General features: G+C 35.1%; 1 pseudogene across 1 annotated transcript; it reads left to right on the top strand.

Moving 5' to 3' along the window:
- Positions 1–36,606: 36,606 nt before the first annotated feature.
- Positions 36,607–38,952, top strand: LOC149560375 (xanthotoxin 5-hydroxylase CYP82C2-like; annotated as a pseudogene). Its single transcript, XR_016363679.1, has 2 exons — positions 36,607–37,707; positions 38,056–38,952. The product of XR_016363679.1 is annotated as a xanthotoxin 5-hydroxylase CYP82C2-like (transcript).
- Positions 38,953–72,089: the final 33,137 nt, after the last annotated feature.

Genomic DNA, 72,089 nt, shown 5'->3' with positions numbered 1-72,089 from the left:
CAAGACAATAGAGATACTTGACTCACCACCTAAAGTGTAGAGGATGAAATCTTTCTCAAAATTTGGGTTCATGAGAGTAGGGGCTGAGGCTATGGCTGCCTTGATCTCTTCAAAACTCTCCTTCCCTTCCTTGGTCTATGAAAAGACCATACCTTTCTTAAGCATAGCTGTAAGAGGTTTCACCATGGTAGCAAGATTAGGAATAAACCTTCTTACAAAATTTATCCTACCAAGGAAACTTTGCAGCCCCTTCTTGTGTTTAGGAATAGGAAGGGCAAGTATTGCCTTTGTTCTTTCCAGATCAATGGTCAGCCCATCCTTAGATACAATGTGTCCCAATAATTTTCCTTGGCTTGTAGAAAAGACACACTTGGCTGGGTTAAGAGAAACCCCAAACTCTCTACATCTTAGAAATACCTGCCTTAGATGATTAAAAAGATCTTCTATATTTTTTGAATATATAGTTATATCATCAAGGTATACTAAGAAAAACTTGTCAATTAAATTTTTGAAGGCCATCTCCATTGCCTTCTGAAATGTGGCACTTGCATTGGTTAGCCCAAATGGCATCTTGCAATAAGCATAGGTGCTCCATTTAGTGGTAAATGTTGTCTTATGTTTGTCAGATTCTTTACCCAGCACTTGATTATAACCAAAGAATCCATCAAGAAAAGAGAATCTCCATGAACCACTGACCTTGGATAGAATTTGCTCCATGGAAGGGAGAGAATGGTGATCTTTAAGGGAAGCCTGATTAAGATCCCTAAAGTCCACACACAGTCTAATTTCTCCATTCTTCTTCCTAACAAGGACTAGGTTGGCTACCCATGATGAGTGCTTGATGGGAAAAATTATATTAGCCTCAATCAACTTGGATAGCTCCTTTCTCATTAGAGGCTCAATCTTAGGATTTACTGGCCTCTATTTTTGCCTTACTTGTTTGGCCTTATCAACTAAATCTATGATATGCTGAAACAAACTAGGGTCAAACCCTTTTAAGTCATCATATGTCCAAGCAAATACATCATTAAATTCTTGACATAGATGGATGAAGTTTTCTTGCTCAGTTTCAGAACATACCTTCCCCATATTCAAAGATTTTCCATCAGCAATTGTAACTGGGGCGTGATCATCCTTTTCTGTAGCTAGATTCATTCCTTTGCCTCTTGTTTGATCATCAAGATTAAAGACACTCTCCAAGGTAATGAGACCCTTGGGCAACTTGTTAGAACTAAGATGAATGATCTGATCACCATACTGGTCTTGCAGTCTTGACTGGTTTCTATCTGAGAATTTTGCCTCATTCTGCAAGAAACTCACAATTTGCTCATCAAAATCAAACACCTGCCAATGAGTGTTGTTGTCAAGGATGGTAGGCCTCACTAGCACCTTTATTTGTTACTTCTTCTTCTCCTCAAGATTCCCTGGTACATCATAAGATGCACCTATTGCTGCAAGTCTATCAGCATGTTTATTTCCTTTCCTAGGAATGCTCTGAATATTAAATGCGTTGAAGCCCTCAAGAAAATCCCAGACTCTGTGTTTGTAAGACTTGAGCAGGCCATTTTTGGTGATGTTCTAGTTTCTCACCTGATTGACTATCTCCATATACTTTCAAGGATTGAATTCCTCTCTTTTGGGCAAGTAAGAGACCTTGAATCAAAGATTCATACTCGGCCACATTATTGGTGCAACTGAATTGGAGCCTAAAGGAGAAGTAGTATCTTATTTGTGCAGGAGAGATCAACATAACACCAGCCCCTGATCCATTTCTATTCCTTGAGACATCAAAGTACATACTCCATGTTTCATTTATATCATCATTAGTCCCAACAAGATCAGGAACTTGGGCATCTTTCTCTATTATGCAATATGTACTAAGGCCTGTCTCGAGAGTTTCTGACATAGGTTCAAACTGATATGTACTAGCCCATTCATCCAAGAAGAAATCAAGAATCTCTACTATGGAAGTGGCAGGCTCATTTACTATGTCATTTTCATCCATCTCTAGAATAGGGCAATTCATGTTGATGGGATTGGGGGTGTAAGATTCAGTGTGATGAAGGGCTTGAGGTTCTACTCTAATTGAGGCATTGGATCCATATCTGGTCTTAAATGACATATATGACCAATTAGCAGATATGAATCCACCAATTTGATCAGTGAAGTTTTCTTGAAAGACAGATAGCAAACTAGGTCTTGACTTCAACAACAGATATGTATTGAATCACAGTGCAACCAGGGCATGCATGTAGGGCCATCTCCACATTCCTAAGGATACCTACAATTTTGATAGTACTACCATCTAATTGTAACACATCCCTAACAATGGGCTCATATTTCATTCCTAAAGCATCAGCAACACACCTAGGCATTACTGAGCTACTAGCCCCTGAATCTATCATGCAATTGTGGACTAATTTCCCCCCTATAATTAGAGAAATATATAATGGAGGAGGTCTAACCTTTTTATTTGTCTCCACATCCCTTGCTGGTTGTACTAGACTTGTGGCACTATCCATGGTAGATGGCTGATCCTTGGGTTCAATCTTCTCTAATTCTTGCTGCAGCATCCTCTTCTGCATTGGTATGGTAGCAACAACATCCCACATAGAAATGTTCACATTTGTCTTCTTCATTTTCTCTACCACACTAAATGGTGCATTAGGAACTTTGGTAGAAACTTTGGGAGCTGCACTTATAAGGGGTTGAGATGGGGCAACATAAGGATCACTTGCATCTTTCCTTCTAGAATCTTGCCTTTGCTGCTGCAAAGTACTTGTTCGTTCATTTGCTCCTTGCTCATGAGATGTTGCATTTGGAGTTGAGGCCTGATTAGGAGGAGGAGGGACAACATCTTCCATAGCTCTTTTTTGGCTTCTAGTGTTATGAGTGATGGAATCCTAGTTTACATTACAATGCTCCCCAATCTGATGATTCATGAAAGAGAAATCATCATGCCCTTGAATGTATGAGGCCTCCTTGTATGATTTCTTTGCTGCAAGTTCTTGGACAGTTAGGGCCAAATAAGATTCTACCTTCTGGCACATGCAATAGGCATAAGAATAGTTGTAGGAAGGATAGAAATCTTGATCTTGGGCCAAGTTATTTTGAGGGACTATAGCTCTGTTCTGATTTGAGCTTGAAGCAGAAACATGACTATTTTGCCTACCCTGATCAAAAGAGCTATTCCACTAATTAGGATGCCTACCACCATTTGGAGCTTGATATTGCAATTGGGGAGGCTTTCCACCTTGAGCTTGCTTCCTTTCTAAGGCTACCACCTTGTTACTCATTTTTTGTATCATAGAAAAACTATCTTCTAATCTCTTTCCTTGGTCTTTCAACTCCCTCCCCTGCTCTTGCAATTTTTTATCCAAGGTCTTCTCTCTCTTATCCATATTCAACACTAGACCTTGGAGCATCTCTTTGAGTTCGTCTATCCCATTTGAGGATGTGGAACCTTGAGGGACTGGAGGAAGGGCTTGTGATGTAGAAGTTGTAGGAAGAGGGGCCATCGCTGGTTGGTGGTTGGGAACATCGGGAAAGAAAGGCATAGGGGGCCTTGGAGCCAACTTTCCTCCTTGTATTAGGATGTTCTTAGCTTTTATGGCTATCTCATAGGTGTCAGGCAAGGTATCTCCTCCCATAGTTTGGATTGTAGTGGCAATATCACTATTAAAAGCTCTAAGGTAATGCAAGAAGGCATTACCAGGGGTAGGTTTCACTGTAGTAGGTATTCTATCCCATGTCTTTTGAAATCTATAGTTAAAATCAATCATACACTCATGGGGGGCTCTTTTAATAGTAGTCAACTACTCTAAAAGTGACAGATAGTCACTTCTATCCTCGAAATGTTTGCATAATGCTGCTCCTAGTCCATCCCAATCAGTTATAGAACCATGAGCTAAGCCTCTATACCACTGTAATTCTATTCCTTTTAAAGATGAGGCTAGAAGTCTGATAGCAACATCATCCTCTGTAATACCATGAATATTATAGACATTTGCTACTTCTTGGATATGCTCTAAAGGCGAGATGGAAGTTTCACCAATAAAATTAGGTATACTTTTGAGTGCAGATACTAGTATATCATGTATTTGGTCTAACAATAGGGGCTTCCACCATTAAAGGTGGCAAAAGCATGGACTCTTGGCTATGCCATGTAAACAAGTGTTCTATTGATGAGTGTTGATGGCAATCTAGGCTGAGTTCGAATAGTAGGAGGAGTAGAGACATATCTTACTAGTATATTAACTTTTATTACACCCCTAACTGGTGATAATGAATTTCTAGTCCTCCTTCTTCTAGGATTTGAAAGAGAAAGCTCTTGATATTGAAATTTACCTCTAGAAGATGCCCTTATTTCAGCTTTGGGCATGAATTTCTGCAACTTTGGCCTGGAACCAGATTTGTTAATGTTCAGAGTTGCCAAGTACTTTGAAGAATCAACCTCTTGAAGGCTTAAACACCAAAGCCAGTACTATCTCTTCAGTATTAATCTTGAAACTCTTTCTTCTTTGACACCAGTAGACTTTAAATCTTTAATAGGTGTATCCCACCGAGCGTGCCAAAAACTGTTGTCACTTAGGTTTGCACCCTTGTCCAAGGCCTATGCGCGAGGACAACCTAGTGAAACAATGGAAACAACCTCCAAGTTGTGGCACTTGAACTGTGAGGTTGAGTCTCTAGAGAAGGCCGACTTCCTCTTACTATCAGGGCGCACCTAACTACTCTTGGAAAGGAAAAGGGAGAAGGAGAGAACGAAAGCAAATCTACCTAGTTCTAATCTAAGGAGGTGATGCACCAAAATAGAGTGTTCGAACCAATCTCTGCCCATACATGCGCTACTGAACCAGAATGAAACTAAGGATATACACATCTAGACTTGCTTTAATCAAATAACCACATATAGATTAGAAAACCAAGATGAATGACACAAGGAAGAAGTTCACTTATATATCATTCACAGGCCAGCAAAGATATAGTCATGCAGATTACAGATTTCCACAAAACATTGGCATAGGCAAAGAATTCTCGCACTTTAATACCAATGGCTGAAGGAGATAAGTGGAGAATTAGACAGTTCAGAGGCATAAGGGAATTTACACTAGAATTGCAGAGCAATAGCAAAGGAAAATCAGAGAGAAGGTCCTTTCTTACAAAACTACAAAATCTGCCTTTATAGTTCAAGCATAACTGAGATCTTTTCCTACTGAAATGACTTTGCAGCTACCTGCCATTAAGTCCTGCGGAGGACAATCATGGGGATCTGAAGAAAATTTGATCTTGCTACCAAATAATTTTTTGAGAAGACAGAAATGGCACCATAACTGTGCTCTGACCAGGTAGATGGATCGATTGAGACGGTGGAGTGTCTCGCTATATTTAGCATTCATTTCTGGTGGTTTGGATCGATCATGAAAATCAGATCGCACAACAAAATAGATCACCTTCATTTTTTAGGTTCATGAATTAGCGGGGTTAGAAAGTCAACCTAGTTTCACAAGCCAACTCGGCCACGTGGGCCAATCACTTCTTTTCGCTCTGCCACCTGGGAAGTCCTCTATGGTTGACCTCCTTTATCGAACTAAGTGTGCCACCCTTCAAATTGTTATCATTAACTATAATGATCACACTAACTGCCAACCATTAACCACCAACCTTGGATGAGCCAGTGAGACACGTGTCAACAAGGTGCTATGTCACCATGGTATCCACCGTGTAGCTTTCAATGGCGAGATAGCGCCAACCATTGATCGGCCTTGAATTTGATGATCGTGAAGACTCGTCGTACCACTATACTATTCTTACCTCGGGCCCATCATACCTGGTGCCATCTCAGCAACTGTGCCACACTCAAATGACACCTGGCAATGCCTGACAGACATACCTTGGCAAGACCTGGCCCCGCTGATCCACGTGGTGAAAGGGCGCTATGTCACTATGGAAAAGATCACGCAACTTCACCATAGCAACATGGCGTCTTCTATCAATCTGACTTAATCTGACGATCGTGAAGACTCATCGTACTACTATACTTTGCTTCTCCACTATCAGCACACCTGGCATCACACTTGAGGTTTACAAGATAACACGGCCCCACCTGACACGTGTCACTGAGGCACTATGTCACCATGGTAAAGATCGCACAACTTCACCATAGTGAGATGGTGCCTGTCGTTGATCTAAACCGATTTGATGGCGAGCAAGATAGATCATCCCCCTCAGTGCATCAATGAATAGGAACTGGCCACGTACCAACTAACAGATGAATCCTCGCTGACATCTAACAGAGCACATTTGAGACTCACCAGACATGTGGTAGGAGGGCACTATGTCGCCATCATATTCATCGTACAACTTTGGAAGGTGAGATAGCGCCAACCATTGATCCGCTCTGATCCTATGGCCACAAAAGACTTTCCCTGATCCTACTGATCACAATAGAAACCCTGGCCCCATAATACACGTGGCGTCCCCACACTGGTTCGCATAGCATCATCCTAGCGACTTGTACTGCCTCGACTCATTGAGTAGCTCTTCCTCGTAGATGTGGCATGTTCTAATTTGTTAGCGTTGATCAAGGACCCTTCCAACTAGGCAAACAGAGTACTGAATTGGACCCAACTCATTTGCCTGAAGTTCTTTCTGCGGGAACTTTTTGTTAGGCGCTATGTCGCTATTGGAAAACTCATTAGTTTTTTGATGGCGACATAGCGCCTCACTGGCATTTCTCATCTTCAGCCCATGAAACTGACCGCCTACCATGAAGCTTTTCCGACCTGCCGAAGAACCTTGGATGACCTACAAATTGGACCCACGGGACACACGTCAACATGGCGCGATGTCGCTATGCTATCCACCATGCAACTTCTAAAAAGTGACATAGCGCTAATCGTCGATCTCCTCAAATCTGACGATTGAGAATTTGCAGGCCGCAAAAACAAGTTATAAGGTTTGATCACTTAGATGTTAAAATAATATTAATTCTGGGACTAGCCATTGGACGGGCTGGACATTTGAATTTTGAAACTTGGCGGGGTGAAAAGAAATGATAACAGATACCATATAAAACCATTTTTATTCTTTCAATGTACCAAATGAAACCACACTTGTATCCTTTCATACAATCCACAATTCATATTACCAAAAAAATAGCCTTGTCCTTTTTTATTTTTTTACCATTAACTAAGCTTTTCAACTACATAACAACTATATTCAAATTAATAGTAGGGAATTTGACTTCTCTAAGATTCACTATATTTACATCTCATTTTAAATTATCAATAATAAAACTATCCACATATATTATTACTTACTAACATCAAATTATAAAGATTTAATCAATTCTCATTTCCAAGACCAGTAATCACAATAATCTCAAAATTACATATCTATGAAAATTCTAACAATTCAAATCATAAGGCAATACATATATGTTGATACATATAAATAAATAAATAAATAAATATATATATATATATATATATATATATATATATATATATATATACTCACTTACATATACCAAAACATATATAACACCTTACTATTTAAAACTGTGACCCACACAGTGCCATAATTCCAATTTAACAACATGCCTCTTCCATCCCAGATATCAACATATCTAAGGTTTGTAAGTATCAAATAAAACTTTATGCTATTATATATGATCTCAAAACATGATACACTATCGACAAAACATTGAATCTTATAACTATAAGAATAAAAGGCACTCCTCGAATTTGACACAACGAAAACCTATAAGAACAAAGAAACATCTCTTCCTATTTATTATAAGAATGGTTGTGTACTGGAAGACTCAAAACCGCAAAAACATGCTAAAAGTCAACACTGAAACTTATGCACACGGTTACACATGAATTGTTTGACATAATGACTATGCCTTGGTTCACAATCATAGTTCAGTAAAACTACTGTTGAATTCATAATGGCTATTAAACATCTTGCCGAAAGCCCTCAACCATAACCAAGAATGAATCCAACCCCATCTCAAGTCTGTGCCCTCGGTTCACAGTCATGGGTTCGTAGATCACTGTGAACTCAGGACTGTGGCCGAGTCGCATTCGACTAAAAAATAATAATGAACACAGAAGCATAATACACACAGAACCTTTGAAACCCACACAAGCAAACAATATAACAAATATATGTGCCTAAATAATTAGACCCAAAACATAATAATAATGATGATAAACAACAGTCGTGTTACATCTCCTACAATTGTTTTGTTCACTAATTTCTATCAAAAACCAAAACACAGTTTATATATTGTAAAATGTTTAACGACAACTGTATGAATAAAAGACTATCTTCATTTCTTAATGGATCTATAAAAAGAAATAAAAACAATTACAAAGCATCCCAAAACCCACATAGAATACGACTACTTTGAAAGGCTGAAAACCCACATAATCATTTAGTGTGAAACCAAATACCCCTTCTAATTTTGTCCTGCACAACATTTAGTATTACTTACATACTCTTCTAAACCCATTTGTAAACACAAATATAGAGTTTAGCTATGAACACTTCCAATACCTACATAACAATTTTTGATATTCAAATTTCACAAATCTAAATGAAACATTACAATAACTGGAGGATAGAGTTAAAGAAAAAGCCCCCTGCTTGAGTAAGTGCGGAAAGATACTCAAAAGAAGCTGCCAGAAGAACCCTTTTTCAAACTTGAATCCCCAAGCTTCCAAATCCTCTAAGCCATTTACCAGCGATACCACGAAACTTTCTCAATGGAAAAAACTGGGAAATACATCCATGGAACAACAGAAGAATGAGGAATACAAAATTGTGAGGATTTATAGAACTGGAGTGAGTCAAAGTCTCCTTCATGGTTAACAGTATCCAAATATTAGCGCCGAGAAACCTGTTCAACATAGTTTCCATAACCCTAACTAAAAACCCAACAATGGCTGTCCAAACTCAAATGACATGAAAATCAATGCTCATAACAGTGAGCATAACCCTAAACCCACTTTCTTAGCCTTCTCCAACACATGGCAATAGAAGTAACATATACAACCTGCAAGCATTAAATTTTCATTTGCATTGCTGCCTCACACCAAAACTCAAAACCCCCTTGCCAAGTCCTTGATAATACATCGATAACTTAGGCTATACTCAGGTTTTAGGTTTTTTTTAAAGACTAAGTTAAATTCCATATGACAGCTTAGTCTAGAATTAGGTACTAATGCTAATATTAATATTCATATCAATAATAATATTGATATTAATATTAATATTAATATTAATATTAATCCTAATTAACATTAATATCATTACTAATTAATAAGTATACATATATGTATACATATAATTACAACTTGTATTAATATAAATACAAGTATATAAATATACCAAAATTACACACACACACACACACACACACACACATACTTAAAAAAAATTGGCAAATATAGATTTAAAGTACTGATAATATTTTAAAGCCACCTTAAACATCAAACTGAAAGTATGAATCAGACAAAAAAAAACCGAAACCATACTAACATTGATTTATAAAATTTTGATTCCTAAATCCAGATTGATTCAGATGACAAGATTCTAAATATAACACAAAACTGAGAGCATAAAAACATCTGTTCTGAGAATCAGATTTTGAGTAATCTTTGATTTCTCAAAAAGTTAAACATAATAATACCAGAATTAAAGTAACTTAACAAATACCAAACCATCTAGAAAAGTTAACTAATCTCAAATTCCAAGGTGAGAGATATTAAACTGTCAGGGCCATGACAGAAGATCCTAACAATACAATGTTTGTGGAGCTTTAGTTTACCTATGCACTTATTGTGGAGCTCTGGTTCAACTATGTCTATATAGCTCTTATACTTTCACATTTAATTTTGACAAGATATTTGTTTTATAAATTTGTATACATTGGATCATTTATCTTGGATATGCAAAATTAGACATGTTTCAAGTTATTTTTATTTAAATTAAATATGGATATCTCATTTAAGACAACCTCTTAGGACATCCCCATAGGACTACCTATTACCTAACCTTTCCTTAAGACTGCCTATTAGGCCATCCCCTTAGTACCACCTTTTAGGACCTCCCCCTAAGACAACCCCTTTAGTACTTGTATGTATTTATATACATTGTTATTTTTTCTTATGGTTGTTAATTCTCTTATGTATTTATTTATATAATATTTATGTTCTTATATGATACATTCTTTATGTTTGTATATAATCTTTATGTTCTTATATGTATTAACTTGTATCAATTAAATTTCATAACATGCATTCTTTAGGTCATACTCTTTATATGTTCTTATCTACATGTATATGTTATATTCTTACCTATGCATTAATATACATTCTTATATATGTATAATTTAGAATCTCCCCTTAAGACATGTAATTAAATATAGTTAGTTACACTTAGATTAAGGCATTTTTAAAAAGTAATAACATATACATAAACATGAATATTGAAAACATACATGTCTACATTTTACATGAACATATTTACATACATCTATGAAATAAAATATACATTAATCTACATTCTTATGTATAATTTAAGATCTCCCCTTAAGACATGTGATTAAAAATAGTTAATTATACTTAGATTAAGGCATTAAGATGAATAACATATACATGAATAACACATCCATAAACATAAAATATTAAGACATTAAAAGATCAATAACATGTACATAAACATTAATAAGAATATGAATATTGAAAATATGTATTACATTCTTTATGTTCATATATATTCTTTGTGTTCTTATATGTATTAAATTTAGTCATTAAATATTGTAGTTCACATCATGTATTCTTTACCAGTATTCTTTATGTTCTTAAATATGTATTAAATTTATTGACTAAATATTCTAACACATATACAAAATAACACATGATCTATGAAATAAAAATATGAATATTAAAAACATGCATACATTCAACATGAACATAATATGTACATCTCTGTAAAATAACACATCTATGACGTAATGTATGTACCCATGTAAAATGTATCCAAAATACCATATAAAATGTCTCCAAAATACCACATCAATGTCTCTAAAATACCATGTATCAAATGTATCTAAAATAACATGTACATCCATATCAAAGTATCTAAAATAACACATGTATCTAAAATAAAATACATATCCATATAAAAGTATCTGAAATAGCACATGTATTTGAAATAACATACATCTCCATATCAAACTATTTTAAATGAAATGTGTGTGTGTGTGTGTGTGTGTGTGTGTGTGTGTGTGTGTGTGTGTGTGTGTGTGTGTGTGTGTGTGTGTGTGTCCTAACATCAATGAAATAGACATGTAAACTAAGATCAACCACATCCCCCTCCTGATCCATGGCCCCAAAACACTCTACGATCTAGATCTGAACCCTATGTCAAATGAAAGAAATTTGTAAAATTATAAAATTATACATGTATACATGCATGTATTATATCATATGTACAATATATATCTATCAAATATATAATTAAAAATGCATAACATAAGTGTGACTCATTTCATGTAGGATTTGTTGGGGTCTAAATATCTCCAAAATGCAACAAAGTATTACTAAGACCCTATAGAACACACATGTACATGTACATAAGTTAAATTGAATCACTCAAGAATACATGTGTAGACCTAAGTGCATACATATAAAAGATCTTGAGTACGCTAAACAAGTATACATGTGTAAATTATTGTAAAAAATAAATATAAACATATAAATTTACAATATTTACCATAACATCATGTAATTTCTGTCAATCTGACTAATATCTGAATCATATAATGTGGGTGCTCTAAGGCTAGGTTGTGTAGGAGTAGGTGCTACAGGATCTTGAGTAGGTGTGGGGACAGGTGTTCTAGAATGTATAGGGATATCCTCCTATCTCTATGAGGGTTTTGATCCCATTGTGCATGATAGAGTATGGCCGATGTGTCCACCAATGTCACAAAGAGGAATCCCTGTGACTAACAAAAATTTTAGATATGAACCAAGAAGATCAGATGCTAAATAAGATGTCATATGACAAAGTGTATCCACATCTGATATAGTAAAAACCTCTGGTGGAGATGATATATCTACTATCTCATATAGATCATCAACTCCTATGCTAGAGGATGCACCTATCAAAATGGGACCATGAGATCATAACATATATCTACCAAATTGATATGAATATATCTCTTGTAAGTACGTGGAAACTATGGCAATGCTAGAATATATCTGACTCCTGACTGTATCATTGAGAACAGTCATACCTATAGCAGTCATCTATGGAGCTCTTGGCATGAACAAAAAGTTTGGACCCACCATTGCTTGTTTATTAATGGGCACAAGGGTGTCTATAGGTCTAAATATCTCTAACAATCTACTGAGGCCCTATCCAACATGGCTTGGAAAATTTGTATGATTGACATCATGATGTTAATGAATAAAGAGGAAACTCATTATTTTGTGGCCACCTATGATGCGCAACTAACCACCAAGGATATATAAATGGAGCAACAAGCTAATCTATACACTTTGTCATTGAATAACCTCTAACCCTAGGCCTATCTATCTAAAAGGGAAACATATTCTTCACCATATTGGTGGAGACCTCACCGTCAATCTATGTATACTTCACAATGCCAATGACAATGTGAGAAAGGGAAGAGTAAAAAGTCTCAATACTAATATCATAAAATGGGTTGTATGTAGAGATCATCTCGATCATATGGCATAACTCATCTCTCATAGAAATAATATTCTTTTTATTAGGGAGAGTAGTAGAAGCCAACAGTGTAGAATCAAGATACTCTATAGCGTGAGATAACCTAGCAATAGTATCTCTAAAAAAATGTTGTCTCTCCTTAGAGGATGATATCGGTCTACGTTTTGTGCCTGACTCAACATTGTGATGCCCTCCCTAAACACAAGCCTCTCCTAAGGACATAGGTGCTCCACCAATACTAGATGCCATAATGATATATGCAAAGATCTCTATTTATAAATGCAAAGTTAAGATATACATGTAAGTACATACAAAACTAAAAGTTAAATTTAATTTAAAACATGTATGCATATAAATATGTACAAAGTTGAATGTAACTAAAAATATGCACATATTATTTAGTACATCTAGCTCATGTATGTGAATATCTAGCTCAAATATGCACATCTAGCTCATGTATGTGAACAAAAAAATGCATGTATGTTATTTAGTACATAGGCTTACTATGTTAATATTTTCTAAAATGTAATTAATTTTTAGCTATCTTGAGGTCTTAACAAGTTTTCAAAGCTTAATGTACATGTTATTATAGTTTCCATGTTTTCTAAGTTTGAAGTTGGTTAAGTTTTAAGTTTACAAGTTTAAACAACTATAACTTATTATAGTTTAGTTCTACCTAATGTTTCAAGTTACATATTAGTTATCTATATAGGTTTGTACTATGCTAATGTTTTATCAAATGTAATTACTTTTGTTCTCTAAGTCTCAACTTGAATTTTCTATGTTTGATCATATAAAATCTACATTTATGATTAAATACATATTTAATTTAAAAATAGTATATAGTTATTTATCTAACATATCAAGATCTAACTATATAAAGAAAATTAACTAGTCTAAATAATCAACTACTAAAACACGTAAAATAAAATTAATTTAATTACTAAAACACTTTAAAATAATTAATTTAACTAATGGTAATATGTAAAAACTAAAAAACATTTTTTTTTTTTAAAAGCAAAAAAATAAAAAAAACTTACCTATTATGGCTGAAATTGTCTAACCACTGTGCAAACCATAATAGCAAAATGACTGTTGGAAAGTGATTTTTTAGAATTTATAAATCCACTAGGGTTACGATCTAAACCCTTTTGGTTAAAAGGGTTTCAACTATAAGCAACCTTGCCATGTTGGCACGGGAAAGTGCCATGCCTATACAGCCAAAAGTATTTCAGCCATAACCCTTATGAACAAAATCTTTTCGGCCGTAACCTTGCCAGATATCACAAAGGGTGACATAGATCTATGCTTTTACCTGACAACATAGAGGATCTACACATGTCCACAGTTTTATATGCTTAAAAGGAGCTCTAAAACTAGAAATTATTGATTCGAAAAATCAAGATCAATTATATTTTGTTTCATCATATCTCCATGATTTGGTTCATGCATGTAACCCTTGACAAGATACACACCTCTAGAATATGTAGGTATGATTATAGAGAGGTATAAAATTAAACATTCTTTATTGTGGTAACTTTACTTAAGAGCATATATGATATTAAATATTTAAATTTATGTTTCAAAAATATCAAAATTTTAGTTTACCCATGTTTTAAATACACCAAATAATTGGTTGAAAGTGATTTTAACACAACTATGATGAGATTTTAAATACTATACAAAGACACACAATGTGTAAAGAAGGTGCACTTTTGTGAAAAAAGAGAGGGAAATCATTTTATAGGTAAACACTTCAAGTAACAAATTTTATTCATTTGAAATGTTAATATTATTCTCCTTTAACGTATCAATGTATTTACCAATAAAAACATGTTAATGAAATATAGGTATAATGCACCACAAGCATTGAATTTACAAGGATCCAAACTAAAGAAAGATTTAGAAACTGATGAGAAAATATTTGAGCCATTTAGAAATGATGATAGAGTTAACTCATATAACCATTACATACTTGAACTCTGGAAAGAAAATATTGTTTGGCAACCTATTATGTCTAAGCATGCAGTGATTAAATATATTGCCAAGTATGCAGCTAAAGCTAAAATAAGTTTAGAGGCATACCATCAGAAGTTATTTTGACTAGCGAATGTAGAAAATCCTAATGATTTAGCATCAAAGGCTTATAGATGAGTTCTCACTGAAACATTAATAGAAAGGGATATTGGGGCACAAGAAATAAGTCATATGCTACTAGAGCTTCCATTGGTGGAGAGTAGTAGAGTATTTGTCAACTTAAATGTTTCAAAGCAATTATCCAAACGTGTAGACCTAAATGTTGATGAAGAAAGTGAGGAACATACCATATCTTTCATTGATGCTTACAAAAATAGGCCACACTTTATGGAAGCTTTGTGCCTTATTGATGTTGCAAAATCATGGATATATAACAATAAAAAGAGAAGTGAAGATAAATGGAGTATAACAAAAAATTCAGCTATTGTATGAGTATTTCATAGATTTTACTCAATTCCTAGGTGACACTTAGAAAAATGGATTTATTTTTGCTTCTTAGAATTATTTCTTTGTAAACCTTTTCATGACATTCATATAGATATTGGTAACAATGAAGAATCTATAGTTGAAACCTGGGATAACTTAAAATATAATGCATGGTACCTTGAAAGAATAGAAGATTCAAAAAATATTGAAAATGAGTCTGATTTACAATGTGAAGATAATGATAATGCCTAAGGTACTATTACAGAGAATGAATGGGAGATTTTATCTAGGCTTCACCATGCTCAAATTATGCAAGTTGTGGAGATAGATATGTTAGGGAAAAGAGATAATGATTGAAAAATAAATTGGTCTCAAGAATTTTAAAGTGAACAATACACAAATGATGAGATACCACAATTTGTGGACTACGAAAAACTTAGTGACAAACAAAATAAAGTAGTTAACATTATAATGTGACATTATCATACATGTCAAGATGCATCACTCTTACGTATGATAATTCAAGGGATAATAGGAACATGAAAGTCCTATTTTATTAGTTTAGTTAGCCAAGCATTAAAAAATGCATCTTTTCCACAATGGTCTCCTCTCCTTCTACTTGCACCAACAGGTGTTGCGACATTCAACATTGGAGCATCAACAATTCATTCCAAGTTGAGAATACCTATAAAATAATTTACAAAGCTACAAGGAGCAAAACAAACATTTCCAAGAGGAATTATCTCTATAAAAAACATATTGATAGATAAAATGAGCTTCCATGGAGAGAGGTTAATCCAAAACATAGATGGTCGTCTTTGACAAGCATTTCCAAAAAATAGTCATAAAACTTTTGGAGTTATGTTTACTATTTGAACTTATTAGAGTAAGAGATCTACATTGTAATTTACTTTTTTCCTTACTTTTAGAATACAAATTTGTAAGTATTTATTTGATATACATATTTTAATATTTTTCCATGGATATCTATGATATTGGTTGGAGATTTGGCACTATTACCTCCAGCCAGTGAGAGACCAATATATGAAAGTATAGGGGGGCATGCAAAGCTACTATGGAAATAATTCTAAACTATAGTTACTTTAAATCATATTATTAGATAGGATGGGCAAAGTAATGGGTAAGAAAGATTTCATATTCTTCTATCAAATATAAGGGATGCAAACCTCGCACTAGAGGACTAGATGTTGCTTATGTCAAGATGCAATGCACACATGAGTAGTACAGAAAATGGGGGGTTTAGAAATAGTGTTTACTTATTTTCAAAAAATTATAATGTGTACAATCATAATAATAAAATTCTACTATCATTATCAAACCCTTTTACATGAAGCATTGCTATTAAAACAACACATGCTTCTTGTTGAGATAATGGGTGTTGCACACATTGCATAATATTGTTATATTTTATTTTATTATGTAATGTTGTGCCTAGATGGACATGCAACATGTAAATATTTCCATGGGATATTCTTGATGAGTTGTATTGTAACATTGTGATAATATTTCATGTAATTATTTAATATTGGAAAAAATAATTAAATGCCCAATATTAAATGTGGGGTTAGTGGGTTAGGTGGCACATGGTTTTAGCACATGGTTTATGTAATACCACTTAGTGGTTTTGTGGGACTTACTACTATATAAGCAGCCACAAGGGTAGTTGTTGTAGAGTGAAAAGGGATAAAAGGCAAGAGTCGAGAAGGACAAGGCTTGACAAGTTAGCCAAGGGAGCATTTGTGATGGTTGGAAGCATGGCACGGGATGTGTGGATTCATGCTTGTTCACATAGTTTCCTCAGTTGTGGCTATGTCCATGAAGGCATCCATGGTTCTATTGCAATGGTATTTTTGCCAAATAATACATGGTGATCAATATTTTTGGAGGCTGGGTTTTTCCCTCAATGAGGGTTTCCCAAGGTATATCTTGTGTCACAATTTTGTGGGTATGTTGTCTATTCTCTTGCATATGGATTGTAATTCCGTATTTATTTCATATCTATTATGGGTTATGTAGAAATAGTTATATTCTTTGTTGTAAGTTTCCTTACAAGTGGTATCAGAGCTATGGTTTTATCATTGTAACCCTAGATTAAATCCATGGGAATGCATGAGAGGATAAAATAAAGGGCAAGATAAATGAGTGATTTATTGCAGATCTGAGGATTTTGGATTTGTTGTTATGATGGGATGTTAAAATATTTGGGCATGTGAAATTTTTTGGAGAAAAGGATTTTTCAGGTATTTCATTTTAAATGAGTGTTTTAGGGGGGAGTTTGTAGAAATGACCTCTTGGGTAAAAACCTTTTTTAGTTTCAACCCATGACGGTCATCAAATTTAATACCATCAAAATTTTCATAAATTTTGATATATAATATGCCCTAGTTTGGCCACGTTCAGAAGAAATGAAAGACCTTTTTTAGTTTCATCCCATGACGGCCATTAAATTTAATACGATAAGAATTTTTGTCACAATAAAAAATGAAAATTTGTAGTGAAAATGGTAAAAATATTGTCTTAGTAAAATGGCCATAACTTTCTCTCGAAATATCAGATTTCAAAGTTCTTCTAGGCATTGGAAAGCTAATTCAGAGTACTACAACTTGGTGTAGGTTAGATTCTATGATTTTGACATTTTTTTAGGTTTTAAGAGCCCTAAATTTAGATGTTTATTTTGAGCACAAATTAGGGCATAACTTGGGCATATGGAGTTGGATTTTGGACTTCAAGTAGTCAACGGAAAGCTCTTGAAAAGCTCTACACATTGGTTCAAATTTGGTGTAGGTTTGGCATGGTTTATTTGGTAATGTATTGATCTGAACAATTTATAGATATATTTTGACTATGGTAACATTGTGAGTTTATGGCATTGGAGATTTAAGATTTGATGTCATTGTATACTCAATTCATATTTCAGATTGGTCTCATGATGATATGGTTATTAGTGTTTGGTTTGGATATGTATGATGATTTGTTCGATATACAACTTATGAAGTGTTGTAAGCGGTGTATACTTACAAGTTGCATTTATAGCTTGGTTATGGGTTGTCTTTGCCCATTGATCTTTCATTATTGATGCATATTCAAATTGGTGGCTTGGATTTGCGTTGTCTATGCCCTAAGTCACATGAATTACTATTTTCTTCATGTAGAAGGGATGAGATGTTGTTACCAAGTGTAGTCATGGTGGAGGTATGTGGTTGACTATTTTATGCTGACAGGTTGGACACATTGAGTATTAGTTGCTCGATTCATGGATGTGATCATGGTGCCATGGATTTTGGCATGGCATGATTGGATATATAGGTACATCCTTGATGTTCATTAGCTTGGATTTTTTTATTCAGTTATAGTGGTATATCTTCTTGGTTGAGGATCATGGTTATTTGATTTCTTTTAAGGATCTCATGATGTGCACTTTGAGTTCTTTGATGGTTTGATGCCTTGGTTGATTCTCATGGTTAGAGGATGATTTTTCATCATGCGTCATGGATAGCTTGGATACATGGTTTAGTGGGAGCTTGTGACAATGATGGGGTGACAGTGTAGGATTAGTTCCTAGTTTGGTTTGGATCTTCATGTAGAAGATGGACTTTATGATGCCATGGGTTACTCAATACCATGGTTGAGTGGGATTTGTAAGCATTGATATATTTATTGAGTGTTTGCAGATGTTGGAGGTTTGTCTTAGATCCTATTGTTGCAGAAGCATCTTTGACATTTGGATGCTGCACTTGTTATCTTCATTGTGTGTGGAGATGGTTCTTCATGGTATGTGGAGATGGTTGCATTTTGAAGACTCACAGGGTTCTTGGTAAAGGTATGGTTTATGATTTTATTTGACATGTTATCCTTGGTATGAGGATGGTTTCATTATTATGTCATGGTATACTCTTGATATGCATTTAGAGTTGTGACATGTTATAGTATGTTTAGATAGAGCATGTTATCTCTTTGGTTGAGATGGTAAGATCATGTTGTCATGTTTATGTTCTTGAGGCCATGGTTGGAACTTTGACATTGATCTTGGTTTAGTTTCTTGGTATTGAGTACACTAATCATAAGCTGGATACTTCATGATATTGTTATGTTGCATTTGGAGTTGGCATGGATTGAATGGTTATAGGTGCTCATGGATACTTAGAGATGGTGATGATGTTGATTTCTCTTGGATTAGAGAAGTATTTGTTGGGATGGTTGATGGTTTCAACAGGAAGTCTGAGGGGCAATCACCTGATATGGACTTGAGAGGAGATTGTTCTTAGATGAGTCTTCGTTGGAGACTTGGGTATCTTAATGAGCATTGTCATTCCCCACTATTGGTCTACTCGGCAGTTTGCTACTTGAGAGGTATAGCCCATTTTTTTTTTTCTGAAGCGCATTATATTTATGCTTGTCTTTCATGGATATGGATCTTGAGCTATGGTACATGAGTTAGTTCTGGAGAGTTCATTTGAGAGATGGTTAAGCATTGGTTATCTCCATGTGCATATGTTGTTATGATAGTTGAGTTTGGGAGATGGTTTTATATTGGGCATATTCCTTTGATTAGGAATGGTTATTCTTTGGTTTAGGAATGGTTTATGAGTTTGATCTTCTTATGAGAAGCTTACATCCATGATTAGTTATATGGTATGGTTTGGGTGTTTTTGATGCTTCTTGTTGGAGTTTTATGGAGGAGATCATACTTGCACAGTTTACATCTAGAGGTGTGTGTAGAAGGACGTGATACATGTTATGATTTGCATGGTTTCTCTGCTCTTGGTTATCTTTTTGGATGTTTAGTTTTGCCTACATTGGATTTCAAATTGGTTGGAGATTGTGATCACTGGTTTGTGCTCATGTATGTCACATGAGAGATGACATGGTTATTCCTGTATCTCTTTCCTCTGTTGTTTGTGGAGAACTTGGGAAATTGTTGGAGACTTTTGTTATGAGAATTGTTCTTGCAGGTTATTGGTTTATGTATTGTGGATGTCCTTGAGACTACATGGATTCACTTCTTTGAGATGTTGTGAGTGGATTGGCTATAGATTTAACATTATCTTCTATAGTGAGAGCTTCTTGGTATATATGTGGTAGGTATTTCTCTTGAGGCTTGTGATTGTAGGTTACAGATTGGATATGTTGATGATATGAGATTCACTTGGTATACCTTTAGAGGTATGGATAGTTGAATGGGTTTGACACTTGTTGTGGGTGCTATTTTAGCTATGGATATTTTGACAACTACGGATACATGTGACTACCTTTGGATTAGTTTTTTGTACTCGGAATTTTAGTTGGTACAAGATTTTATGAATTTTTAATGTGAAAAGTTGGGTGGCTTTCTCTTTGGATGGCTTCTATGTATGTCTAGTGGCAGTGGCATAGTAGGAGGTGAGATCATTCATGTTTGAGATGCTAGATACTTTGATTTTTTTGTGGGTAATAGGATGGAGCACTTGGTGTACTTTGATCCATGATGGTGGATGTGCTCGGAGGGATTATTCCCTTGTTCATGTATGTAGCTATGGATTGACCCTATGCAATGTATACAACAACTAGGAGATTGTTGAGATAACGGGTGTTGCACACATTGCATAATATTGTTATATTTTATTTTATTATGCAATGTTGTGCCTAGATGGATGTGCAACATGTAAATATTCCCATGAAATATTCTTGATGAGTTGTATTGTAACATTGTGATAATATTTCATGTAATTATTTAATATTGAAGAAAATAATTAAATGCCCAATATTAAATGTGGGGTCAGTGGGTTAGGTGGCACATGGCTTTAGCACATGGTTGATGTAATACCACTTAGTGGTTTTGTGGGACTTGCTACTATATAAGCAGCCACAAGGGTAGTTGTTGCAGAGTGAGAAGGGACAAAAGGAAAGAGTCGAGTGGGACAAGGCTTGATAGGTTAGCCAAGGGAGAATTTGTGAAGGTTGGAAGCATGGCATGGGATGTGTGGATTCATGCTTGTTCACATAGTTTGCTCGGTTGTGGATATGGCCATGAAGGTTTCCATGGTTGTATTGCAATGGTATTTTTGCTAAATAATACATGGTGATGGATGCTTTTGGAGGTTGGGTTTTTCCCTCAGTGAGGGTTTCCCAGGGTATATCTTGTGTCACAATTTTGTGGGTATATTGTCTATTCTCTTGCATGTAGATTTTAATTCCATATTTATTTCATATCTATTATGGATTATGTGGAAATGGTTATATTCTTTGTTGTAAGTTTCCTTACACTTCTTTGGATGGAGATGGAAGTGATGAGTTGGATATTGAACTATTACTTAGCAAAGATGCAAGGGTAATACTAACTTCAAACTTATGGATTGAAGCTAGTATTGTCAATGGAGCATTAGGATATGTTCAAAGTATTGTATATCATCTTGCAAATGCACCACCACTACTACCATCATATGTATTTGTCAAATTTGATACTTACTTTGAAATTCCTTTCAATGATCATCATCCTCAGAGAGCCCCAATTCTTGCAATTGATAGGGGCAATACAAAACAAATTCCATTGAGCTTGGTCTAGGCTTTAACTATACACAAATCACAAGGGCTAACACTACAAAAAGCTACTATTGATATAGATCCCACTGAAAGAACTGGTCTCACATTTGTTTCAATATCATGCATCAAAACTTTGCAAGGAATAAGGATTATGCCACCCTTCACATATGATAGATATGAAAAAATGAAGGCATGAAAGCAAGTTGCTAGAAGAAAAGAAAAACAAAGAAGATTGGGAACCTTAGAAGTTATTTCATAGATTGTGCAATTTGTCAAGACATTTTTGTTATTTGTTTGATACATAATAGACATTATCAATAAATTTTGGTGGTTTGTACTTCTCAAAATAATGAACAATATTATTAAATTTTGTCTCTTGATCCAAATGCTCAGTGATAAAATCTAATGTTCATTTATTTACATTATATAATTTTGGTAATTAAAATACATTATTTTGTACTTGAGTTAATTATTTGAATGGTAAAAAATTACATTTTCATGTTTTTATGTGTTTATACACTTTAGGTTTATTAAAGCTAAAGTTTTTCATATGAGAAAATGTTTATTACTTTAAAAAAAACATTTAATATGATATCATATCTATATATATTTTTTAATAAAATAAATGGATAGATTCAGGAATAACTATTCTAGAAAATAACAAGTTAAAATTCATCTATGTAACATCACATCCTTATAATTTTATATTTGGTTTTCTATCTCAAGTTATTTTTGTTAGAATTCACCTTGGTAAAAAAATTAATCTCTTAATCTAACTACTATTAATATTTCTTGCTCAAAATGTAGTACTAAACATTATTTATTTTAACTCTTACTTTATTACAAATTATGGATAATTTTAGACTCGGAATTTTGAAATACTAATATTTTGTATTTTAAATTTTTTGCAGTAATGAATTAAAATAATGTATGCTTCGGAAAACAAACCCAAAATCATTGTTGGAAGTCGAAATGGATCAGTAAATTATAATTCTTTTTTTAAATTCTTTACATGATGTTTATAGTACACTTTCATAATTCTATATTTGAAAGATTTGTCGGCTATACTTTCATAAGTCTATATGCATGACTTTCTAATATGTTTGGTATCAAAATATGGCTTTATATGGAAGTCACAAATATGTGGTAACACAAATAAATCAAATATTAAATTTAGTTGTAATAAATCTTAATTATATGTGTAATCCTAAGCATCGTGTATAAATCCGAAAACTAATTTGTAATAAATCTTAATTATATGTGTAATCCTAAGCATCATGTATAAATCTGAAAACTAATTGTTGTTGTTTTTTTCGTATATAACTTTATATAATATGTATCATTGACAAAATTCTAAAATGGGTAACATTAAATGTTATCTTGAAATGGAGGTGGAAAATATAAATGAAATATTATTTACAATGTATATAGCAAAAAAAAACAAAAATCTAAATGCCTCTCAAAGCCGAATCCTAATTATATCCATAATCCTAAATATAATATAAATCTTAAGATTGTCCATTTTCCAAAATCTAACATTAATACTAATCCTAATCTTAGTATTTGACCTATAATAACTATAATTGTATCATAAACATATTAGTAATATTGTCCATCCTAACTATTCAATCACCCTAATCATAATTCTAACCTTAATCCCTACCATAACCTTAAATTTTGATTTAAAGGTTAAACACAATCATAAACATAAAATTATATCATGACCCTAACCTTAAATCCAACCCTAATGATAAACCTTAACATAAATCTAACCCTAACAATAAATCTTAACATTAAACTGAAATTGTAAATGGTATCATCATCAAAACTATATTTTTATCTTGAGTACATTTTTATAATCATAATATAAGTCTAGGCCCTACCCTTAACCCTATCCCTAACTTTAATACTAACACTAAGCATATTTCCACCATTAAACACATTAACACTAAATCTTGTCTCTAAATATTATAATAATCAATATATAGTAAGGGTAATCCTAATACTTTGCTATCTTTTGTGTTGTGGTTTTCTTTTTAGCACTTGTATATATTTAGTTCAGTTTCTTTAGACTGACAAATTAATGTTTTTTCTGGTATTTATAATATTGGTCCAATTTTGTTAAATAAGATTTGGGATATGTATATTTCTATTGGACGAATTTTGCTATCAATTTTTTAGAACTTTAGTTGTGGCAATAACTATGACATCTATGTTAAGTACATTTATATGTTAAAATCACCTTTATTTGTCTTGTTTAAAATAGGCTTAATGAATCCTCATTTGTTGTATTAATTTAGTAATAGAGCATGATGGTTTTTTCGTTATCCTTTAAGGATCCTAACATGCTTGCCTCGGATTTAGATAAAACCTTTTATTAAACTCTATTCTTGATTAACCAGTTTGATTACAAGATAGTTAGACAGGGATGGATGCATTGGGCCCTTTGGATATTTAAGATGGATCTCTTGCCAAGAGAAGAGGTGGTCTAAAGCATTGTATTTTAATCTTGATGTTATCAGTTATTTTTGCTGGAATGTATTTTTAGATTTTTTGACTGGGGCATGCCCCTTTTATTTTGTAATAATATTGGACTATTGTCTCAGGCTAGACTGGAGGTTTTATTTCCACATTCTTTCTTACCAGTGCCCATTTGAATGGTGGAATGCTACTATAATTAATTTTTTCTAATAATAGTATATTATCATGACCTTGGCCATTTACTGATTTTAAAAAAAAAAGAGTAATCCTAATACTAAATCTAACCATGATATAAATTTTAAAGTTATATTTAAACATAATTAAATTAATTATTCAATGTGTTATGCACATTAAGACTACTACTAACTAATATATACTCTATATGTAAAATACATCAAGATGCATCGAGGTGTTAAACTTTTTCATTATTCACTTTTAATATGCATTAAAAAAATTCAACACCTCAATGCATCTCAGCATATTTTACATATACAGTATATATTAGCTAGTTTATGCTCATAAGTATGAACTTGGTACCCCATGGGATTTTATTTTTTTTGTTTATGTCAATTAATAGCAGCAACTTGTTTAGGTGTTGCTGGTCTATTTTAAAGTCTTTCTTGCATATTAGTTTAAAGACTAATAGTACCATTAATTATGCTATTAACATATCTTATTTTTGAAGTTTGAGGTTGGCATAGGGTAGATGACTGAGAGGTAACCTCTGGCTGATTCTTTAGCCTTTTTGTTCTTTGAGGTCAGCCCCCCATCTTTTTGACTGCTATATAATACTTCAAAACAAAGAACAAGATAGAGATTTACATGATAGACCTCAATAATATACCAAGAAAGCATTCAGATTTATGTTATGGACCTTAATAATATACCAAGAAAGCATTCATTGAAGAAAATAATGATATTCTTATAAGTCCAAAAATAATAGACTCTCAAATGTGCATAAGTTTTTCTATTACAAAATTGATGCAATCTTTTTTCTCAAGAGAATTTATGGCTTTTCCTTTAAGAATATGTTTGTCTCACATTTTTCATTCACATGGCTTTCATAATCGAACAGTTAATGAAAAAATATTCCACTTTTTCCGTAAAGATGAATTTCTCCCTCGGTAGATTACATTAAACCTGATAATATTGTTGTGCTCATGAATGGCATATTTTTAACCAGAAAAGGCAGTACACTCAAATCTCAAACCTGTGATCATACAAAACTCTTGGTGTGTCTAGTCTTGAACCAAACATTCAAACCACGTCTTGTGATAGTACATAACTCTGCTTTTTCTATTCTTGCAGTCTTGTAATTCTATCTGAATCTCTTAGCTGATTCCAACTATTGAGAGGAAGGTAGATCATCAATTATGGCATCAGCAGAGGCTTTGATTGTTGTTCTCGCTCTAGCAGTGGCTTCTCTTTGACTAATTCTAAACTCTCTCAGATGTATTAAGGAAAAGCCACCGTAGCCTCAATCGTGTCCGATAATTGGGCATCTTCCACTAATAAGAAAAACATTAAGTCACAATCTAGCCCAGGGGTTTTCTTACCCGTTCTTTTCCCTCTGGTGCCTACACTTTGAATGGGGTCATTACAAATGTAACCAAAGAACCCCTTCATAGATTTCTATCCTCTCTTTCAGAAAAATATGGCCCCATCATGCATATTCAAATTGGCGTCAACCCAGTTTTGGTCATCAGTTCTTCAGATCTTGCAAAAGAATGTTTTACAAAGAATGAGAGAGCATTTTCTTCCCGGCCACTTATGTCTGTAGGAAAGCAATTGGGTATAATTTCAAAAACTTCGGTCTCACTCCATACTGCTCCTACTAGCGAAACTTTAGAAAAATTTGCAGAATCCACCTCTTTTCTTCCCACAAAATCGAATCCTTCAAACATGTTCACGCAGAGAAGATTTTCACTCTAATCAGATCGCTCATGGAGCGTTGGCAGCGTGATCAAATGAATCCAGTGGATATGAAGTTGAGGCTATCTGATCGCAAATTGTTTCTAGCAAAAGAATTTTTCTCTTGATTCCACTTACTAGAACTTGGAAAAGGTTCTAACATACCTAAAACCAACTAAAACTATCTAATTCTAAATTTTGTTTATCCAAAACATTTAAAAAAATTCAAATTGTTCTAATGAGCAACTTTTTCTTATAAATTGTATAAAGTGTCATAGGCATAGAAAATAGTATCTTGCATCGACAACCATGTACTTTTCATCCAAGTATTGTTTATTTTAGCTTAAGTAGGTGAAAGCAAACATGAAAACCAAAATCTAAACCAAGTACCTTGGTGCTCTGCACCACATTTTCAGTATATATTTTCCAAGAGCAACAAAGTCTCTTATATATTGTGTAAAAGACATAAAGACATGCCCCTTCATGGAACATATCTTTCCTTTATTACTTAATTAATATAACAATTAATTGTTTAACTATACATACATGACTGTTTTAAAATACTGAGATGACTTGCAGCATTCTATGATCAATGTGGATGTCCCTCCTCTAGGTTGACATTGTCATTCTTTTCATTGTTGTTAGGGTTCATCTTCTAAGACATTTGGACATGTCTTATCCTCAAGGGCCCTGGGTTTGTTGTGTATGTCTTTGTTGGACAATTCTTAGATAGTATAATACTATTGTTGGACAATCAAATTATTTTCCTCCCTCTCTAAATTTTCTTCCTCAATTACTCTTTTGATGACAATCTTAATTGTATGTCTTCTATAGTAAATATTTCTTCCTCCCCTCTTTAGGTACTTTCCTCTGCTTCTATCTTTTGAAAAAATTGGTAATATTGTCTATATAGATATTTTATAGTTATTTTACTATAAGCGTGTGTGTGCGTGCGCACACACACACCTCTCTCTCTCTCTCTCTCTCTCTCTCTCTCTCTCACACACACACACACACACACACACACACACATCTTCATTTTAGTCTCATGTATGTATCCAACTAAAGTTACCAAATATTATCATTCTTGTCTATTAGTTTTATTCCAACTCTATCTATTCGACTCTCTATGGAGGTAAAAATAATTTTAAAAGAAAAAATATTATGGAGGATCCATATACAACTCCAACATTTTTTCTTATCCCGCTATGTGTACTTCATGAACTAGTTTGTGGAATGAGGTAGAGCATGTAAGAGTAAGCCAAGTATAACTTTCTATTTCTATTTGTATAGCATAGAACATTGCAAAAAATATTCGATGTGGGACATTGGGATCTGAGGCCTAGTTCTTGTTTTTTCCAACATAATAATTTTATCATTGTAGCTTATTCTTTCTATAATAAAATATTATAGATATCTTTACTGGCCATTTATTTTAGTATTTCTCTCTCTCTCTTTTAATTAAATTAATAATGTTCATTTCATTAGTTTACCTTCTTATCTCCTAGGACTACTAGTTTAGTGAGGTAACATAATGTGCATTATCTCGAGTTGCAATCTTGATATCCAAGGGGTAATGAATCCCATAGTCTACACATTAAAAATTTACATAGAAATTAATTTATCAGAAGATGGTCTATGTTTTATTAGATATGTGCTAATATTAAAAAAGATCTCTGATATGGAACCAAACCTTTATATCCAAACATGCATTGGAAACATCGTAAGAAATTCTTTGAAGTGATTATAAATATATCTAAAAAAATTGCGGGTGTGAATAAAGGTAAAATGAAACAAAATGGCTACTTTACAAGATTTTTAATTGACTAGAAAATACTAATTTGAAAATTTGACATTTCAAAGAATATGATTGAATTATTTATTCAAATATTTTGAATTCAAATAATCACATGTTGATGATTTCACTTGTTGGGAAAGATCTACAAGTGAATGCCACCACTTGTTAAAGTTACTTTCCAATAGCCATTGATTAGAGTGTATATGTTGTTCATTTTTTTATATGAAGGGTTCCTTTGCACTTAGAAAGGAAAAGATAATATTAATTTTAACTTTTATTTACTTTTCTAAAAACTTATTCTTTTAATGTGGAGCTTCTATACTCCATTTTAACCACTTAGTTGAAAGCATGATCAAGTCAAAGCTATTTAGTTGCTAAGAATTTTAATTTTGGTATATGTGTTAGTTACTCTCTTATGAAAGTTTGATTAAGATTTGTTACTTGGGTTTAAGTATTCCAAATAAAACACTTTCTCATAAGATGATGTTGATAGTGGGCATTAGAGGTTCTATTACAATTTATGCAAGTCATCTACTAGTTTTTTACTGCATATTGTTGTATCATAAATATTTTGATACAAATATTCCTAGAAAATAACTCATTGGATTAAGAAGTATAATTTGCAAAATAATGTAGAAAAATGTAGCATGTTTGCAAGGAGTTCTTCATGTAAGAGTACCATTGTGTTGACTAACTAATCTAGGGCATAATCTAAACAAGTGGTAGAAAGTTTCACCTGGACTAAACTAGAGGTAGTTTAAACAAACCAAAGATAATTTGTAGATCAAACATTGTGGTAACCTCTTTTTTACTTGTACTAATGATAATGCAATTTTTTTGAAAAAAAATACCAAGGAGATTTTTAAACATACCTCTTAATGGGACAATATATTATTAATGCCTTCATCTTGAACAAAATCTATTTATAATAGGTCACCTCCTTACAATGATTATATCAATCTATCAATAAAAAGATAAGAAATAATAACAAAGAGGAACATAATCCATCATTCCTATTTATGAAACAAACTCACCTAAGCAACATCAACATTAGGCAAGAAAGTACATATATTTTAATAGAATTATGATTGAAAAAATTGAACTTCAACAAGTATATCAAATCCTCACAGAATGACTCTATGAGGAATTCTATGATATGTTATGTAGAATTTTTTTGCGAAAATTGCTCCCATACTAAGGTAGAATTTCCAAGATCTAAGAAAACTTGATGGGGACACGACCCATGCGGAAAAGGGAAATTGTATTAACTATGAAAATAAGCTAGTACATTCAGTACAAAGAAAATAGACTTCAAAACATGCCCTAAGGGCTTACAATAACATAAATCTAGAGATAATTTCTCCTTTCAGTGCCTTCTCTCAAACTCCACTCTGAACTGGCTTTTACAATGCCAGAAATGTCCTTAAATAGACCCCGAAGGGTTAAGGACTAGGAATACATTCTAGAAAGTGCTATTAGGCATCCACCGACCAAGTAGAAGGCTCTAGAAGCCATGTTAGAAGTTGGTGCAAATCTAGAAGAATCCAAAAATGGTAACCAAACTTTCGGGAGGCATAACTTTTGAACCGTAGCTCCAATTGACGAATCGTTTGCATTTCCAAAAAGCTCTCGAAGCGCTCTATAGCCCTATGGACCAGCTTCACTTGTCCCCCATTTTTTGACCCTTTTCAAGGTCATTTAATGCTCCTAACCTGACTTTGAAGCATTCTTAAGAGGTCTCCAAAACACAAAAAACTGTGATAACTTTCAAACCGTGGGGCCTTTTGACCTGATTCTTTTTCTGGAATGCTCTAAATTACAATTACATTCATCTAGCTAATTTACACCTCCTAGTTCACCAAAATGATGGCTCAATTACCTACCCCTATTTTTTTGACATTTACACGTATCCCAAGGTGTTCAAATACTTTATCCTAGAACACTGATAGTGGAACTGTGAGAGTTGGAACCTTTATTTGACCCAAATGGGTATCCAGAAATGAAAACACATGAAACAGAAACTAAGTTTTAAGTACATTTTTTTTGGGTGACATAGGATTGCTCTTATACCTCTGGATGTTCCTGCATCAGACACCCAGAGTAGATTGAAAAGTGACCTTGTCACTTTATGAATGGTAGAGGAAATCCGAAATGGGAAACCTCAGTTGCTGAAATCCATGTTGAGTCCTCGATCGGCCGTCCTTTCCACTTGACTAAATACTCTTCATACTACCTGTTTCTGGTACTTCTACCCACACGATGATCTAGGATGTCCTCTATCTCCTCCTTCTTAGAAGCAGGAATTGGACATGGCTCTAACACCAACTCCTCATCTGCACCATCATCATGATACTCTATTAAGTCTGCAATGTTGAAAATAGGAGAAATGTGAACACCATCTAGCAACTCCACCTCATATGCATTTCTTGAGTCATGTTTCTTCAGAATTTTGCAGGGGCCAAATTTCTTCATTTTTAGCTTGTTGTAAGTACCGGCTGGAAATCTTTCTTCTTGTAAGTGCACCATGACTAGATCCTCTACTTGGAATTCCTTATGTCTTCTCCTTTGATCAGTCCTAGCTTTATACTCTTGATTCATCTTGGTAATGTATGCTTGAACCTCCTCATGTAGACGCTTGATATGTTCAGCAAATTCTTCAGCTTCAGCACTTGTCCTTTCCCCTTGCTCTATCTTTCTCAATTCTGGCGCAGTCCTTGGGCTACTTCCATATACAATGTGGAATGGTGATCTACCAGTACTCCTATTTATAGAGTTATTGTAAGAAAACTCTACTTGTGGTAGAATCAAATCCCATCCCTTGGGCTTATCCCCAACTAAACATCTCAGCAAATTGTCCAGACTTCTGTTTACCACTTCTGTTTGGCCGTCAGTCTGTGGGTGATGTGTGGAACTGAATTTCAAGTCTGTTCTCAACTTTTTCCACAATGTCCTCCAAAAATACCCCACAAATTTAGTATCTCTATCAAAAACTATACTCCTTGGAAGACCATGTAGTCTTACCACCTCTCTAAAAAACAAGTCTGCAATATGGACAACATCATGAGTCTTGTGGCATGGAATGAAATGTGCCATTTTGGAGAACCTATCAACCACCAAAAATACTGAGTCATTACTCCTTTGTGTCCTTGGCAATCCAAGAAAAAAAATCCATAGTTATGTCCTCCCATGGCCTTGATGGAATAGGAAATGGCTGATATAGTCCAATATTGTGACTAAATCCCTTGGCAACTTGACAAACCTGGCAACTCTGTACAAACTTCTTCACATCTTGTGAAATTTGAGGCCAAAAATAATGTTCTCTAAGAATGGCAATGGTCTTATCTTGACCAAAATGTCCTGCCATCCCTCCACTATGTTTCTCTTTAATCAGATTTCCCTCATGGAACTCCTTGGAATGCACAATTGGCTACCCTTGAACAACATGCCATCTTGAATCAAATAGTCTAACCACTTGGTTCTATCTACAACAACAAGCTCTTTACAAGCTTTCCATGCTTCAGCAAAATCAGGATCCTCAGGGTACAAATTCTTGAGTTCATCAAACCCAACTACTTCAACCTACATTACTGTAAGCAACAACTGTCTCTTGCTTAGTGCATCTGCAACCCTGTTAGATTTTTCACTTCTATGTTTCAACACAAATGTATAGCTCTGCAAGAACTCTACCCACTTCATATGCGTCTGATTCAATTTACCTTGGCTATTTAGGTATTGTAATGCATGGTGATCAGTATACAAAACAAATTCCTTTGGCAACAAATAATGCCTCCATTTCTTTAAGGCCTAAACTATTGCATAGAACCCTTGATCATAAATAGAATACTTCTTCTTTGCATCATTCAATTTTTCACTAAAATATGCAATAGGCTTACCTTCTTGGCTTAATACAGCCCCAATAGTGCTACCACTAGCATCACAATCCACCTGGAATACCTTTCTAAAATCTGGAAGTGCCAACACAGGTTGTTCTGTCACCTTCTTCTTCAGCAATTCAAAACTTCTCATAGCTGCTGTAGTCCATTTGAACTCTTTTCTATCCCCTCTTATTGTGTCAGTTAGGGGTGCACATATGCCACTAAAATTCTTAATAAAATTCTTCTAAAAACTAACCAGACCATGAAATGATCTCACCTCAGTAGCAGACCTTGGAGTAGTCCATTCCAAGATGGCTTTTACCTTCTCTGGATCCATTTTGAGACCTTCAAGTGATATAAAAAACCCCAAATAGACTAACTCCCTTTTTGCAAAGATACACTTCTTCAAATTAATTAATAGTTTCTCTTCCCTTAACCTTTCAAGGACACTACGAATATGCAATAAATGTTTTTCCAAAGTCTTGCTGAAAATTAAAATATCATCCAAATAGACAATAACAAATTTTCCCAAGAACTTCTTAAGTACCTCATTCATAATCCACATGAAGGTGCTTGGGGCGTTCGTTAATCCAAAGGGCATGACTAACCACTCATAAAGACCCTCCTTGGTCTTGAAGGTTGTTTTCCAATCATCGAGCCTTCTCGTATCCGTATCTGATGATAGCCACAATTGAGATCTATCTCTGTGAAGTACTGAGCTCCACTCAAGCAGTCCATAAGATCATCCATTCTTGGCAAAGGAAATCGATATTTGATGGTTATCCTATTTATAGCTTGAGAGTCTGTACACATTCTCCACTCTCCATCCTTCTTTGGTGCCAATACTGTAGGTACTGCACATGGACACAGGCTCTCCCGAATCGAGCCCTTCCTCAATAGCTCCTAAACTTGTCTGTTTAGCTCCTCTATTTTAGTAGGAGTCATCCTATGAGCAGCCTTGTTAGGCAAACTAGCTCCTGGAATTAGATCTATTTGATGACTGATTTGCCTTACTGGTGGCAATCCTTCTAGAACATTATCAGAGATAATATCTCCAAACTCACCTAGTAAATCTAAAACATCAAGTGGTATTTCACTACTACCTTCTTTTTCTTTCCTAGGAATCAAATCATAGCACACACGCTGATGTTTCATTCCATCTAAAAACTTTCTTCCATCAACAAGACAAATCCTAGCACTGCTACATACCTTTTCACCTTCCCTTTTCATGGGCTTCACTTTGTGGCAAACTCCATCCTTTGTTAGAGAGTATGTGTTTGCATGACCATCATGTACTACATGTCTATCAAACTGCCATGGTCTACCCAACAATAGATGGAAAACATCCATTGGAATAACATCACAGAGAACTTCATCATGGTAACTCCCAATTTTGAATTTCATGAGACATTGTTCACTTACCAGGACCTTATGATCATCTTTCACCCGAGCAATCCGATAGGGCTGGGGATGTTTTTCCCTCTTGAGCTTCAGCTTAGAGACCATCTCCTCTAACACCAAGTTGTCTGTGCTACAACCATCAATGATCACATCACAACATTTTTCCTCACATTTGCACCTGGTACGAAACAAACTCCTCCTTTTTCTTGGTTCAATCTCACCACTTAGTAGGACCCTTTCATTTACCAAGGTCTCTCCTCTTTCTGCATCCTCTGAATGTGATGACTATGCATCCTCATCCACAAGAGCAACCCTAGCTTGACCCCCAGCTCTCCTATCTATCCTTCCTTGTCGTTGAGGGCATTCAAATGCACAATGACCTTCTTCATTGCAATGGAAACAGGTACCACAGAAGCCTCCTCTTCCTTGTCCACATCCTCTACATCTTCCTCTCTAATTTCAAAGTCTTGATTACGGTAGCGGTTGAAACCCTCATTCCTCTGGTTCCTACTAGTACCCACATCTTCATTTTTCTTTTGGGTTTCATTTTGACCTCCAGATAACCTATCGCTTCCCCTTCCTCCTTGACCACACCCTCTTTGTCTCCCTTCAAACCTCTTATTCAGCTTCTCTTCAACTTGTAGGGAAAACTGGTATGCCTCTTCAACGTTGGTCATTCTTACCAGACTTAATTCCTCCTGGATGCTAGGTCGCAACCCACTGATATAACGAGCAACCTTCTCCTTATTTGCTTCTGCATGTCCTACTCTAATCAAAAGTTGATAAAACTCCTTTGTATATTCTTGGACTAATCTTCCTGCTTGCTTTAGCCCATGCATTTCTTAAACAAATCAAGCTCGTAGTCCACAGGAATGAACTGCTTCTTCAATTTGTCCACCATGCGATCCCACCTTGTGATCTTCTCCTTTCCTCTTCTATTTCTTTCCAATTGAACCTCTTGCCACCAAATTTTGGCATGGCATTTCAGTTTGGCCTTTGCAAACTTAACCCTATCTGGGTCCCTGATATCCTCATACTCAAAGTATTCTTCTAGTTCATTGATCCAGTCGATCAACTCATCTAGTTTCAGATTTCCCAAAAATACACCCACATCAATTGTAGGTCTTTTTCCAAATTTAGTAATGGCCCTAAAAAGCCTTTCCTCTGCCTGATTCAGAACTTCCCCGTCAAATTCCCCTTCTGGTCCAATTTCTTCTTCTTCATTGTCATCCTCACTGTCGTCACCTGCGGCAACATTTGTTCCTCTACGGAGCTCCTCCTGCAATGCTTGTACCTGCCTTTGGAGGGCTCTAATCTCCTCAGGATTAACAGTTCTGGCCCTTCCATCACGCTTTCTTCGTGGAGGCATCTTCTTAACTCAAACCCACAACCACACAATCTTGGTGCAAACTTCCTCACAGTCGGCGCTCTGTCTACACACTCAGGAAACTAGCTCTGATACCACTTGATGGGGACACCACCCATGCACAGAATGGACACAACAGGAAAAAGGAAATTGTATTAACTGTGAAAATAAGCTAGTACATTTAGTACAGAGAAAATAGACTTCAAAACATGCCCTAAGGTCTTACAATAACATAAATCTGGAGATAATTTCTCCTTTCAGTGCCTTCTCTCAAACTCCACTCTAAACTGCCTTTTACAATGCCAAAAATGTCCTTAAATAGACCCCAGAGGGTTAAGGACTAGGAATACATTCTAGAAAGTGCTATTAGGCATCCACCGACCAAGTAGAAGGCTCCAGAAGCCTCGTTAGAAGTTGGTGCGAATCTAGAAGAATCCAAAAATGGTAACCGAACTTCTGGGAGGCATAACTTTTGAACCGTAGCTCTAATTGATGAACCGTTTACTTTTTGGAAAGCTCTCAAAGCACTCTATAGCCCTATGGAGCAGCTTCGCTCGTCCCCAAATTTTTAACCCTTTTCGAGGTCATTTAATGCCCCTAACCTGACTTTGAAGCATTCTTAAGAGGTCTCCAAAACCCAAAAAATTGCGATAACTTTCAAACCGTGGGGCCTTTTGACTTGATTCTTTTTTTGGAATGCTCTAAATTACAATTACATTCATCTGGCTAATTTACACCTCCTAGTTCACCAAAATGATGGCTCAATTACCTACTCCTATTTTTTTGACATTTACACATATCCCAAGGTGTTCAAATACTCTATCCTAGAACACTGATAGTGGAACTGTGAAAGTTGGAACCTTTATTTGACCCAAATGGGTATCCAAAAATGAAAACACAAGAAACAGAAACTAAGTCTAAGTACATTTTTTTTGGGTGACACAGGATTTCCCTTATACCTCTGGATGCTCCTACATCAAAACTAAATGTGTAGAATCATCAAATTTTATTCCTTGTTAGCCTACCAATGCTAGCCCTCTTTCATTTTGCACATTCATTTTGCTCGATAACTCTTCTAACTAAATCGTCTTAGTCCTTGTTAGTCATCTTTCCAACCTTCTTTAGGTTTTCGTATCAATGCTTTGTAATCCTTCTTGTCTTTACAAATAACATATCTTGAATTCTTGTAGTTCAAATTTATTCTTCTCATTGAACTTTCCACATTGAACCTTGCATTTGAAACCTTCACCATCTAATGATACAAAATAAACAACAAACCTTAACACAATCAATGTACAAATGTGAACTACGATTTAGAAAATTATTGAATAAGTTTGTTACTAAAAAAATTAATAGAAAATAAAATAGAATAACAAAATAAAAAAGAACAAGATAGAGATTTATATGATGGACCTTAATAATATACCAAGGAAGCATTCATTAAAGAAGAAAATGATATTCTTATTAATCAAAAATTAATTAGATTGACATAATAGGCCTTAATAATATATGAAGGAAGCATTCATTGAACAAAATAATGATATTCTTATTAATAAAAAACAATTAGATTGTCAAGTGCTTATAGCAATGATTTGTTTAAGCATTAGTAGTATATTTTTCAGTTTTTTCTTGCTATAGGTTTCAGGACTGATGGTACTATTATATTAACTATGGACATTATATGTTTTTTAAAGTTGGTATCAGTTAGACGATGGGGAAGTAACCCCTGGCTGACTTTTCAGCCTTTTAATATTTAAAAAACAATTAGATTGTCACCATTGGACAACTTGCTATTACAAAATTGATACTATCTTTTTTCTCAAGAGGATTTGTGAGTTTTACTTTAAAAATTTGTATGTCGTATGTTTTTCATCCACATGGCTTGCATAATCGAACAGTTAATTTTTTTTTAAAATCTACTTTTTCCATAAAGGTGAGTCGCTCTCTCGGTAAATTACATCAAACCTGATAATATTTCCGTGGTCATGGATGGCATACTTTTAACCAGAAAAGGGAGTACGAATAAATCTCAAACCCGTGATCATACAAAACTCTTGGTGTCTCTGTTCTTGCACCAAACATTCAAACGTCCTCTAATCATACATAATTCTGGTTTCACTATCCTTGCAGTCTTGTAATTCTACCCAAATCTCTTAGCTGGGCTCAACTATTGAGAGGAAGCTAGATCGCCAATTATGTCGTCAGCGGAGGTTTTCTTTGTTGTTGTCGCTCTAGCAGCGGCTTCTCTTTGGCTAATTCTAAACTCTCTCAGACGCCATGTTGAGGACCTAAAGCCACCGCAGCCTCCATCGTTGCCAATAATTGGGCATCTTCCTCTAATAAGCAGAAGCAAAGAGCCCCTTCACAGATTTCTATCCTCTCTTTCAGAGACATATGGCCCCATCATGCATCTCCAACTTGGCGTCCGCCCAGTTTTGGTCATCAACACTTCAGAACTCGCAAAAGAATGCTTCACAACAAATGACAAGGCCTTTGCTTCCCGGCCACTTATGTCTGTAGGAAAGCAATTGGGGTATAATTTCAAACACTTCGGTCTCGCTCCCTACTGCTCCTACTGGCGAAACACTAGAAAAATTTGCAGCGTCCACCTCTTTTCTTCACACAGAGTCGAATCCTTCAGACATGTCCGCGCAGAGGAGATTTTCACTTTAATCAGATCGCTCTTGGAGAGTTGGGAGCGAGATCAGATGAATCCAGTGGATATGAAGTCGAAGCTGTCTGATCTAACATATAATATCATGATGCGAATTGTTGCTAGCAAAAGAATATCGCGAGATCTCGGTTCTGAAGACTTCCAAGAGGCGCAGCATTTCAAGGAGTTTTTGTAAGAAAATGTAATGTTATTTGGAGCATTTGATATCGCATATTACCTGCCCTTTCTCAAGTGGGTCGATCCAAAAGGTTTAGTGGGTTACATGAACAATCTAAGGAAGAAGAGAGAGCCGTTCATGAAGAAATTGCTGCAGGATGACCGGGAGAAGAAAGGTGTGCATGCTGGAGACTTGGTTGATGTTCTTATCTCTGTCACAGACAACCATCAAATTGAGTCCGACAATAACGACGATGTGGTGAAAGCGAACGCCTTGGTATGTTCTTTTATCACATTCTCACAAAATGCCATTTCCCTGTATGCTCTAAGTATGTACATCCCTCAAATATTGTTCAAATATGTAGCTCTATAAATTTGGGGATTAAAAATCATGTCACTGGCAGCGAATTCACTCCTCCCAGATTTCCCCTGCGTCTCCAACAATCAATGTCTCTTTGAAAGCATTGTTGCAACTTGGTTATACATATTCAATTATTTAAATAAGAGATTCTGAATGCACTTTTTGAGCACTTATTGTTGAAGTGAGAATAACTTTTAAACCCTACATCGACCAGGCTTTAATTTTTAAGCTCTTAACAATAAGATTTGTTTTTAAGTTTCGCAGGGCTTGATAACCGCAGGTACTGAAACATCCTCTGTGACCATTGAGTGGGCACTGTCAGCTCTGATGAATCACCCGGACATTTTGCGCAAAGCCCAGCAAGAGATTGACACACATGTTGGACGGGAGCGATTAGTGGAGGAATCGGATGTGCACAATCTGAAATATTTCCAGGCAATTGTAAAAGAAACTTTCAGGCTTTATCCACCGGCACCTCTCTTGCTTCCGCACGAATCTATCGAGGATTGCACTGTTGGAGGATATCACATTCCCGCAGGAACTCAATTGTTGGTGAATGTTTGGGCGATTCAACGGGATCATTCTGTGTGGGAGCGTCCCACGGAATTCGTTCCTGAACGCTTTCTCAACAGCGGGAAAGAGATTGATGTGAAAGGGCAGGACTTCGAATTAATCCCGTTTGGCTCGGGCAGGAGAATATGCCCGGGTTTGTCTCTGGGAATGATTGTGGTGAGCTATACATTGGGCCGTCTGCTTCAGAGCTTCGAATGGTTTTCTCCAGATGGGGCTGAAATTGACATGACAGAGGGAATCAGTATCTCGATGCCCAAATCAATTCCTTTGAAGGTCGTTATTAAACCTCGCCTTCCACTCCATCTCTACTAATAACGTCTGCTTAGTGCTTAGTCCTCGTGACAAAGTGTAAATCCTCGGCTCCCCCTTCATCTATATTGTATGTCTGCAATATACTCCTTATTTGTTCATATATCTGTGCTGTTTCTATATCTTTGCTTGAGAAATGGGTATGAGATGTTCACTTCTTGTGTTAAAACTAGTTCGATACTCTCCAGTCGCATATACCATAATGTATAATTTGTATTTCAGGGTCGGCCCCATCTTTTTGGCTGCTATCAATTATTTCAATAACGTATAATTCGTGTCTCCTTGTATCTCTTCTTTTTCTTTATTAATAAAAGCTTTAAACTGGTTCATGTAATTTTATTTTAAAAATCAAAAGTAAAAAATCTTTTCAACATCTATCACAATTGGTTGTGAAGTCTTGTCAGCCATATTAACCTTATCCATATTGATGTTAATGTTGTTAGAGATTTTATAATGTTTGGTAAAATTGAAATTATTGTTCTAAAATTATAAAAGAAAAAATATATAAGTAAATATAGATGTATAATTTGTATTTCAGGGTCGGCCCCATCTTTTTGGCTGCTATCAATTATTTCAATAACGTATAATTCGTGTCTCCTTGTATCTCTTCTTTTTCTTTATTAATAAAAGCTTTAAACTGGTTCATGTAATTTTATTTTAAAAATCAAAATTAAAAAATCTTTTCAACATCTATCACAATTGGTTGTGAAGTCTTGTCAGCCATATTAACCTTATCCATATTGATGTTAATGTTGTTAGAGATTTTATAATGTTTGGTAAAATTGAAATTATTGTTCTAAAATTATAAAAGAAAAAATATATAAGTAAATATAGAAGCAATAATGTAGATATTTATAAAATGTATGAAAAAAAAAAGTAATAGTTTCTAATAAGACATTATTAAATTATGTGTACATAATTTTTTTAACTATATTTATATCTAAAAAAGATAATTTGATATCAAGTTCCATTACTACTTGTTAGTTAGGCAAATATTTAGAAATTAAAATTAAAAATCCCCAAACCATGTTAAAATTTCATTTTTCACTAAACCTGACTTAAGTGATATTTAACTAATTCAATAATGAATTTAAAAAAATATTTTCTCTTCATATTATATGATTCATTTTACCTATCTAACATGATTGAATTCTACAAATTATTATTGACTCCATTTTTATAAAAGAAAAAATATCGAGGACTATTTTTAATTGGATGATGTCTTTTTTTATTCATTTCGTAAAATATATTTTATTTTAAAATTGAGTAAATTAAATATTAAACTTTTTTTTTTTCAAGTATTTTTATTACAACTAAAGCATATGTTCATGTAGTTGATAGCTTAAGTATACATAATCAAACATTGAGCCATAAGGTAGGTAAGAGCCTACATCACAATGGTAAATTGTGAGCCTCTTAATTGGGAGGTCTTGGGTTTGAATCTACACAAGCTTAATTAATAATCAAAATATTTAACTAGATAATAATTAACAATCTCTTACCAATCAAAAAATAAAATGTTTACCCATAAGGTATTAAATATCTAATCTACTAAATAATTTTTTTTAAAGGCTATTCAACTATACATCTATGATTTATTATTTAATTTCAAGATCACATCTCTGATATAAAATAAATGCCATGTAGTGGCTCGTATTTGTAGGAAGTTGTAATAGTAATTTAAGATTAAAAAGTTAATAGTTAGAAAATGGTGAGTTGAGGTAAGTTATAATAGTTTAAGAATAAAAATTTAATAGCTAGGTAATAGTGAGCTGCAATATGATAATTTAATATAATTTAATCTATATTTACTTAAGATTAAAAAACAATCTCCTAACATATTTAAATAAATTTTTGAACAATAATAATTCCTAAAAAAGTATATAATTAAAAAAAAATTATCATATAAGTGTAATATAAGAATTCATTTATTATTTTTAAATTATTAAGATTAAAAATAATTATCTTTTAAACTTCATATATCAAATAATAGTTTCTAACATAAAAATATTTTTGAATTTATGTTAGAAACTATTATTTGATAAATGAAGTTTAAAAGATAATTATTTTTAATCTTAATAATTTAAAAATAATAAATGAATTCTTATATTACACATAAAAATATTTTCGAATTAGGTACACGATCTGGAGGAGAATGTGGAGAAGCGTTGGCTGCCGGCTGGGCTAGGGTTTTTCTCATAGCCTGTTCTTGGTGTTTGATCTTTACTATTTTTCTGTTCTGTTTGGATTGCTAGCTACTGGACATAATTTGTGTCGCTGTTTTTGGAAATCTTCTGCAGTCAATTTTGGATTGGGGTTTTATTGTTTGCATGGCAGGGCTTAGGATTTCTTCTTCGTTGGTGAGAATAGATGGTTCTTCTCCAACTATGCATGCAATGCGATCTGAATCATTTTATTCAGGGGAGAGCTCCAAGTTGAAAAAAGTTAATGGTTGTTTTCCACGTAGCCATGATCGCCCTGTTCTGGTTATTCCTCCAACGGTTGTAATGGAGGACATTGATTATTGGACCAAGCATGCTTTGATATGCAAATTTCTTGGAATCTGGATTTTCCTATCCGCTCTTGAGGCATGGATCCACCGCTCATGGCAGGTGGAAGGTGATATGGAGATTATGTTGGCGGGGAATAGTTATTTTTTTGTTGTATTCTCTTGCATGTCTGATCGGGATCGTGTTTTTGAAGGAGGCCCTTATTTCTACAACCATGTGGGGTTATTTGTCAAACCTTGGCATTCAGGTTTTAATTCTGCTGAGGATCTCCCTTCAACAGTGCCAGTTTGGGTTCGCTTGCCTCGTCTTCCCTTGGAATTTTGCATGAAGACATCCTTCGACAAATTGTTGCTTTGTTGGGGAAGCCGGCTGCGATCGCACATCAATCCCTCGATAAAAAGGTTATTTCTTATGTTAGAATTTTTGTTGAAATTAATTTGAATAACCCATTACCAGATTCTTTGGAAATTTGTATGGGGGATTTTTCTTGGGTGCAGCAGTTAGATTATGAATCTCTCCCTTTCTGTTGTCAAATTTTTCATGAGTATGGTCATTTACTGCGTCAGTGCCCTCGTAACTCAAGTTTCAAAGGAGTGGATGGTTCTACAGTTGGCAATACTGGTGGTTTGGCAGATACTATAGGGAAAGGACAATCTCAAATGGCTAATACTACCAAGGGGATGAATCCGCAAGATGCTACAAATAAGGGTAAGGCTCAAATGCAGGATAAGGATGGATTTACCCCTGTTCGCCCTCGTGCTAAGGTCCATGGTCAAAAGAGGCCTTTGAAAGAAAGATTATCTAATTCAGGTTTTAACTGCTTTGAGGTGCTAGATAGTATGGTTTTAGAGGAGGGTATTCCTCCTCCTATCTCTTCTGATCTAGTTTGCCCAAATGAGAGATTTGTTCCTAATGATGCTTGTGGGGCATCCCAAGTTGTAGTATATCAGAACTATGAGGGCCCTGTAGCTCCTGTGATAGAGGCTCTGGTGACTCCTACAATGTTGGAGGATAATGATGTTGTTTTAGTTGACTTGGTTAAGGATGTGCTACCATCAGGTAAGGGCAAGGGTTCTCCTCTCCCCTTGGGGTTGATGTCTCGACCCTTTAAGCAGGCTTCTTCTACTCCTCTAAGGAGTGGGTGCAAAACAGACCAAGAGAAGATTAAACACACAGGCGATATATTGATTGAGTCTAGTTCAGTGAAACCTTTGGATTCTCATTTTCCCAATTCTACCCAATGATGATTATTCTCTCATGGAATGTAAGGGGGTTAAATAGCATCCCTAGACAAAAGGCTATTAATAACTTGGTGGCTGATCATAGCCCTGATGTTTTTTGTATCCAAGAGACTAAGCTCTTTGTGGAGTCTATGGTCCAACATGCCTCTAGTATTTGGTCTTGTGGCCAATGCCAGTGTGTTGGGGCAACAGGTAGTGCGGGTGGTTTAGCTATATTTTGGGATCCTCAAAAAATTTCTCCTCTTGGTTGGATGTCTTCTTGCTCAACTCTCTCTATGGTAGCTTCTACTCTAGACTCAGGAGAGGTAATCATGGTTACTAATGTGTATACACCTGTTGATCTTGTGGGAAAGGAGGAACTTTGGGAACATATTCAATATGTTAGAAATTGTCATCCTTATCATCCTTGGGTGTTAGCAGGGGACTTCAATTCAGTTTTAAGTCTGGAGGAGAAGCATGGTGGTTTGGCTAGATTGGGGCCTTCTTCTGCTCTTCTTTGGCAACATATATCTCTTTTGAATCTCTCTGATGCTAAGCCTTCTAATGGTCTCTATACCTGGAATAATCGCAGGACTGGTGTTGTTGCTATCTCAGAACGTCTGGATAGATTTCTTGTTTCTTGCTTCTGGGTTAGTGGCACCCTTACTATCTCTTCAGAAATCCTTGATTGGAGGGGTTCAAATCATTGGCCAATCAAATTTTCCACTATAGGGGCTTATGTTTCGAAGCATCCTCCTTTTAAGTTCTAGTTGATGTGGCTTCGGGACTCCTCTCTTCATGATTGTGTTTTCTGTTGGTGGAAAGATGGTGCTCCTGCATATGGTACTGCAATGTTCTCATTTTCTAAAAGGCTTCAATATGTTAAAAGGCAGCTCAAGATATGGAATAGGGAATGCTTTGGGAACCTTCACTTTATGAAAAGGCTTGCTCAAGAAGATCTTGATGTCATCACAAGGAAGATTAGAGATCGAGGTTTCTCAGAGGCTCTTGGCAAGGCTGAATCCCTTGCTTCTAGAGCTCTAGAAGATTGGGAACTTCGAGAGAAAAATTTTTGGAAGCAAAAGGCTAGAGTTGATTGGCTCCAAGAAGGTGATCGTAACACTGCCTTTTTCCATAAAATAGTGCAATCTTGTCGAAATCAGAGCACTATCTCTTCTTTGGTTAATTCTCAAGGTATCCAACTGAATTCCTTGCCAGCTTTGTTCCAGGAGGCTATTTGGTACTTCTCTACCCTCTTCTCTGAGGACTCTCCTCCTGCTGATAATGAAGAAAATCTTATTTTGTCCTGTATTCCTTCCCTTATCACTCAAGACATGAATGATTATCTCATGCATCCTATTTCTTTGGAAGAGCTGGAGGAGGTGGTCTTTGGCATGCCTAAGGGGAAGGCTCCTAGTCCTGATGGCTTTCCAGTTGAATTCTTTCAAGAATTTTGGGACATCATTAATCATGATTTTTTGGAGGTGGTTAAAGAATCCTATGCTAGCAAGCAGATGCTTCAAGCTTTGAACTCTGCATTCTTGACTCTTATTCCTAAGAGAGAGGGTGCTAATCAATTGAAGTGTTTTAGACCAATTTCCTTATGTAATGTGGCTTACAAAGTTATCACTAAGTTGATTACTGAGAGATTGAAAAGGTGGCTTCCCATTATTATCTCAGAAGAACAAGGTGGTTTTGTTGCTAGCAGACAAATTTTGGATGGGGTGGTTATTGCTACTGAGGCTATTCACTCTATGGCTACTTTCAGGGAGAGAGCCATGTTTGTTAAACTGAATATGGCTAAGGCCTACGATAGAGTTAAATGGAGCTTCCTAAGGAGTATTCTTCTTTCTTTTGGATTTAGCTTTGACTGGGTGAGTTGGATTATGAGTTGTGTTACTTCTACCTCTTTTTCAGTTCTTATTAATCGTCAACCTTCTCAACTATTTGGTGCTTCTAGAGGCCTCCACTAGGGTGACCCTCTCTCCCCATATCTATTCATCATCATGGCTGAAGGCTTGGGCAGATTCATTAAGCATCAAGTGTCCTAGAATTCTATTCAAGGCTGGCAGTGGGGTAATGGCTTACCTTCTCTTTCCCATCTTCAATTTGTTGATGATTCTGCTCTTGTTGGTCTTGCTAGGATCAAGGAAGCTGAAGCCTTTCGACATGCTTTGGACTTTATTTGGTAGCTTCAGGCCAGAAATTTAATGAGCACAAATCTTCCATTTACTTTTTTAACACTCCTAATTCTATTCAGCACAAGATTGTTGGTATCCTACGGTTTCAGATAGGATCACTTCCTTTGACTTATCTTGGCATCCCTATTGCTATTTCCAGGCAGCCACGTCTCTTTTGGAAAAATTTGATTACCAAGCTTTAGGATAAGGTAAATCATTGGACTCATAGATGGCTTTCTACTGCTGCCCGGGTTACTCTTCTTCAAGCTGTTATCCAAGCTCTTCCTACTTATCGAAGCATGGTTCACACTGCACCTATTTACTTTCTCGAGGAGTTTAATGCTCTTTCTCGACAATTCCTTTGGAGTGGTAATTTGCGTAGTACTAAATGGAGCCTGGTTAATTGGGCAACTGTTTGTAGGCCTAAAAAGGAGGATGGTCTTGGTCTTCGATCTGCTCTATTGAGTAGTCAAGCTTTGGCTGCTAAACTTTATTGGCGATGGTACTCTGGACAACATCAACTTTGGGCTCGTATTATCACTCATAAATATTTTCATGGTGCTGATCCTTGCTCTGTCTCTGCACTTCCTCTTGAAGGCCGTGGCTCAATGGTTTGGCATACTTTGAAGACAGGTGCGATGTTGGTAAAGAGGGGTCTGTTTTGGATATGTAAAGGAGGTTCTCAGGCTTTGTTTTGGTCTGATGATTGGGATGGATTCCCTTCCATTTTATCCATATACCCTCATCTTCAGCCTCTTTGTGACTCTTTTCTTTCTGCTGGATGGGATAAAGTGGCTCATTACAAGACTCCTTATCAATTGGGACTTGTTGTTGGTTACAGACGGATGCATTCTTCTGATTGGCCTCCTAGAGGTACAGACATGGATCGTCAGGAGCTTTCTCAAATTCTGGCCTCTAGAGAGTGTTCTTCTTTGCTTGGTCCTAATGTTTTGGCTTGGGGTGGTACCTTGTCTGGTAAATATCATGTCTCTGCTGGGTATTAGGAGATAACTAGACAATTATTTGGGGATGCTGAGGTCCCTTGGTGGAAGCAAGTTTGGAATAAAGTTTCTTGGTCCAAGTGCAATTTTTTCATGTGGCTAATGGCTGACAACCGTTGTCTTACCTGGGATAATCTTTATAAACGTAGATTTCAGGGCCCCTCTTATTGTGTTTTGTGTGGTAATGGAGAGGAGTCTATCTCCCATCTATTCTTCCATTGCTCCTATTCTACTCAGATATGGAAACTTTGGTGGAGCGCTTGGGGTTGCTCTTGTCGGCATGCTTCCTCTTTGCCTGAGTTTTGGGCCTGCTTGGGTACTGCTCCCTCCAAGTCTTCTTTTCTCCATGCTGCTTGGATTGTTGGCCCATCTTTCATGCTTTGGCATATCTGGTTGGAGAGGAATCGTCACATATTCCAAGATGTTTGGCTTGGTGTTTTGCATCTTTGGTGGAAAATATCACATTCTCTTCAGGAAACTATTCTTGTGAAGTGTGAGCTTGATGGGGGTATGGATCCGGTTGATCTTGCTATCTGTAATCACCTCAATTTTCATCTGTAGGATGGGTCTACAGCTCATAGGTTTCCTTCTATGTCCAGGTAGCTTCACCATCAGAGGAAGGGTTGGGTTAACCGGGATGGGCACTGGACTCCTCCTCCCTGTGGAGTTCTGAAAATTAACACTGATGGTTCTTCCCGTGGGAATCCTGGTCCGGCTGGTATTGGCGGAGTCGCTCGTTGTAGTTCTGGGGATGTTAAATTTTTCTTCTCAGTTCATAAGGGTGATTATACTAACAATCTCATGGAAGCTCAGGCTATTTTATATGCTATGGAATAGTGTTTCTTGCGGGGATGGAGTAAGATTATCTGTGAGTCTGATTCCCAGGTGGTAGTGAACATGCTTTCTTTGCAAGAGCTTGAGGATGTTAGTTGGCAGCTGGCCACTGTTGTTAAGCAGATTCTTTTCTTCTCTTCCTCTTTTCAGTTCATTAGGTTCACGTATATTCCTCGTGAATGGAATAGAACTGCTGATTGTTTAGCCAAATGGGCATCTAGTCATGATCCGGGTTGGAATATTAGGGATAGGAGGCAACTGTCCTTTGAGATGGTGCAAGAATTTGATGATCTTGTTGCTCAGGATCGAGCTCCTTGTTGAGCTCTCCTTGTTGTATTTCTTTCTGTCTTAATAAATTTTTACCCCTCTTTTTGCAAAAAAAAAAATAAAAAATTTGAATTTATAATATGTAACTATTATTGTTAAAAAAATTATTTGATAAGTTTTATGAATTTGATGTATATATATATTTCATCCTTAAATATAGGCAGTGGTTCTTGGAAATCCGCTCCTATAAAACTAAAACAATATGAGCTAATTAAATTAAAGTAAAATATTTTTTTATTATTTTAGAAATTAAAATTTGGCATATAAACATTAGAAAAAAATTAAGGATTAAATTAATTATAAAAATACTTACATTTCATTCATTGAGGTAGGAAGAATTAATCACTCGTTATGCACAACTCGTTATATATATATATATATATATATATATATATATATATATATATATATATATATATATATATATATATATATATATATATATATATATATATATATATATATATATATATATATATATATATATATATATATATATATATATATATATAACGAGTTGTGCATAACGAGTGATTAATTCTTCCTACCTCAATGAATGAAATGTAAGTATTTTTATAATTAATTTAATCCTTAATTTTTTTCTAATGTTTATATGCCAAATTTTAATTTCTAAAATAATAAAAAAATATTTTACTTTAATTTAATTAGCTCATATTGTTTTAGTTTTATAGGAGCGGATTTCCAAGAACCACTGCCTATATTTAAGGATGAAATATATATATACATCAAATTCATAAAACTTATCAAATAATTAATCACTCGTTATATATATATACACTCGTTATATATCACTCGTTAAGGAAGAATTAATCACTCGTTATATATATATATATATATATATATATATATATATATATATATATATCATCCTTAAATATAGGTAGTGGTTCCTAGAAATCCGCTCTTATAAGGCTCAAATAATATGAGTGAATTAAACTAAAGTAAAATATTTTTCATTATTTTAGAAATTAAAATTTGGCATATAAACATTAGAAAAAAATCATAGGATTAAATTAATTATAAAAATAATTACAATTTATTGATTGGGGTAGGAAGAATTAATCACTCGTTATGCACAACTGATTGCAATAGCATATGTGTTTAATAAATACAATAATATAATTATTTTATTTAAACATTTATTTTATAATGACATGATATGAATATATCTCATATAAAGTTATGTATATGAATTTATCTATAATCTCATGTATTATTTATTTATCCTATAAAATTATTATGAACAAATAAAATTGATAACTAAAAAATGACTTTTATCACTGTTATATAATGTATCCACTATTAGTACATATCATTTTCTTCACTATGATAATCAATAATCTTAACATATTCAAACATTCAATTATTATTATTATTGTGAAATATGTAAATCAAAATATTTTATGTTACAATGTAGAGTGGAAAAAAAAATGATAAATAAGAGATATTTTCATTATGCAAACTAGAATTTGACATTATGTTTTAAAACTTATAAATATTAGGGAATAATATTATAATTAATTGTTCATATATTTATTTATATAATATTAAATTTATATAACTTATTTAAATACATAAACTAAAACAACAATTATGGGCCTGGAAGAAATTTTGGAGCAAGAAGGGAACTCCAAAGAAGCTTGTCAATCTAATCTCTCACTACAATATCTTGCCCTTTTACTTTTTGTTTAAAGTTTTGAGAAATAAAATAGGTACATGGAAAGGGTATGGAGGTGTGAAGAAATTTACACATTTAATTTAATGTCTGAGAGAACATTGGTTATGTTTGAATTTTTAGATAAATTTTAGTAGTAGACACTATGTTGAGGTTGTGATTTTGGGTAATATTGATATATTTATAATTACATAAGAAATTAAAATTATATTAATCTACTTAATTGTCATTGTACTCTAGAATTAAAATAGTTGTTAAAACATATTTTAGATTGCATTGTATAATTTTTTTAGAAAAAGCTATGATTAAAATTTAAATATTTATATTTGTTGAATCAAATCAATAGATAATAAAATTGAAACAAATGATGTTTTTAAAATTTTTTTAAAATGTAGATTAATAAAAAGAAGTTTCCAAACTAAAAGATAAAAGTAAATAAAATAATAATATTAAAATCTTTATATTGGTAAATTGAATTGTAAATCTAATATTAATTTTATGTTCCCAATTGTAAATTAATTAGTATATTAAAAATAATCATCATAAACTTTATATTTTTAAATAAAAATATTTATTCTTATATAGATTTGAAATTATTTTAAATTAATAATTCATGAAAATTCTAGATTATATACTGATTCTAAATAATAAATTCTCAAATCCTATTGTAAATATACTTCAATTTTTTTCAATTATAGAATTATGAAATTAAAAAGCTTTTAAAAAACCCTTTTCTTCTTAGTCTTTTATATGTATTCAATAACACTTTTTATACAGTCAATGTATGAAAAATTCTTAGATCTAATTGTTATTGTCACTATCTTGTTTGCTATGCATTAATTGGGTTTGTATGAAGGAATTTTGTCAATCTACTTTTCACAGTATCACTTTTTAACCTCTGATTGGATGAAAAGAATATTAATCCTTAATTATATTGATTGAAATAGTAAAAGATTAAGTCATGAGAGGAAGGGCATGTAGAAGCATAAGTGAGACATAGCATTTTTCCAAACATATGATGTACCTTATTATGCATCAACTTTTCCATTCAAGCCAATAGAAAGTTTATCACTTGGGAGCCCTATTTTTTGTTGAGAATGACAAGTCTATACGGTGGTTTTTGACTGTACAGTGAGATATCCTTCTTGTATCATGAAACGTTATACATGTGATTCCACTATACTATGAAGGGTCTGTCATGACTTCGCATTGTGGTACACCTAGCAGTGAAGTGGCTATGCCAATGGAACTAACCCAATGTCGAAGGTTCCCAAGTGAGCGAAGACATCCATGTCACCAAAGGTATCTACATGACTGAAGCTGTGTGACCAAAGGCATTTGTGTAACTATAGGTTTTTTTGTCATCAAAGGAATCTGCATGTTTGAAGCATCTACGTGATTGAAGCCATTCGTGTCACCGAAGGCATCTGTGTGAATGAAGGCACCTAACTAAAAGAATTTGCATGACTGAAGGAATCTGTGTCACCAAAGGCATCTGGGTGACAAAAGCATTTGTGTCACTAAAGGCATCCACATCATCAAAGGCATCTATGTGACTGAAGGCACATGACCGAAGCCATTTGTGTGACCAAAGGCATCCACATCACTAAAGGCATCTATGTGACTGAAGGCGTCTACATGACTGAAGGTGTTTGTGTCACCAAAGGTATTTGAGTGATTGAAGGTGTCCAAGTGACCATCACTAAAGGTATCTGAGGGATTGGAGGCATCTATGTCATTGGAGACATATGATACCTAAAGGAGTGGTCATAGTTAGGATGATTGATCGTTGGATGGATGAGTTCCAAGGATGCCAGTAGCCATTTTGTTCTTGATAGTTAATGCACAAAATTCCATAACAAATTACAGTTTGTATAATTTTTTGTGGGATTTTAAAGGGCTAGTATGGATATGAAATTCAGGTTGATTGTATTACAATCTGAGCCTTTGAGCCTATCTGAAAATAGAGTTTTTTGCATCTAAATTGTTTATTGTAATACAAAGTTTCTTGGGGGTTTTGGGTGGTGATTTTTCCCCAAAATGGTTTCTCACATTAAATCTAGACTATGTTTATCTTGTGTGCACTTTTTTTTCAATTTTATCATTTTTCCTATGCATTTCCCCGAGTGATGAGGACATAAGATTCAGATTGAGTTGAAATTTAGATTCAATGATGTAATCATCTTGCCACCCTAAGTAGCAAAATTGAAACATGACACAAACAAAAATGTGATGTAGTGTAGCATGTTAAAAGATACTAAATAAATCTGAGGTTTAGAACAACATAAAAGAGATCAAAATAATTAGAACAAATATAGAAGACATCATAATGATCAGAAGAATTTATAAGAGATCAGAACGATTTGAAAAAATATAGAAGAGATCAGAATGATCAAAAGAATTTAGAAGAGATCAGAACAATCAGAAGAAATATATAAGAGATCAGAATGATTAGAAGAAATATAGAAGCCAATTTGAAGTGATTTTGAGGTCTAAAAGACCAATTCTGACCAAAGTTTGACCAAACTTGACTAGATTTGACTTTTTCTAGAAATTTTTGAAAATTTGAAGAAAGTGTGATTTGAAAAGATTTCAAGATTCACAAAGTATCAGAAAAAAATAGACTACACAAGCATTCAATCATGTCGGTCTCAAAATTTTAAAATGCGATTTTAAGCTATTTAAGTGTGTCAGATTTCGAATTCGATCCCAAAAATGGATGCAGAACAGTCAAAGTAGCCAAAAGGGTGATTAATTGAAATCATTTGTGTAGTCATGAAGAAACATGATACTTTGAAGAATCAACAATCCCACATCACAAAGGATGCAAGTAAATTAATGATCGAACTTATGCAAGTAGAATATGCAATGTAGCCCTATGCTAGATGCAACCCTAGGTTTGGTTACCAAGCTCCAAAAAATTTCATCAGTGAGCATATAGTGAAACCTCATACATCATAAAACTCCCACTTTGAAATGTCCCTTTTCTAATTTTATATGATATTTCAAGCCTCTAATCAGATCTTTAAGATCAAACAACCAATCTTTCAAAGATCCACCAATTTCTCAATAAACCCCAAATTAGGTATGCCGGAAATAGTGCCAAAAACTTCATAGCCTCACATATTATTACTAAATCTGAAAGTGAAAATTTCTATAGAAATTTCAGTAGAATAACAGCCTACAAAATGACATTTTCAAATATGTATAACATTTACACAACAGCTCCCAAACGGAGGATAAAAACAATGCTCATCGGGCTCTCGAAAACAACATAGAATAGCCCGGAAACACCACAAAAACACTAATAATCTATCACAAAAGTATAATCATGACCAAATACATATATTCAACTCTATTTTAACATCTAAAAGTCTGAAATACAGCAGCAACCCAAACTGATATGAAATACTCAACCAGAAACACCAAACTCTTACAAAAAACACACCCGAAAAACCACAGATCTGCACTGTTCAGCACAAAGGCAAACTTTAAATGAGCATGCACATGGAATGGCTTCAAACTCCTATCCTTAGCCTTCCTAGAAAATTTCAAACTCTCATTCTTGGGTCTCCTTCTCCATAGGTTTGGCAGCCTCTGAAGAATAACAAAGAAATGAGCAAAAATCAAGTTCTAGAATGAGCCCAAAATGCCTCCAAACTCCTTAAAAGAGGGCATAACCCTAACTCACATCCAAGAGGGGTTAATAAAACATATTTTAATAATAATTTTCATTTATTAGTCCATTAGCTTCCAAATATTATCCCCATTTTTTGAAACTTCACCTTTTTGGGCCTGCTTGCCTTAGAAAATATTATTATTTTTAATTATTTGAAAAGGGGACATGACAAGTCCTCCCCTTCCAAATATTGCTTGTCCTCAAGCAATGGCTGAACAATAAATCAATCAATCCACCTGGATCCCAAATGTAGTCATGAACTATACTATTGTCAATTAAGACAGGCTCCTACAATATCCTCTGCAATATAACCAAGAGGAATCCATAATCAAACTGACAATTACTACTCAACCAAACTCCAAAGTCACAACTTCCACAATCAAAAACCCACGAGACACAAACTCTTAGAACATCAAAACCCAATTAAAGTGGACAAATCAAACTACCAACACAGTAAATACCATCAACGCATTCCACTAGCCTATAAGGAATGTACAATCCAACTCTGCAACAATGGTGAATGCTCCTGAATGAAACTGTACCAAGTATGGAGAAATCACACACTATACAACTCCTACAGTCAACACAACTCTGTAGATCTCTGACCACTATGTGATAACCATAACTTCCATGCACCCCTGATGGTGAAAAGCCATCACAAGATAAACAACAAGAATTGGAACCCAAACCAAATTTGCCTGCCATCAACTCCTCAACAAAAGGATCAAATGCTAACTGATGTACATACCTTGCAATATAATGTTGATAAAAAAAACCAACCTCAGTCAACATCTCACCATGAACAAGTGATACAACCCACTGTGACTGATCACTAGCTAAGTCAGGAGATGTCATAGCCAAAGGAGTAGAATCAATAACAACACCCGCTAAAGCATCACTCTGAAACTCCTACTCTAAGTCACGTATTATCAAGCTATCAACTACAAAACCTATCACCATGTTGTGCCCATCACAACTCTCATCCCGAGGCATCAAACTATCCCATAACTGATGATAAGCACTAGGAACCAAAGTACATCTTTGTATCATCATCTCATCAGCATGGTCATCAAAGGTAAATTGATGAGCATACCCCACAATGTAATTCTGATAGAATGTGCCAATCTCAATCAGTGGCTCAGACTGCAATCTAGATGTAACTAACTGCAATCGATCACTAACCAAGTTGGAACTAACTACTACCTCTAAAGACATTGCCAAGGGAGTAGTATTACTAGCAAGAACCATGCCAACTATTGGCTCACCAATATCACGCATGGTCTTTGATATAGCATCTCTAGTCTTTGTGCCATTAGTGCTAGATGTCACCACCATGTCAGGCATACCACAACAATCTGCTGCAACACCCAACTCAACTGAACCTGACTCTAGTGGGGATGAACCCAATATGCCAATGTTAGTATCAAGGATGGATGCATCCCCATCTCCACTATCTTTGACAATCTTGACCATGGACATCCTCGAATCATCATACACAATAGCTTGTGACTGTACAGAATCTAGTAAAGACTGTAGTTGCTCTAACTCCATGGTCACTTTAGCCAAATGAAACTGTGACTCCTTGAAAGCCAACTGTGTACTCTCAAGAATCTCTGAAGTCACCTCAAGCTGCTCAGTAAGCTCACTCACCTCATCTTCCTTGGCCAACAATGCATCATATGCTGTACTGCCCCACTCCATAAGATAATCTCTGTCAGCTGCCAACTACATATAATCCTGTCTCAGAATCTGGATAGGCTCCCATAAAGAGTGGAACTCTGTCAAGGAAAGATAACTGCCTCCCTGCTCATCAGTAGTAGGAGAACCCCATCCAAAAATTGCTAACAATTGACGAGCAGGATCAAAATGTTGGCAAGCGATAGCAATGTCTCGCTCACTAACTCTCAACTGATTAGACACATGATGGCACTGGCTTGACTGTCTCCTACAAACCTCCTCTGATGCACTGTCTAAAGGAGTATCCTCAAAGTTACTAGTCTCTAGAGTATTACCATCCATATCCTGTGAATCAACTCTAAAGCTCATATCAACATACGGAGTATCAAAAACTATAGCACTGCTGTCCAACTCCTTTGTACCCAAGGAAACTAAGTCTTCAAAACTACCCACTGCATCCTCCTGGATGTCATCAATGCCAATATGATCCTGGGACTCATTTGTACACACTGCCAAATATGAAAGATCATCAACACATTTCAGCAAGTATGGTCAACTGGATATATGAACAAAGCCCAACACTGGTATATAAAAACTAATACCAACATCGAACAAGCTGCTAGCACAAGAAAAGACAACATCGTGCAATCTGCTAATCAAATCTATGATAGCACCCAAACAAATACTGCTACCAAAAAGTGTTAAAGATCTCCAGTCAACTGAATCCCAAATGCCAATATAAAAATCTCGAGTCCATATCTGTAAACTAGAATCAACTGGTAACTCAAGGAAACTCCTCACCTGAGTAATATGACCAATACCAACTAACTCCACATACCTGTCATGATGAGATAATGAAGTCACAATACTATCTTTGTTCACTTTCAGCCAGCTGGACAAATCATGTAAGTACTACCAGCCTCAACCTTATGTGTTGAAGCATCTAACTGTGCCTGGTACTCTTTCTCAGTAAAGTCATGAATGCTTAATGTCTACTCATCTCTACCAAGTATCTCACCATCATGCACAAAAACATTCTCATAATCATCATCTGAACCCACTACGCTGTAGTCACTACCTGTTGTAACTATACCATCCTGAATACCTGTGACATCACCCTTTGACAACCTGTATACAATTGTCTCAATTTGAGTATCAAGTTGACCATTACTATCAATCTGCATAATATCCTTTCTCACTACCTCCTATGACAGAGTAGAATCTTAGACCTCAGCCTGGCTATAAGCTAGTTTCTCAAACTCCTCATGCAAGTTCTTGGTAATTGTGTCATCTGCCCTATGAGAAAATCTACAAAATAGAAATCCAGTCAACTTATCCACCTTAGCTGGGTTAGAAAACATGTCATTCATTATATAGTGGTGCTCAACCAACTATTCAGACATGTCATGGCTTATTTTCCTAAGTTTATCTCAAATGTCTAAATAACCATCCTTTCTATTGTTCTGACTCTGGATATCAATTGTCCAAGATCGTGTCCTTTGAGTCTCTGTACTATACCTATCCATTCTAGATAAATTAGAGTGTAACCCCAATAGGTTATAACTTCTTCAAACACCAATAACTAACATGCAATTGATTAGAAGTAGCATGCAACCATAGATTTTGACATGTAGCTGATTAGAAGCAACATGCAACCACCAAATTCACCAAGAACTAACATGCAAATGATTAGAAGTAGCATGCAACTATAGATTTTTACATGCAACTGATTAGAAGCAACATGCAACTACCAAATTCACCAAGAACTAACATGCAAATGATTAGAAGTAGCATGCAACCATAAATTTTGACATGCAAGATTTGGGTAGTTGTCAAAACTGACATGCAAACTTCTACAAACCCTCAGGCTGGCAAGATCATAGCTTTGATACCACTGAAATGTCCCTTTTCTGATTTTATATGATATTTCAAGCCTCTAATCAGATCTTTAAGATCAAATAGCCAATCTTTCAAAGATCCCCCAATTTCTCTATAAACCCCAAATCGGGTATGTCGGAAATAGTGCCAAAAACTTCACAGCTTCACATATTATTAGTAAATATGAAAGTAAAAATTTCTATAAAAATTTCAGCAGCATAAAAGCCTACAAAATGACATTTTCAGATCTATATAATATTTACACAATAGCTCCCAAATGGAGGATAAAAACAATGCTCATTGGGCTCCCGAAAACAACATAGAATAGCCCAGAAACACCGCAAAAACACTAATAATCTATCACAGAAGTATAATCATGACCAAATACATATATTCAGCTCTATTTTAACATCTAAAAGTATAAAATACAGCAGCAACCCAAACTGATATGAAATACTCAACCCAAAACACCAAACTCTTACAAAAAACACACCCGAAAAACCACAGATCTGCACTATTCAGCACAAAGGAAAACTCTACATGAGCATGCACATGGAATGGCTTCAAAATTTCATCCTCAGCCTTCCTATAAACCTTCAAACTCCCATTCTTGGGTCTCCTTTTCCACAGGTTTGGCAGCCTCTGAAGAATAACAAAGAAATGAGCAAAAATCAAGTTCTAGAATGAGCCCAAAATGCCTCCAAACTCCTTAAAAGAGGGCATAAGCCTAACTCACATCCAAGAGGGGTTAATAAAAAATATTTGAATAATAATTTTCATTTATTAGTCCATTAGCTTCTAAATATTATCCCCTTTTTCTGAAACTTCACCATCTTGGGCCTGCCTGCCTTAGAAAAGATTATTATTTTTAATTATTTGAAAAGGGGACATGACACACTAACATTGCAATCATGGAAATATGAATAGGACATATGTTCTAGTTTTTTTGAGATTAAATGTAGGCATTTAAGGCACAAGAAGCCAAAATGACCAAAACATTTTTTCCTTTTAATATATAACAAGTGAACATAAGCATCAAAGCATAAATACTAGGATGACCATAATTTTTCTTTCATGTAGACACACTAGACACATGCAAGATCCTTGTTATTCTAAGTAATCAGTAAGCTTTTTGTCTGCAATGACCCTTGTGTTCATAACCTGAGACATAAATGTGCTAGATATACTCATAGTGACCCATATGTTCACTTAGTAGGATGAGTATTAGTAGTTACTGTAGCATAGAGAATTCACTCAAAAAAGAAACAAAAATAACCAACCTCAATAAAGATTCCATATAAAAGGAGTCGAGGTACACACAACCATCCAATATGAGATGGAGGCTATTATAGTAGACACCTCTCTTTATATGGATGCTTCAGATCATTGGAACTAAACCACAAATAGAAAACAAAGAAAAGATCATGCCCCTAGTCCTTGCTTCCCTAGTCAAAAGAGACATCACCGAGGCACTCGAAGAGACATGATAAAGTGAAAGAAAAACAAACAAAGAAAAACTCAGCATATCTCAAATAGATTCAACATTTTTCTGTTCATTTTTTGTATTATAGGATTGATGTGTATGAAAGAAATCTCTTTAGTAGGGTGACAATAGTAAACAGACATAGTAAGAACAGTTGGTCACATAAGTCAAAGAGGAATGTTTAGTAAGAAGAAACTTGGTAGGAAACTGAGTGATAGTAGATAGACATAGTTAGAAGAATTGGTGACTGATGCGAGAGAGATCTTCCATGAGAGGAATCTCAAAAGTGACATAAGTAATAGTAGGTAGATGTAATTAGAACAACTAGTGAGTATTGCGAGAGATGTTCCATGAGAGGAATCTCAAAATTGACATGAGCGATAGTAGGCAAACACAATAACAATAACTGATGATTGATACCAGAGAGATGTTCTATGAGAGGAATCTCAAAAGTGACACAAGTGACAATAGGCAAACGTACTTAGAAAAATTGGTGATTGTCATGAGAGAGATTCCATGAGAGGAATCTCAGTAGTGACACAAACAATAGTAGGTAGACGCAATTAGAAAAACTAGTGAATGTTGTGAGAGAGATTCCATGAGAGGAATCTCAATAGTGACACAAACAATAGTAGGTAGATGTAATTAGAACAACTAGTGACTATTGTAAGAGATTCCTATGACACTCTAGGGTGTTTCCCTCAAGTTATGACAAGTTTTAATCCATGGATACATGAGCAAAATCAACAAACTAAAGTAGGAAAGCAACTTTACATGAACCAGAAGATACACTGTAAGATATCACATTGGGAACAAGAGGTGCATGTTTACTAGGTTTTCACCTTCTTGGCAGAAATTCTATTTTTGCTACCATGATGTCTATTTCTAAGTTTCCATCAATGGTGCTTTTTTTGTTTTTCAATTTTTTTTTAAATTTTACTCTTTTTGATTTTTTTTTTTTTTTTGAAATTTTCAAATGTTTTTGGTATTACCAAGGCACCTATTGCTAGGTTTTTCCCAAGATAATGATTTTTTCAGGATTTTTTACAATTTTTTAGATTTTTTTTAGGAAATTTAAGTATATACAAAGACCTTCTAAGATTAGGCAAGTTGTAGAACAATGTTAGGTGGAGAGTGTTGATGGGCTCCTTGAGAACCTCTACCTCAGCTATAGAAAGTTGGTAAGCACCAGATCCAAACACTGCAGTAACTATGTAGGGACCAAGCTAGTTGGGTTCGAACTTCCCCTTTTTTACTCTTTGTTGTTGATTCTTAGGGTTTTCTCTTAGAACAAGATCACCCATTTGGAATTCATGTAGCTTAACTTTCTTACTGTAACTTCTAGACATACGTTGTTGATAAGCTCGAAGATGATCGCACACCACTTGCTGATGTTCATCTAACAATTCTAACTCTTGAAGTTGAGATATTCTATAGTACTCATCAGTGATGTGGCCCTTCATGGAGATTCTTAGAGTAGGAATCTTGATCTCAATGGGAAGCACCACATCCAATCCATATACTAAAGAAAAGGATGTTGTACCCATTGGAGTTTTGATACTTGTTCTGTAAGCCCATAAAGTCAGATTAAACTGAAGGTGCTAGTCCCTTCCAAATTTACTAACTATTTGATGTAAAATCTTAAGGATTACCTTGTTGGATGCTTCCACTTGACCATTACCCTAGGGGTAATAAATAGAAGACCAATGTTGCATCATTTTAAACCTTTTACATAACTCCTTAAGATCCTTGTTTTTAAACTATCCTCCATTATTAGTAATAATGGAGGTCGGTACACAATACCTACATATGATGTAATTCATAATGAACAAAGCTACACATTTTTTATTTGCTATGGAAAGAGGGAGCGCCTCTACCCAATTAGTGAAGTCATCTATAGCGGTAATGATAAACTTATGTCCATTTGAAGAAGGTGGGTGAATCTGACCCATCAAATCAAAGGCCCATTGTTGAAAAGGCCATAGTGTAACAAATGGAATTAGATATCTAGCTGAAGTGTGAATTATATTTCCATGGATCTAACATTTCTTATAGGACTTAGCATATTTGATTGCCTCTTGCTCCATATTTTCAAATAGTAACCATCTCTAATAAGTTTACAAGCTATTGTCAAGCCATTTGAGTGAGATTTGCAAATGCCCTCGTGTACATCTACTAATGTGCATTTGAACTCATTAGGTTCTAGACACCTAAAGAGTGTTCCATTGAGACCTCTCCTAAAGAAGTCCTCAGCAATAATAAAATACTATGAATCATTATGGATAAGGTGACATATTTTATTCTAGGTTAGATTTTACAAAATGGTTTGGTCATGTAAGTAAGAGTATATGTGGCGGTAGCTAGATGTGTCATGTCCTACAATAGAACAGATCATCCTAGATTTATGAGAGTCATAGGTAGGGTAGGGTAACATTTCCATGAGGAACTCGTGTCAAAGATCATTTTCCAGTATCTATAACAAGAAAGCAAGAGTAGCCATGCCATTAGCTACTTTGGTACTTTCCTGAGGAATCTGTTGAAAAGTGATGTGAGAAAAGTATTTCTTCAAGTCAACCACCATGTGTTTATAAGGAATCAATTTCTCATCCTTTTTCTAGTATACATCATTGACCTAGTTGATTATAAGATGTGAATCACCAAAAATATTTAATTGATCCACTCTCCATTCAACTGCAATCTTCATGCCATTAATAAGAGCTTCATACTTTATGATAATATTTTTACAAGGAAATAAAATTTTATATGCCTTAGGTAGTGAGTACCTCTGTGGTGTCACGAACAAGAGTCCAAGACCTGATCTTTATTGTGTGAATGAACCATTCAAGAACAACATCCAAGTTTGATGTGTAATTGTTAGAATTGATTCATTAGGAAAGTCAATGTTGAGTGGAAGAGTTCTCTCCATTGGTGCTTCTACTAATTGATTAGAAATTGCTTGTCCTTTTATAGCCTTTCATTCAACATATTGAATTTCAAACTCACTTAATATCCTTACCCACTTAGTCAATCATCCTATTAGAGATGCTTTACTAAGTACTTTAGTGGATCAATTTTAGCAACAAGTCATGTAGTATGAGCAAGCATGTAGTGTCTCAACTTTTGAGAAGCAAAGACAATTGCCAAGAAAGCTTTCTCAATGATACTATAATTTATTTCATAAGAAATTAGTGTGTGACTCAGATAGTAGATAGCTCTTTCTTTGTTATCAATATCTTCTTGTGCTAGAAAGATACCCAGAGATGATTTCGTTGCTGAAATATACAAGATAAGAGGTTTCTCATGAATAGGAGGCATCAAGATTGGTGGATTTGCAAGGTATTTCTTTATCTATGTTAAGCTCTGCTAGCAATCTTGACTCTAGTTGTATTTCACATTTTTATGCAATGTCTTGGTAAAAGGTTGTGACCTATCTACTAGCTATGAGATGAGTCTACAGATGGATTGAAGTCTACCTTGTAAGCCCCTTATCTAATTGATATTATTAGGTGGAGGCATCTCCATGATGGTGTGAACTTTCTCTAGATCAACCTCAATTCATTTTATAGACAAAATGTAGCCAAGTAGTTTCCTAGATGTCACATGAAATACACACTTCTTTGGGTTAAGTCTCAGACTAAATTTTTCCATGTGATCCAGGATAGGTCACAAATCTTGAAGATGACTATTGCATTTTACACTCTTAAATGAGGTATCATCGACATAATCCTCCATTTTTTTATGCATCATGTCATGAAAAATTGCAGTAAATTCACTGATATGTAGCACCAGCATTTTTCAAGCCAAATGGCATCACATTCTAGCATAAAGTTCCCTGTGCACAAGTGAAAGCAGTTTTTTCTTGATCTTCTAGTGCAGTCTTGATCTGATTATAACCAAAAAAAATTTCAATGAGTGAGTAAATTTCATATCCTACCATCATATCCACTATCATATCAATGTTGGGGAGTGGAAAATCATCCTTTGGACATGCTAAGTTTAGATCTTAGAAATCTATACAAAATCTAATATATTTTTCATGCTTGGAGACTAGAATGATGTTTGATATCCATTCAACATAATCAATAGCTCAGATGAAACCAGCTTTTAAAAGCTTTTCTAGTTCAGCTTTGACAAGCAAAGCAACATGAGGATGCATTTTTCTAATTTTTTATTTGACTGGTTTAACTCCCGGTGTAATGCACAAGTGATGCATTATGAGATCAAAATCTAATCTCAGCACGTCTGAATATGTCCATGCAGATTTTATCTTTTTCTCTTTGAAGAAGGCAATGAATTCTTCCTTTTCCTCTAGAGACAATAAATGTGCAAGATGTATCATGTGAAGATATTCTTCTATTCCCAAGTTGACCAGCTACATTGGTTCTATCAACATTGATGATCTTTCCTGAAAATAACTAGGAAGTGCATCAAATATCTCATCCGCAAGTGCCTTAGAGAGGTTTTCACTCTTGGATACATCTTTTACTTTTACTTTTTAAGGTTTTGACACTGCCACAATGTGGTTTTCACCATTGGACCTTTTATTTCTTTTCTTTCTGATTATATGACTGAGATATTTGATGTCAGCTTCAGTCATGTTGACACTTTATTCGTTGGTGGAAGATGTTATAGGTTCGATAGTGTTTAAGTATCAGGCAAGAGCATAGTCATTCTAGAATGTATGGAATTTTCTAGATGCATTAGAATTATAATTCTAGTCTATGAGCTCGAGATAGGCGAGTGAAAGAGAAGTGATGGGTTCAATAGCATTCACAGTATAATCATCAAATGCTTGGACAAGTAATTCAAGACCTAGATCAGCTTCATCCATAAGTATGTTTGGATATATCTGAGTTCTAAAATCATTAATTGAAGACTCAATGACACTAGTTGGATAAGACTCATCTGACCTAACCCTAGATGCTTCACTAACTTTGAGGAAGTTTTCATAGACATGAACTTGATCTATATCTTTGTCTCTAGTTGCCTTTGAGAGAGAATCAAATTCATATTCCTTAGAATTCTGCTACATGGTGATAGACTATAAAATTCCCCAATAGTGATAGGGACAAACTCTCCTTCATCATCTAGATTTTTACAAAGATGCTCAATGTGAAAAGCATGACTAGACTCTTTTGGTTCTTGTTGGGTATTATGTGAATTAGTAGTATCATCAGAAGAATTACCATCACCATCCATGGTGCTCACAAATGGTATGAAATAATTAGGTTCAACAAAGAATTTAGCAAGATAATTAGGAATAGGATAAGGATAAGGATCCTCATCATCATCATCATCCTCATGATCACCAAACTCAACTTGTGACTAATTTTCAGATGAATTTTCAGGTTTTGTTACGAATTTGTTGATCCCTAGATGGAAGGGAATCTTCTTAAAGCCTAGACCCGATGTATCTCATTTCCTCCTAGCTATCACTTTGACCAAATTATTTAGACCATTTTTATTGCATCCAATAGGACTAGTTCCCTGGTAAACAAAGTGTTTTATGAGTTTAAGACCTAGACCATACTTCTATTGAGTAATTTCATGAGACTATTTTGTGAGGTCAACTAGAGTTTCTTCTTTATAGATCCATGTAGCAAGAGCTCTATTTTCACTTACCTCCTCAAGAGGGATAGTAGCTTTGACAAATGTACCATCATACCTAGTTTGAGGTTTCAACACAAAATGTCTCTTCGCTTCAGAGGGTCTCCCATAATGATGGGGAGATTTAGGAACAAATGTTAATGATACAACAAGTTCTATTTAATATTCACCCATTCCAATTTCTTTTAGCTTTAGTGATTGCTTGATTTTCTTCAGCTTGTTATCATGATAATTTGTAGACTCTCTATTAGCAAGTACAAAGTTTGTAGTATATTTCAGCATGTTACAGGTATAGCGAATACTTGTAGGTATAGTGACTTCAGAGCCATAAAATGATAATTTTACACATTGATGATAAGTGGAAGGCACAATGTGCATCTCATGTATCCACGGTCTTCCTAGTAGAATATTGTAAGATAAGGGAATGTCCAAGACTTGACAAGTGACATCCCTTTCGACAAGACCAACTCGAAGAGGTAACACAACAAGACCCAAAGATTTTTGCTCAACTTTGTCATATGCTTTGATATTTATCTTGTTTCAAGGGTCAACAGACTCTTTAGAATATTCTAATTTTCTAAGCAAAGCAATAGAGACTGTTCAAACTAGCTCCATTATCAATAAGCACATGCTAGACACGTTTATGGTGTATCATAACCTCAATGTGTAGAGTTTGATTATTCAAGTGATTCAGTGAATGTAGGTTGATTATAACATGCAGTCAAATGACCTAGCATAGATTGGAAGCTCTCAATATCAAGATCCTGAGGGATTCTTTCCTCAGTGAGGGTTTTGTTAAGAATTTGCCTATGAGCAGGCAAGATTTTGAGTAGTTCAAAGATCATGATTTGAGAATTTGTTTGTTGTAGTTGATCGAGTATGTTTTAACTAGAAAATTTTGTTCCTTTATCAGATGGACTGGACTAGGAGGAGGTTTTTCTTTGTGTTGTTCTATCTCAGGAGTAGAAGGTGTAGGGCCTTTGAGTACTAACCTAGTGTGAGAACATGTGACAACATTGGCACAAGTTTGTGATGACTCACTATCAGATGTGTTGGAAGTAGGAACCCTTAAGAAAAATGGTGTCTTAGGTTTACTTTTTTCTTGTTTACCCTTGATGGTGATAACGTCACAATTCTCAACACCTACTAGTTCAACCATATGAACTATCTCATCATCATTGTTAGAAAATGTATAGTTGACCTTATTGTTAGGCTTTGGTTTCTAGTTTTCTCCTTTTTCATGTTGAGGGAATGGCTCCTTGAAAGCCTTGTGATATGAGTTCTTGTTATGTCCATCCACAAAAATGTCACCATCATCGATTAGATCCTAGATTTTATGATGCAAGTTGATACAATTACTAGTTTTGTGACCTTTTTTTTGGTGGTATTCACAAAATGATTTTTTGTTCCACCATGGTGGTCATGGTTGTAGATCATAAAGACAAGAATTGTTCAATGGAGAAATTAAGTTTTTTTGTAACAGGGTCTTGTAAACCACATCAAAGGTTCACCAAGAGGTGTAAAATCTCATTTAGGGCATGTAGCCCATGAGTTACTTGGTTTGTTCTCAGATGTCTTATTATCAGGAGGAGTTTTGTCAACATTCTTGGATGCTCTAAGATTATTTGTAAGATTGAATGTTTCCTTGGTAGGTTTAGGAGTAATGTTATCAACAACTTCATCATGTAAAACCTATTGGTTTTTGTTCACATATCAAGACTTGACTTTATTAGAGGTTGACCCTTATTTAGTGTTCTTTTGGAGGGTTATTTCACCATTTTTTATATCATGAATTCCTCTATTCGGATAGCTTGTGTGACCATGTCTTTGAAGGTACATGGACCTTGAAGTTGAACTCTATACCCAAAATCAAGTAGGAGGTTATCCATAAAGATGTCAAGTTTCTCTATTTGTGGGATATTCCATGAGTATTTGGTGTAAATTTGTCTCCATCTCTGAAGGAATGTGAGGAAAGGTTCCCCAACTCTCTATTTAAGGTTGCACAAGTCTAGAATATTAATTGGGTGTTGTATATTGTGAGAGTAATGTTGGACAAACAAGTTAGCAATTTCATCGAATGTTTTTATACCAATAGGCAAGTGTGAGAACCACTCCATAGCCTGACCACCTAGACTTCTTTGGAATAAATGCATGAGATATGTCTAATTATGCATAAATTCCATAGACAAGGCACCAAATTTTGACAAATGATCTTGGGGATCAATGGTTCCAAAATATTTATCATACTTAGGTAAATCAACTCCTCTTAGAAAAGGAGGCATGTCTATACTCTTGTCAAAAGGAAATGGACAAAGAGCATCTAAGGTGTATGTTTTTGTAGGTGTGTCTTTATCACACATAATCTAGGCTAGTTGATCTTGCATGGTTTTTAGTTTTTTTTGGAGTTTGGAAGTTTTAGTCTCTTCTTTAGGTGTGATGATAGTTTCTACATTGAAATGATGGGGTAACTTAGCTCCCTCTTAGGAAAGTTTGAGAAAGTATTTTTCTTTCTCTTCATTGAGTAGGATTTCCATGATCTTTTGGAAGTTTTTATCTTATAAAACTTTGCTACATGTTTAGGAAGTATTTCCACCTCTTCCTCATCTTCATTAGTATAAGGGTCTTTCTCTTTGTCATTCCTAGGTTGGTCTTGGTTTCTATTGTGTTCACTATGTTTAGGTTCATAATCAACCATTATAGGAAGGTGTTTAGTTTATGTATGTTTTGATTGGAAAGGTCCCTTGAAAAAGAATTTAGATGTATTGTTTGGAGATGTGGAATCTTTGCTAGTTTTAGGATCCTCTTGATACAAGGGATTTCTAGTTTGTTCTAAGTTTATTGAGAACGTTTTGTGGACCCAAGGTGATCTGACAGGTGAGGAAGATCATGAAGATTCCTCACTACATGAACTAGAGATACATTGTTTATGGACTGAAGAGCAACCTCTGCCACAATTAGTACCCCTAGCTCTACCTTGTCTAGGTCTTTGGGGATAAAACACATTGCCACTTCTTGTTGCCATAGTCATAGACAAGGACAAAAAGAAAAGGCTTAAAAAAGGACCACACTAGAACATAGTCTCAAAAACAAAGCAAGATAAGGGTACTGTATACTAAGGTACAAGTCATCTGAGTAATGGTACTGTATACTCAAAAGATCCTTAAAAAGGGATGTCATTAGATTATGCGGATTGGTAATTCTATTGACTTCTAGGAAGATCAATGGATTCATGATAACCCCTCATGCATACTAAGTTCTTACCTCTATGTGAGATGTTTTCTAGATTGCATGGTCCTTAGACTAGAAACTTCATCACCTTTAATAGACAATTGATTACTTTCTAGAACCTTGAGCCAATGGAGTTAGGGCTTTTTCAAGAGCTACTAGACCTTCTCTATACCTATAGGATTCCCCTCACTCTAGTTGAGGACTCCTTAGTTTGGAAACTCACACCTGTAGGGGAGTTTACGATTAAGTCTTCTTATCTCTATTATATGGGGGGAAGGTGGCCAAGGCTGATTGGAGAAAAGCCTAGTACCCTTGGATCCTACCAAACATAAAGTTTTTTTGGTGGACATCTTTGCACGGGTAAATTCTTACTATTGATAACTTCCAACATAGAGGGTCTCAAGTCACTAACTGCTGCATTTTATGCCTCCAAGATGCACATTCTATTCCATGCCTGCTTATCCACTGCTCCTTTTCCATGGATGTTTGGAGGGAAGTTCTTGCCCTATGAGAGGTCGATTGGTGTATGGAGAGTGGATTAAAGTAATTTATTCATTAGAATGGTTTGACTACTCACCCATACCTCATAAACTTATAGTCAATTATCCCCCCATATGTTACTTGGCATATCTGGAAGGAGAGAAATAATACAATTTTCAGGGAACAAGCGACTACCAGTTTGGGGGTGGTCCAACAGATTGTCAGGCTCCTAAAAGAATGTAGTAGGATGTGGAATTGGAAGCCCCCCCTCCCTCTAAACCCCCTAGGTGGTCTAGATATGAAATAGGCTTTGGCTTGGAATGTTGACTCAATTGTGGCACAATTTGACAATTAAAAAGTCTTGGCTAGAAAGAAGACAGTGTGGTACCCACCCCTTGTATCTTGGTTCAAACTAAATTTTGATGCTTTTACCATAATGGGAAGCACCATAGTGGGTAATTTATTTCATAAAAATATGGTAAATATGGTGGTCACTTATACTAGAAACTACACAGGAGACCCTAACAATGAAGTTGAAGCTTTGGCACTCCTATGGGGGTTAAGAATTATGAGCTCAGGGAATCAATAAGCTTGACATTGTAGGGGACTCTATTATTTTCATTAAGGCTGCTAAGGGTGAGGGTCAATTTAATTGGTTGATTAAAGTCATAATTGATGAAATCCAAAGGTTGATGAAAGATTACCATGAGATCCACATGGCACACATATATCAGGAGATGAATGGTGTGGCAGATGAACTGACCAAATTTTGCCATGGTGTTATGAGATTAGTTTAATGGGAGGATGTCAAATTGTTGCCATAATCAATGCAAGTTGTGATGGATAGGGACCGTACTTTCAATAATGCCATAAGAATAATCAAAACAAGTGGCAAGCCTTCATTTTTCTGCATGGGTGTAAGGACAAGGTGCTCCATAAAGGGATTGTTTGGAAAGATTGTAGGATGATATGCATTAATGTTTCAATTGAGGTGAGTATTGATTATTGTTGCAAAAGGGTGGAGAGGGTGGATTTAGCAACATATAGAGAATAGTCTACTAATGATCAAAATGACAAGTTGCTAAATTCTTAAACAAACTATAGCTGGCAATAGATGTTTGTGGATGGAAAGAGATTGCTCAAATATGCCACAGAGGGTAGATTTTTGTTTTCCAAGAAACCTTGAGGAGTTATGATGATTATGCACTTCCTTTTCATTTTAATCATTGAGGCTTTTCATTTTATATTTGGTAATGGCCAAACCTACAATAAGGCTATGTCATCTAAAGAATTGGTGGTTGAATTGGGAGAAGGCATGAGCACTAGTGATCACATTTAACTGGTGGGTGTGGAGGAATGTATATGTAGTAGTGAGGAAGTGATGTCTCATTTGTAGAAGGGTAGCTTCTTACCATATGTGGAGGGTATGGTGAAGCATGATGAGATTTTCTCAATGTTGTTCTTCCAGACTTAGAAGGATGCAAAGGTGATTATCAATAGTATGGGATTTCAAAAAATGGAGGAAATCACTACGAGAGCTAGAGAACATACTATGGAAGGAAAGAAATGGTGGAGGTAGGATAATGTTAATAAGGAAGCCAGTTTGGGGAAATTTTTCAAACTCAAGGAGGAACCAATGCGAATGCGGGGAGGGTTTTCATGGGAAGGCCTTCCTAAGCCTTGGGATGCCATCTTCTATGAAAGTATGCAACATATCACCCTAGAGGACCATTTTCAAGTAATCTATTATTGCCACTTCCCTATTTTGAATTACTTCAAGAATCTAGACAACAATTCCTTCCCATTTCTATTATTGCATTTGCTAGAAGATTATATCTATGCCAGGAGGAAACATTAGGAGGGTAAAGAATTCTACCTTATCCATTAGTGGCTTATGAAAAAACTATATATCTAGCATCTAACCCAAAACATGTCGCTTTTGGTTAACCCTTTGGCCTCTATCATCCCCCAAGTCTCCTTGGACCCTAACATTGGCCCTAGCCACAATAAATTCAAGAAAACCCTTGTCCTTGAAGTCAAAATTGACCTTGAGGTTAAAATCAGCCTCGTAGAGTTGGATTCAAACACTAGGAAGGGTATGCAGAGTGCCAGGAGAAATAGTAAACATCTCTTGTTGGAAAAATTGAATTCCCTCTCCAAGAATGATTCCACCTTCGATTCTACCAAAGGTGATGTCAAACCTATGAGAAAGAAGAGACTTCCTTAGGAAACCAAGCCTATCCCCAACCCTTTTAGCCTTTCCCATATTTTGAATACTCTAGAGGCTACCTTGACTAAGAGCAGAGGGGAAATATCACATCCCCAAGGAAAGAAACTACCAAAGATTCTAGGAAGAAAGGAAAACATAGCCATAGTAAAGACAAACTAGAAAGGCATGAGAAAATACCCTAACCCTTTTACCCTAATCCATATCCTAAGTACCCACAAACCTATCCCAAGTACCCACAACCTGTAACCCATATACCCACAACCCGTAACTCGTATACCCTTACCCACAACCCACAACCTATAACCCATATACCCCATACCCACAACCCGTAACCCATATACCCAAAAGCCACAACCCATAACTCATATACCCACAACTTGCACCTTACCCACCACCCACAACCCATATACCCCATAGGGTATACGAGTTACAGGTTGTGGGCTGTGGGAAAGGATATATGGGTTGTTCCTTACCCATAACCCACAACCCATAACCTATATACCCCATAGGGTATACAAGTTACGGGTTGTGGGTTGTGGGTAAGGGTATACATGTTATGGGTTGTGGGTATACAAGTTATAGGTTGTGGGTACTCGAGATATGGTTATGGTTACCCATGATACAGGTTAGGGTAAAAGGGTTAGGTATGGGTTACAAGTTGTGGGTGTTAGATACAATTGTCTAATTGTGTGTTGTCTTTGATGTTACACAAATATCATATTAGTTGGTAGTTAGTATCTACTAAGCTCAGTTGGTCAGCAATGAAAATTTTAGAGTCTACCAAGCATTCCTAGAAATTACTTTGTGGAAATATTGTCTACCAAGCTCACTCGAGTGTCGAAGGAAATGTGCCCAAAAGCCAGTGTTAACTGAGCTCACATGGTTAATGAAGGAAAGTTAGTGTTTACTAAGTTCACTTAGTTCGTAAAGGATTTTGTAGGGTTCGTAGTGTTAATCGAGCTTTTGTTGGTTAATAGAATTTTTTTTAGGATTAGTGTTTACCAAGCATGGTTAGCTAACGAAGGATTTTTTTAATATGAGAAATAAAGTTTTATTATTTCAAGTAATGATTGTAGTCAATTGAGGTAATGATTATTGGTAATTATAAATTGTAACTGGGCTGACATGACAATTTGTAAGGTATAAATAAAAGGTCAAGTTAAGAATTCTAAAGTGTAATGAGTGAGCATGCAAGTGTATTGATTGTTTGAAGAGGAAAGTGTGAGAAAACTTTGAAGGATGATAAGATATCCTTAAGGAGCAAAAAAGATTTATTTGATCAGGAAAGATCTAGTGAAGTAGAATAGATATCTATATTAGCAATTCAATTGCATCTCATTCAGGTCATTTCATTGTTACTTTCTCACCATTGTAGTAGTGATTCCTAAATTTCTTAACAAAGTTGGTCTAACAACCAATTGTAAATCCTCTAACACGGTGATAGTTCTATTGAATTGTTCTAAAGACCTTTTGCAAGGCCACTCCTAATAGGGTAATTAAATCCTCTACCAAGGACACACCTAACAGTGTGGTTTGTAACCATTAACCAGGTTGGCTCCTAAAAGGGCTCACTTTAGGAGAGTGAAAATTAGTAGCTAGTTACTTGGTGGTTTTTCCCATATTGGGTTTCCATGTTAAATCTAGTGTCTCATGTGTTCATGTTATTTCTTTTATGTTTGAATATTAATCACTATGGATGTTTAAGATCTGTTAAAGTTAACATACACTGCATCTACGGAGTTATAGCATTTTCTATATGTTTACCGAGTGACAACAGTAACTAGTTTTATCAGACATCTAAGGGATCTATGGATTTGTTTTTGTGGTAACTAATTAACCCCCCCTCAGTTACTCCATCTATATTTCCAAGAATTGGTATCAGAGCTTTTGGTACTTAGAGAAAGGGTTTCAAGGACCTAAGCTAAAAGATTGGGATTTCTTAGAAGAGAGAAACTCCAAGGCTTAACAAGGATAACTTTATAGCATAGCAGGGTCTCATGAGGCTTCATATGGCTTCCATTGGTGATACAGGATTGAAATATCTTGATGAAGACTACACAACTCCTTCTTTTGCATTATCTATTAATGAAATTGCTAAGAAGAAGACTCATAACACCATGATGATAGACATTACATAGGCTCTAAGCTATGAAGAATTTGATGCTACCAAGGACTGCAAAACTGCCTTTGCAATGTGGAACAAGCTAAAGGTTATCTATGAAGGCGATTACAATGTGAGTAGAGCCAAAGAAAAAAGTCTAAAAGGACAATTTGATCATATGAGGATGAGAGAGGATGAAAACATTGCTAAATATGTTGAAAGGATCAAAGAAAGTGTTAGTGCAATCAAAGCTTCTAGAGGAGATATCAAGGAGGAAATAGTTGTAAGTAAAGTTCTTAGAATATTGCTTCCCATTTATGCAATTAGAGTATTTTCAATTCAAGAAAGAAGATGTGAAGAAAATCATATATAAATTTGGATGCCATAGTAGGAAGGTTGACTACATTTGAGCTCAATAACTATCATAATTATGTTCCAACTTCCAAGAACATTGAACAAGCATTTGAAGCTAATATTTCACTCAAAGAAAAGGGTAAGAAGGTAAAGGAAACTTAGTCAAAAAGTGAAGAAGTTTAGAAGAAAGTTTGAATAGTGATCTTGAAGTAGTCAAAGCTTTACTTGCAAGGAAATATTCAGGAGGCAAAGGAAAATACAAAGGTAAAGTTCCCCTAATTTGTTTTTCATGTGAGAAAATTGGTCATATTTTAGCTAGGTGTCCAAACAAGAAAAGAAAGGATGAGAAGAAAGGTCATAAGTGAAATAACAAGAAAGACTTCAAATCATTCAAGGAAAAAGGTAAGAAAACATGCTTTATGGCTAAGGACTCTAAGGATTCTGAAAAAAGTGAAGATGAAATTCTTTACATTGCTATGAAAGATGAATCTCACAAAGATGAGGAAGATAAGATTTCACTTATCTCTCATCTAAGCAAAAATGATACATGGATCATAGACAGTGGTTGTTCTCATCATATGACTGGGAACAAAACAAAGTTTGAACATTTTGAAGACTATGACGATGGTAGTGTAAGGTTTGGAAATAATGAACCTTTTTGCATAAAAGGAAGAGGTGGAATCTCATTAACCAAAGAACTTGTATGTGATAATTCCTATTGGGTTGAAGGACTAAAACATAATCTATTGAGTGTGGCATAGCTAATCAATATTGGATTCAAGGTGGAATTCATTCATAGAAAGGCAAGACTGCTGGATGACAAAGGAAAGCTGATTAGATCAGGAATACAAACAAAAGGTAACTTGTTTTATCTTGACCTTGGTGAGTGCTCATGTTTTATTGCTCAAGTTGAAGAAAGTTGGTTATGGCA

Source organism: Cupressus sempervirens, chromosome 4 (genome assembly GCF_028749045.1).
Source record: "Cupressus sempervirens isolate cs-2001-9-10 chromosome 4, ASM2874904v1, whole genome shotgun sequence".
Classification (NCBI taxonomy): domain Eukaryota; kingdom Viridiplantae; phylum Streptophyta; class Pinopsida; order Cupressales; family Cupressaceae; genus Cupressus; species Cupressus sempervirens.
Note: the sequence above shows the minus strand (reverse complement) of the source record. Positions and strands in the feature narration are given on the sequence as shown.